This window comes from Martes martes (genome assembly GCF_963455335.1).
Source record: "Martes martes genome assembly, chromosome: 1".
In the NCBI taxonomy this organism is placed as follows: domain Eukaryota; kingdom Metazoa; phylum Chordata; class Mammalia; order Carnivora; family Mustelidae; genus Martes; species Martes martes.
The window spans coordinates 75,187,410-75,259,498 of NC_137888.1; the positions used below are offsets into that span (position 1 = coordinate 75,187,410).

The 72,089-nt window shown below is 36.2% G+C and overlaps 1 protein-coding gene across 2 annotated transcripts; it reads left to right on the forward strand.

The window, feature by feature from the left end:
* Positions 1-6,902: 6,902 nt before the first annotated feature.
* On the forward strand, positions 6,903-55,150 carry TSC22D2 (TSC22 domain family member 2). 2 transcript variants are annotated; one of them, XM_080800441.1, is made up of 4 exons: positions 6,903-9,249; positions 21,104-21,175; positions 52,440-52,491; positions 53,442-55,150. In XM_080800441.1, the coding sequence occupies exons 1-4, from the start codon at positions 7,268-7,270 to the stop codon at positions 53,700-53,702; spliced, it is 2,367 nt and encodes a 788-aa protein (XP_080656567.1). In that variant the 5' UTR covers positions 6,903-7,267; the 3' UTR covers positions 53,703-55,150. The 2 variants fall into 2 exon arrangements, with proteins under 2 accessions (XP_080656567.1, XP_080656568.1); XM_080800442.1 differs by lacking the exon at positions 21,104-21,175.
* Positions 55,151-72,089: the final 16,939 nt, after the last annotated feature.

Here is a 72,089-nt window from a genome sequence, read left to right on the forward strand (position 1 = left end):
TTAAATGCAAATCAGATCATGTTAATCATCTGCTTGTAACCCTCCTGTGGCTTCCCATTACATTTAAAATAAACTACAAGTTCCTTCACTTGGTCAATAAGGTCCATAAGATCCAGTGCCTGCCTGAATCTCAGATGCCTGCAGTGCTCTCCCCATAACATACTCGTTTCCACCCCAGGGCCAGTGTCCTGTATCTGCCTCTCTTTCTGACTATTGACTATTATTTTAAATCCTGACTACTGAAAAAGAGCCCACCTGCCAGATACCTAAGATGCCCTTGCCCCCACCTTCCATTTTTGTTTTGTTTCTTCTTAACACATGAATCTCTGAAATTACCACATTATTCATTTACTTCTTTAGCATCTGTCCCTGTGCAGAAATATAAGACCTAGTAGAACACACACTTTACTTTTCTTGTCTAGTTCACAACTGTTCCCCAAGTCTATCAAAAGAGGCCAGCACATAGTAGTCTTCTAAATATATGTTAGATGAATGAACAAGGAGATATTTGGAGCTGTTTGTTCAAAATAGAAGCTTGACTTTACTAAAAGAAATTTTTTCTTTTATCAAAATAAAATGCTGCAAATGAAATATTAATAAACAAAATTATTTTAAACAAAGTAGCTGAGCTTAAAGAAACTCAGAGGAGAATATGTGGAAAATGTGAATGAATCATTATTACATAATTTATCTTTCTTTAAAATATGCATTTTTGTGAAAGGGTTGATCTTTTTTCCTTAAAGGGTAGAACCACTGTATTGATGGAGAACCTATAAAGCAAGTATGAATGAAATATTCATAAGTTAAAAATCTAGAAGTAAATCAGCTATTGAATAAACACATGCAATTGTGCAAAAACAATTAGTATCAAAATCCAGAAGGTAAAGATGGAAAAAATAGTCCAAATATTTGAAGATGAAAATATATTTATATCTAGTCAATTTAATTAAAAAAGAGATAAATATCACAGAATGGCTGTCATGGTAGTACTATTATGATTATTCATTAGATATTTGATGGCCAAAAACTGCAATGGGTGTATGATTAGCATTTCACCTTGATTTTGAATTTGCCCCTATTTCCTTATTTCTTACTAGCCTCCTTCTCCAAAAATCCCAGATTACAGATAGGAGAGAGGAGTTAAAATTAATTTGCAGAGAAGCAGCTCGTTACATGACCATTTTAAGTAACACCCAAATCCTTGTACAAACATGGATCATGGGTTGAGCTTTTAATGAGTATGAACCCTGCAAAGGAGGATTTCAAGTATTCTGAAGTTAAATGCTAAAAGTGTTTTGTTTCCAATAACTAAAGAGCTAGTTATTTTGGAATTAAAATATAACTGCTAATACAAAGTAGTCAAGATTATATTTGTGCCTTTCAACCATTGGTTCCTATGAATTAAAATTAGTCCAATCAGCTAAGTCAGAATGACCATCAGATTATCAGTCAACACTTAGACCATCCTTCATGTCTAAATCCAGTTTATACAAATTTCTACACTCAACCACATTTTTTTTTGAACTTTATAAGCCGATAATAGTAACATACAGAACGAACTATAACCTAGAAGTCTAGAAATTGGCAATGTCTTTCAATGCTCTTTTGTGAGTGTTAAAGTTACAACTTAAAATTACAGGTATATTACCACTTGAAGCGATACATAATTACACTGTGCTTACACCAAATTCACATATACAAGAAAGGCAGAATAGATGGTGATGATTCACCTTACCAAAGGATATCCCATTAAATGTCTTTAAATAATTAGCTCATCTATGAGAGAACATGGGTTCTTTATAAAATCACATATACCTAGTAACTTTTTTTTAAGACTTGTATTCTATGTATTTTTTTTTTTAAGGATTTATTTATTTGAGAGAGCATGCAAGAGAGAGAGAGAGACGGGGAAAGAGAGCAAGTGTGTGCGTGCGAGTTAGGAGAAGGGCAGAAGGAGAGAATCCTCAAGCAGACTCCCCTCTGAGGGCAGAGCCAGACTGAGGGCTCCAATCCACAAGCCATGAGTTCATGAACTGAACCAAAACCAAGAGTTGGACACTTAACCAAGTGAGCCACCCAGCATCTCTTATTTTATTTTATTTTTTTTAAGTAATCTCTACATCCATTGTGGGGCTCAAACTTACAACCTTCAGACCAAGAGTTGCATGCTCTACCCACTAAGCCAGCAAGGTGCGCCAAGTAACTTTCTTTTTCAATTAACAAATGACATTGAAAATATTACTGCCAATAGTATCACATTAGTTGCCATCTTTTCTTCTAAAGACACCAAAACACTGCTATATGTGTTATCTTTCTCTTTCTACTCTCTTAGAGGGATTGAGAGTTTAACATCTCATCACCACAATGCTACTTCTTTTTAGTGATGGGAAATTGAGGGATTCATGGACTAGTCAACAGCCACAAAACAAGTTTACGACAAAACTGAAGCTACTCTTGATCTCAAGTTTTCTCCAAAAGGTGATGTAGATTTATTTAATTTTATCCCAGCTGGTCACAAACAAAGTGTGTGTGTGTGTGTGTGTATGTGTGTGTATGTGTGTGTGTGTGTATATATAATATACATGTACATTGTATATATTATATAAAGCATGTATATATTACATATATATATTTAAAGGTAATATGATTACTAATAGATTTGCTATTGAAATCACATTGCAGTATAAAGCTAGATTTCAGAACCACATAATATTTTAGATTCTAAATTAAGTACTGTAATAGAAGAAAACAGACTTTAATTGGACATTCTGTTTATTATTAGTTCAAAATGCACCATTTTCTTCCATCGGATTGCTATATTTTGCCTGAACTTCAAAGATCGTTGGGACTCAAGGGAATCTTCACTACTAAAAAAGACACTATTGTTTCATAGTATATTGAATGTTAGAAGACTATCTAATAGAACTTCTCTTAAATGTGAAAATTATACATACTTCATTCGCTCTGAAATGATGAAGATATTGTGCATTTCAATGAGATTATGTTTTCTTTCATAAAAGTATTTATGGATTCCACTAGGCTTAGTCTTCTTTCATTGCAGTTTTTGTTGTTTTGTTTTTGTTTTTGACTTTTCAGATATTATGCAATGGCCTCACTGCAAGGGGTTATTAGTAAGATATGGTTCCAGAAATGGAACCCCGGGAAAATCACAGTAATAAATCAAGTGCTACTGGTTTAGATAACTGATATTTATTTCCAGCAAATGCTTTTTGGAATCTGAAAACTAGTCCTTCATTTTGTATTTTTCTAACAATTTAGTGATAAAAAAAATATAGAAAGTAAACATAAGCTATTTCCAAATCCCAGAAAAAGTTGTTGGCTAGGATACAGGCTGTCCAATTCTTAATGCACACATGGAGGGCTCAATAAATGTCACTGACTGATAGTATTAACTCTAAAGGACTACTTCTCTTAGCTAAGTAGTTGCTTAAGTTCTCCTAAAAATGTGATTTTCTTTTCTCTATCCCAAAGTATTTAGATAATGTACTATTACTATTTTAAATGTATTATGTACTTGTTGAAAAAATAAAAAAGGTTTTCTTGAGTATCTACAGTTCACATTCCAGGATCTTGTGACTATGAAACAATTTGCCATCTGGTATTGATATGGTTAGATAATAACCTAGTAGAATTTGGAGTATGATACTCTGAAAAGATGAAATCTTGCTATAGTAGTTGTGGTGTTTGTTTGGTTTGGTTTTGGTTTTCTTGGTCATTGGTGGAAACCATCCTTAGTCTCTAAGTCATTCCCATTGTTGTTTTTTTCTTCCCCCCCCCCCCCCCGCATTGTTCTCCCTAAACACACCACCCATACATGGCTTTAAAGTAAGTCTTTGAGGTAAGTACCAGATGTAGGACAGTCAAGTTGGGTGCTCTGGAGCAGTAATCAAGGATTTCCACAGTTTCCACATATGGCTTTTGGGTGTACACATGGAGCCAGGATAATTGCATTAAGACCCTTGGTCTCAAGGTTTGAAGGACTCCAGAGATCTCTTCCGTTCCAGAGAGTTAGGCTGCCATGTTACTTACTGTCAACTTTCCACACACATCCAGAGCGTATATACTGACTGGTACATCTGGTTTCCTAACATTTTAATTAGTTATGTGGAGGCTTTTAATCCTTTGTGGGCCAACCATGAATTACATAGTTGTGTAGTCTGATGACAGTTCTGTTTTTCTTTTCTCCATAAAATGTTTTCAAACCTATTGTAACAACCAGAATCTTTATCATTTCTTCATAGCAATTTTACGGAATAAATTCTCTACATTTCTAAGCAGCAAATGTATAAAAGAAGCTAGAGCCTTTAAGACTTTTGGAAAGCTTACTTTCAAACGAACTATTTTACTCACACAGAAATTCTTAAGCATATAAATAAAACATTTTAACTTTATACATCTTATTTTAGGCTAAGATGTCTTTTAACATCTTTAACCCCATTCTTACCAACAATATAGCCCCTCACTGATCTCTTCTAAATTATTCCTTTCATTTCATAATAAATCCTTAATGTGTTCTTTAAGGAGAAATCATCTTACAGATGACTTTAGATTTTTCCTTTGTGTGATTAAAGATAATCACAAGTAATCAAGAAGTTTATGTAATAAGATAATATAATGAGACAAGCAGGCATCCGATACTTATTTTTCCAAAATTGACCACCATTTAATACAGTAAATCAATCCTAAGTTAAATTGAGCTCTTGTACGTTTATATTTGATTTAACCAGTTGATCTAACTTATTAATGGAAAATATCTCTAACAATTACCAAAATTACAGATTTAGAAATGAAACATTCCATTAGCTACCTCTGCCACAATAGCAGCATAACATTACACTTTATTCTTTCCAATCTTCTTAAGAAACAGGGATGTTATTATGTGGTCTTATTTCACATCCTGACCTCCTCCTTGGGTTTGGAGGACATGGTTTTTACTAAGGTTAAAAGCCATGTGTCTGTATGCTATTTACAACTAAGGACCTAAACTTTTTCTGTAAACTATCATTATCAAAATATCCTTAGGCATAAAAAGTATTTCTACTCTTCAAAGATTAGAGATCTGAGTATAATGATTAACTGATTTATGTAAGTCATAACGATAATGACTGCTAAAGCTGTGATATGAAATCTTTACCCCCCCCAAGATTTCTTGTATTTTACTTAGATGATGTATTAGTGTGTCAAAGTTCAAGAGCCACCTTCCCCATTTTTTTTAAACTGTTTAAGAGAATGGCCGTACCACTTTCTTTCGCCAGAAAGTAGCTACAAGATGATAAAATCTCCAATACTTTATAGCTGCTCTCTGAACTGACTTGTTCTGGTTGTTCATGGCCCAACTCAAACCATGTAACACTCAGGCTCCAACTAAGAGTTTTAGAATAAACAAAAGAAAGAACTATAACCATTTAACGCAGTAGGTTCTACATTTATGGAGCCCATAAGCCGATTTCGTGCTGAAAGTACAAACAGTCTGAAGAGTTTAAATGAACTCTTCGATGCTGAAATCACAGCAAAACTCAGCAAAATTAGGGATATGTTGGTAACCCCTAATCTTTTTTTAAACTGACCTCACCCTGGGCAAGTAACCATCTCCTGATGCCATTGTTGGAGACAGCATTTCTGGCTGAAAGATCAGTTTTCTGACTCAATCTGGCTTGCTATTCTTGGTTAATCATCCCCATTTCTCTCAACATTTCACTCCTCTTACTACAGTGGTCAACATTTATTTCCAGATCTTTTTTAAGTGATTCGCCTCCTCCATTGGTCTCCCTCTTTATCCTGACTAAATCTCCCTAACCCCCATTTCTATCGCCCTTGTTTCTGTAAGATTTTGCTAAACATTAGACACAGCACATGACCTCCATCCAGTCTTCCAGCGTCTCGTAACAAAACCGACTGGCGCGGTTGTAAGCTTCTCTAGGCTTGGAATTTAAGAGTCTTCAGCTCTTCAACTCTAAAAGATCTACAGCGTATATTTTAAATTTAAAAATTTTTAAATTAAAAAAAAAAGCTCCCCCTTTTTAACCTTTAGTCCCTCCCACCGCCTCCCCCTCAAGCCTCCACGCGAAACTGCAGGAAACCGGAGGGGGCGGGGCGGTGACGTCACGACGCCGGTGCGTCACGGAACGGCGGCGGCTGCGGCGCTGGCGGTGGCTGCGGCAGCGGCGGCATTTTAGTCGACAGCGGCGGCGGCAGCGGGGCTGCTGCTCCTCCCAGCATCCCTGGCGCGGCCATTTCAGCCCCATCTTGGCCGAGGGGAGGGAGCTGCAGCCGCCGCTTCAGCAGTTTGAATTTCAGTTTCTCCAGGGTCTGCGAACCGGGCGCACCGAGGAGGAGCCGAAAAAGCTACCACCGCTACCTCACACAGCCGAAGCGCCTCCGCTCGCCGGCCAATCGTCGGCCGCCGCCACCGCCGCCGCCCCTCACTCTTCTCAGGAGCCGCGAGGGGAGGCCGAGACCGTCGCCGCCCGCGGGGTGGCTCCCCCTGTAAGGGGAGGACCGAGTCGGCTTCCCCTCCCCCGGAGCGGGTTTCCGCCAGAGACAGTCGACATGTCCCTGGGGCTGAGCTCCGGCTAAAGCCGGGGAGGGGGCCGCCCGCCCGCGCCGAATCTCCGCCGCCCGCCCGCGGACCTTCAGCCAGCCCCAGCCCGCCGCTCCTGGCTGAATCAGGAATCCCCGGCTCCAGATTCGCCACTCCTTCCTCTTCTTTCCTCAGCGTCCGAGAGCCCAGAGCTGACGCCGGCACTCGCCTGAGGAGCCCGAGCGGGGCAGCACCGCCCCTCACGCCGCCGCCGCCGCCGCCTCCTCCTCCTCCTCCCCTGCGCCCTCCCACTCCCACCCCCAGCCAAGGCCTGCTGACCGCGCCGAGCGCCGAGCTGGACTGACCACGGCGGCCCCGGAGACTGGAGGAGAAAGCAGGCGGCCCGCCCCTGGGATCGCGCTCGCGCCGCCGCTGAGGGGATTGAATTGAGGCGCCGCGGCTGCGGGAGGCGAAAAGGAAGGAGGAGCCGCCGCGCGAGTGCGACGGGGGCAGAGCCGTAGAGATCGACTCAGAAGGAAACGGGGAGGAGGATGTCTCACAGAGCGGCCAGCGTCCGGATCAGCCAGTGACTCTTAACAGCGGCGGGCCTCAGACCCCAGCGCGGACTCGGACTTTGTCTTTGGGGGCCCCTGCTCTGCCCTTTCTGGTTTCCGGCAAGATTGCAGAGGAGCCGGCGAGCCTCTCTGCCCTCCAGCTTTCCTCACCATGTCCAAGATGCCGGCCAAGAAGAAGAGCTGCTTCCAGATCACTAGTGTCACCACGGCCCAGGTGGCTACTAGCATCACCGAGGACACTGAGAGCCTGGACGACCCGGACGAGTCACGTACAGAGGACGTCTCCTCCGAGATATTCGACGTTTCTCGGGCTACGGATTATGGCCCTGAGGAGGTCTGCGAGCGCAGCTCCTCGGAAGAGACGCTCAACAATGTTGGGGATGCGGAGACTCCCGGGACCGTCTCCCCAAACCTCCTCCTGGACGGGCAGCTGGCGGCCGCGGCGGCTGCTCCCGCCAACGGAGGAGGAGCCGTTTCGGCCCGGAGCGTGGCTGGGGCGCTGGCCAGTACCCTGGTGGCGGCCGCCACCTCGGCCCCCTCCTCCGGGGCACCTGGCGCCCCGTCGGTCGCGGGCTCGTCTGCCGGGCCAGGGACCGCAGCCGCATCACAGCCCCCCACCACTTGTAGTTCCCGTTTCCGCGTGATCAAGCTGGACCACGGGAGCGGGGAGCCCTACCGCCGCGGCCGATGGACGTGTATGGAATACTATGAGCGGGATTCAGACAGCAGCGTCCTGACCAGGTCTGGGGATTGCATTAGGCACAGCAATACTTTTGACCAGACTGCGGAACGGGACAGCGGGCTGGGCGCCACGGGAGGGTCGGTGGTGGTAGTGGTGGCCTCCATGCAGGGGGCGCATGGGCCCGACTCGGGAACTGACAGTTCCTTGACTGCTGTGTCACAGCTACCCCCGTCGGAGAAAATGAGCCAGCTCGCCCCGGCCCAGCCGCAGAGTTTTGGCGTTGGGCAGCCACAGCCACAGCCACCGCCGCCCGTAGGTGGGGCTGTGGTTCAAAGCGCGGCTCCAGTGCCGCCGTTCCCGGGAGCCGCGGCCGGGCCGCAGCAAATGATGGCAGCCCCGCAGCCGAGCCAGCCCCAGGGAACCGGCCCCGGCGTCCTCCCGCAGGGGCCCAACGGACAGGGGCTGCCGCTGACGAATGTAACCCTGACGCAGCCCGGCGTGGCCCTGCCGCAGCAGCCGGGCCCGGCCGTCAGCGCTCCTGCGACGCAGCAGCCCCAGCCGTTCGCGTACCCCCAGCCTCAGCTACCGCCCGGACATTTGCTGCCAGTCCAACCCGCGGGTCAGAGTGAGTACCTACCGCAGCACGTGGCCGGCCTGCAGCCACCTAGCCCCGCGCAGCCCTCGTCCACCGGCGCCGGAGCGAGCCTTGCCACGGCTGCCAGCCTTCCAGTGGGCACCGGCCAGAGTGCCGCCTCGGTGGGGGCGCAGATAATGGGCGTGTCTTCCTTGCCCAGTGAAGCTGTGGCCCCGGGGCCGGGACCCGCGCCAGGCGGACAGGCCGCGCCTGGTCAGCCGGCAGGAGTGCCCTTGGCTGCTGTGGGATGCGCCGTGCCGCCTGGCCTGGTTCCCCCTGGGACCGGGCAGCCCCAGTCCGTGCCTCCGCCGCAGATGGGTGGCAGTGGTGCGCCGTCAGCCGTGCCTGGCGGCCCCCACGCCGTCCTGCCCGGAGTTCCAAACGTGCCTGCAGCCGTGCCCGCTCCAAGCGTGCCTAGTGTGTCTACCACCTCTGTTACTATGCCAAATGTACCCGCGCCTCTGGTCCAGCCGCAGCAGCTGAGCAGCCATACGCCAGTCAGCCGGAGCAGCAGCATAATCCAGCATGTTGGGCTGCCCTTAGCGCAAGGCACACCCAGTGCACCAACAAGTCTACCACAGTCTGACCTAAGCCAGTTTCAGACTCAGACCCAACCTTCAGTCGGGCAAGTTGACGATACTAGAAGAAAATCAGAACCCCTACCTCAACCACCACTTTCTCTCATTGCTGAAAATAAGCCTGTTGTGAAGCCTCCTGTTGCAGATGCCCTGGCAAACCCCCTTCAGTTAACACCAATGAACAGTCTGGCCACCTCTGTATTCAGCATAGCTATTCCTGTTGATGGTGATGAAGACAGGTATGGAAATCTTATTTAAAATATTTGATAGGAATGTTTGACCAAACATTGTAGTTTAGAATGCAACTTAAGAAAAGTTCTTTTTTTTTTTTTTAACTTTGAGTCCCTTTGCGTTTTTAAGTATAAAAATTAGTTTGTGTTTAGTAAGATTGATTTGTCAGTTCTTGAAAAGGCATAGTTTTAGATTGCTAATGTGAAGGTGTAATGAGAAAATTGGTCTTGTCACATTGATTTAAAAGCACAACTGGGTAAGGACACAACATTTGTTCATTCAGAAAGGTGGATTTAAGTTTAATTCTCTCGATTTATAGGTGGCAACTAGTAGATTATGCCCCCATAGGACTGTCCTTTTCTTAAGTAACAGTTACACTTGAACACTTTGTCAGTGTGAGTTTGGAGACTAAGACATAAAATTAGAAGTTTCCCATTCTGGAAAACCGGAGGTCCTCTAGTAGGGAAAGATCCATGTAAGTAAGGAATCTCCTCCAGTGTATCTGCAAAGGCTGGAGAGAGAATGGTGAAATGTCAAGTCTGGCTTTGAAGATCCTATCGTCCTCCAGCCTTTTAAATAGAAGAACATAGAAGGTCAGGAGGCTTCCCGGTGACTTTGTTAAGATTCTTTTTTTTTTCCTTTTTTTTTTTTTAAGTAAAAAGTGTATTGGAAAGATGTTATCTTCCATCAGTTTTTTTTTTTTTTATAACTACAGAATGGGAAGTATGAAATGAGACTCTTTGACAGTAGTAAAAGCTATAGTTCTTGAAATTAGGGTAATTTTATAGTAAAAGTGCTAACAGTTGTCACCAATTGGCTCCCTCTTTACTTAAGGGATGCTTTTTTTAATGGTTTAAGTGAAAATTAGTGTGTTGCAATACCAATTCTACAACAGTTGAAGTTTGGTTATAGTTCAGTGAGGATTTTAAGTGATTTTCAGGAAATATCACAGGAAAATTTGACATATATTGCAAATTTTAAATAACCGACTTGTTACAAGCTTTAGAATTATATTTAAAAATTACAGAGAAGGTTTCAGGTACTTTACAGTTAGGCATTTATTTGTTGCGTTTTTTATTTTGAGCGAGGTTGATTTTAGATGTGTTTAAAGATATCTTTATGGATTTCTAGAGTAATTGGTATATAGAACAATGAGATCTGTTAAAGCTTTTTCTTCTGTTTCTTCTGAGTTCCTTCGCATTCTTTTCTTAAATTTTCAGTTTCAACTAGCCTTGTATTTTTGTTACATACTTCTGTTGGTTTGAAAAATACTCATGAAATCATCTTCTCTGCTTTTTGTAATTCAAAGTTCATCTTTTTTTGTAGGTGACTTGCTTGTTGGGAGTCTTTCTTCCATTTGAGAACTCTTAGAGAATACCACGTGTCCATAAGTGAGCTCAGCTAGCTAGTCATTGAGAAATTTTATATGGATGGGACTACCAAGTAAAGAAACTGATTCCACAAGCCATTCAGAAAAATCCCTCTTTACATCTGCTCCCATATTTCACTTTTCACACATAGGGACACACCTAAAATGCAGATTGAGTTTATTTGTTCACCCTTTTCTAGCTGCCAGAAGCCAGTTTTTTCTGATGGGTTCGTAAATAACCATTTGCTTGACTCTCTGTTCCTGAAGTACATTGCCTCCATATCTCAAGAAATGATGAGTGGTTTCCCAAACCACTCCCCCTTCCTTGTAAAACACATGCGCATCTATGAATGAAGATTGTATTTTTCTCTCCTCTTCATACCTCTCAGTTTAAAGCATATGCCGTTACATTCCCCAGAATTTTAATATGATGATGTGGCATGAAGCAGAGAGATCTGTTGACAAATGGAAACTCTGGAATGTATTCTTTAGGTATGACCTCAAAGATGCAATTATTTATCCTCTTACTTTATTAAAAATGTTAATAATTTTAAGACTTTATTTCAGAAGGTGAATGAGCTACAGCTACTACTGTATCTGTTCTTATCAGTTGGCAATAGTTAATCCAGTGCAGGGATTTTGATGTGTATGCAGTCATATATTAATTATGGTATTTCCCTCCCCCACCCAGTCTTTTAAAATCTGCATTGCTTACCAATGTTGCATTTCTAATTTTTGTTATAATCTTTCACTGGTTTTTAATTTAACATGCTAGTTTTCAAGATGTAATCTTACACATTTGACTATTTTGTCACTGGACCAACACACCTGGTGAAGGAATAAATCCATTAAGTAGAAATAAGTTTTTTGTTTTGTTTTTGTTTTCAGTGGAAAGTCTTTGTGAAAGAGGGCATTTTAAATTGTATGCTTGAAATTAAATAACACAGTTTTTCTAGGCATATGTTTAAATTATGAGATAACTATTTTTGAGGAAACCATACCAACAAAAATCATAATTTTAATATGGTGATTTGGGGTTGCCTTCTTAAATTAAACTCTGCATACAATTTTAGTTGCCATTTAGATGCAAACATTGGAGTGAGAGGTTTTGAGTAATTATGACTAACTTTGTGAATAGCTTGACAAATTTCAGATCCTAAAATTTTGTAAACAGTTCGCTTTTTTTTTTTTTAAGTTAATATGCTAGTAAACAGTCTCGTTCTTTGAGAAAAGGAAGGAAAATGGAAGATTAACAAAAATGATTGAGGTTCTTTAGTCTGATATATTGAAAACTCTATCTTGTGTTTTTGGCTCCATTACCTTTTACAAAGCTTCATTTTGAGACTTATTTATTTTTAAAAAGAGGACTTATATATTAATACATTTTAATAATGTACCTTTAGAAGGGCTGACGATTGTATATAGAAAGCAAGGAAATGTTTTAAAGTTCAGTTAACACTGTCTATTGACTCTATATTACTAATTGCCGTAAAGTTAAATATTCTAGCCCTTCTTGTTGGAAAGACTTATAGTCAGTTGTTGATTCTCTCAAACTGATTTTGTGTAAACTGGAGAATATAATAATGGTTGAAAATATAGTGCACAAAAAGCCACTTTTACGGTGAAAGTTACAAAATTTGTTTAAATTACCAACACACTTAACAGACTCCTTTTTGATAAATGGGGAGAGGTGCAAAATATTACTGGCCCTTTTGGAAAGGGAACACAGTACCGATCGTTTTCCACAGATAGCTGACCAATGTGAACTCTTGTAGGCCACATTCCAGGAACTGTTATGAATGGCTGCAATTGTGAACTGTCAGCTACAACCAAAAGATTGTTGGAAACCTGATTGTAAGGATCCCTTAGAGGCAGATGTCTTTATATCTTATTAATGGTTTTATTTGTATAGTTTGCTAATGTCTACTGGTGATGTATTATAAATTGTGAATTTTAAGTGGTGTATCCTGGCATGTGCTATAAATACACAAATTTTTTTTTGTACAGTTATATATGTATCTCAGATATACACACATACTTGTGCAGGTTTTTTTAACTTGATGGTTAAGTGAGATTATGTAAATGTATATAAAGAGACAGAACTGTCACCCTTACCTTTATTGTAAAATCTATAGGTACTTATGAGAGCTCTAAAAGTCTCACTGCATTTAGTCTTTACAAATGAAAGCTCCTTAGTTGAATCTTTATGTGTTATGAGCTTATGTTTCTTTATTGATATTGAATTATGGAGGTAATTTTGCCCATCCAGCTTTACAGTTGATGTTTAAATCAAACACTGCATATTATCTTAGGTACTCTTACCAAGGATTTTGTAATCAAAGTGTGAAATCCTGTGTATGAGTGACATTATTTAGTATAAAAACTGATAACTGATGGATTCATCAGAGTGCCATGCTGATTACCAAAATATACTTTAATCATAACCATGACTCTAAGTAAAGGAAATTACCATAGATTTTCAGGAAGATTAATGTTTCAAAAGTGTATCAGTAGGCAGTATGGTACTTTTTTTTAAATTAACAATGACATATATATTGTTCAAAATCATGTATGAACTAAATTCTATAGGCTGAACATTGGATAACCTTTAGTAAACACAAGGGCTTCTATGTGTGTGAGTAAGACACTATGTTAGTAACACTATTTTTTCCTTGTAGGGGAAGTAGGGTATCTTGAACTAAATTGCTTTAATGAGATGTCATTTTTTTATAGTACTGATACTGTGGTATATGTATTTTCTGTTTCCTGAGAATAAGGGTAATAGCAATCTGTTCTTGGAGAATTCTGATAGCACTAATTTGGAAATAGTAAAATGTGACACTGGATTTATGGATCTGGTACTTGCTAACGGTCCTCCTGTGCACCAGAAGAGATTAGAAGTAGTCATGCACTTTAGTGTTCTAGTAACAAAAAGCACCCCCAACAATCAGATGGTAAAGAAACCAAAATTAGTCTCTTTACTGAGGAATCGTTGATAGGGGAGTATAAAAAGATCTTGACTTTTCTTTCCTAAAACATCAGAAGTTGGGCAGGGTGGGGAGAGGTAGAGAGTAGTGGCAGATAACCAAGACAGAAAAGCAGAGAGTGAAATGACATGGAATACGGTCTCAGAAGGAATAGGAATACTTCTTACTAGTGAAGAAAAGGCATCTAATTCCTTTTTTAAATAATTGTTTTAGACCAGTATGTATTTACTTTTTGAACAGATATTGTTTATTTCTTAATTGCATTACTCTTGAACTATTTAAGTATGAGGAAGAGGAGAGGGTTTATAAAAACGGATTTGCCTGGTTAAATGTAGCCCAAATGATGATGTTCCTTAAGTAATTTCTTATTAATGGGAAGAGCAGATTTTTAAGAAAAAACCTTAATAGTTGACAGTATTTAAGGGGTAGGTGCACCAAAATTCCTAATTAATTACTGTTTTTTTTATATAGTATAATCAAATTATGGTATCCACAAAGAGTGTGCATACCTGAATTATTGGTATAATTTGGGTTTTTCCCACGGCAATTCTTGAACATACCAAATTACTCAGTATTTGTTACATTCCTAATCTGGCATGGTTTAGGGCAAAAACTCCTCCATAAAGATTTAAGAACAGTAACCAATTCATATCCTTCCTATATATTATTATGTGACTTTCTTAATATATTTTAACGTATGCATTTCAAATTTGGCTGGTAATAGTAAGGATACATTATCTGCTTTTATCTCTAAAAAGTATGTTCCTAATGTGTTTTTAAGTCAGGTGAATTAAATTTCATCCATGCTTCTCTGGATTGCTTACCTCTCAAATTTAAAGCCCAAAATTAGATTGCAGTATTTAGTTTTATTTCTTCATACACAACTAACATTTGTTTAAAAGAATGAACTCTCATTAAGTTATACATTTATAAGTGATGGTTATGTGAAAATTCTGCAGATCATTGAGTAATAATTTTAATAGTATTCACCTAGGACGTGGACTATTAGTATATGCTTTGCTAATTGGAGTAAGCAAGACAAATAAGTGACATCTGAATGTTAAATTACTTAGAGCCTCCTTTCCCCATTAGCTTTCACTAAAATATGATGAAAGAATACTAAATATAGGGGCGCCTGGGTGGCGCAGTGGGTTGGGCCTCTGCCCTTCGGCCCAGGTCATGATCTCAGGGTCCTGGGATCAAGCCCCGCATCGGGCTCTCTGCTCGGCGGGGAGCCTGCTTCCCCCCCACCCCCGCCCCGGTCTGCCTCTCTGCCTACCTGTGATCTCTCTCTCTGTCAAATAAGTAAATAAAAATCTTAAAAAAAAAATACTAAATATAGAAGAGAAACTGTAATTAATGGGCCATTTATTGTAAATAATGCTGCTGTGTGTTAAATGTTGGCAGTTCCTCTTCATTATTAAACAAGAAAATTGTTTAAACTTTGAATGAAAGATACCTAAAGCAAAGTTTAAAACCAACTAGTTTCTAAGGGAGAGTTAGAATTAAGTTTTACTAAATAGTTATGTGAGTTAATCCGAAACCCATCCTTGCTACGTATTTGGTCTACCTAACCTTTGAAAACAAAACAAAAAAGGAGATGGAGGCTCTTAGTCAAATAAAATCAGTAGTGTGCTTAATTATGTATTAGCATATAGTATGAATGACCATTACAGGCAGTGGAGTTAGACATGCCTGGGCTGAAATCCCAACTGTGCTGCATACCTGAGGCATTTGACCTTCAGGCAGTTATTTAGTTCTATAAGCCCCTTGTTTCCCCATATGAAAAATGGGGTTAATAACTGTATTGCACAGTTTGAGAGTATTAAATGAAGTATGCAGGTAGTTCATAAACAGTCCATATATAATATGTATGGCAAGCATACATTACAGAAATGTTAGTATTTCATTGTCCACAAACTGTTTTCCCAGATCACACCTTAACGTGCTATAAATCATACCAAGAGTCTTCAGTTTTGATCTGAAAGTGTAATTACATGGTGTATGGATGTAATAACAGAAAGGGAGACAGTGTTTTAGGCCAGAAAAGTCATGATGTTGTAAAACATATAGCTGTTGGGTTCTAATCCTGGCTTTTCTAACACTTAATTTCTTCAGTTAAGTCTTTTTTTTTTTTTAAGATTTTATTTATTTATTTGACAGAGATCACAAGTGGGCAGAGAGGCAGGTAGAGAGAGATGGGGAAGCAGGCTCCCTGCCGAGCAGACAGCCCAATGCGGGGCTCGATCCCAGGACCCCGGGATCATGACCCGAGCCGAAGGCAGAGGCTTAACCCTCTGAGCCACCCAGGCACCCCTTTAGTTAAGTCTTTTAACTTATCTCAGTATTCCTCATTGGTAAAGTTAGAATTTGAGACTTGGTCAGATTTTAAGATTCCCTGTGTATGGCTTGATACATTTAAACGTGTTTCATAAGATAACTGCCAACTTAAACCTTCCTGCCACCAGACTATCATGTGACAAAAAACAAAACAAAACAAAAACAAAGCTTCCAGATACTCATCAAGTAGGTTGAATACCCAAGAAAACTTTTAAAGTGACAGTCATTCAACCTTTTTTTATGTTCTCTGAATAGTAAGTACTGGGATACGGAAAAAAAGACTATCCTGCCCTCCCAAGAACTCAGATTATATGCAGATAATTATCAAATATATGCTTTCATACATATCATAGGCTGTGATGGAGTAAAATATAAGGTACTATTGGAACAATTTAGGACATAGTTAGACGTGATATGGGGAGGAAATAGACTGGTTTCCGTTTAAAATTAATTTATTATCTAAATAGGTAATATGTTTAAATAGTTCTAAATATACAGGAATATAAACTGAAAGTATCTCTGCACTTCTGTCCTCCAGCCACCCAGTTTCTGTCCTCAGCATCAACCTATTATTACTTGTGCATTCTTCTGAAGCTAACTCTTGGACTGAATCTTCAAAGGGTGACTTAGGCTAGGTCACTGTTAAGAGAAAAGGATGAATTTCTGAGTAGAAGAGGATGGCAGTTTGTGTAACAGTGTGGAAGAAAGAGATGTCAGTTTTGGGAAATGATGTGATTAATTTTGACAGCAACCAGAGTGAAGGGCTTAAATGTCATGGTGAGAAATTGTGATTGTTTTAATCAGAAGATTATGGTTGCTGCTAAAGGTGTTTCTTGAAGCTTTTATTGTTAAAGTAGTATGTATCTTAGAACCATTTCAGTACGCTTTTCAGTGATTATTGTATTTTTAATTAAAATCTTACAAAAAAGTTGTGCAATAAGGAGATCTTGTGGGAGCTCTGAGTCCCAGAAGTCAGGATTCTTATCCAATGAAATATACTAAATAGTTTGGTATACCCAGCTCTAAGTTTAAGTTCTGTTTGCCTGAATATTACCTTAATAATGATGAAATATTGAGTATATGTTAAGGTACTCTACTAAAAGTTGATTTTTATATAGCATGATTTGGAAAGTGTAATCCTATATTAAACACAAACCAAGCTTAATTTTGTGAGGCCTTATGTATACATAATCTCATTGAGTTTTTCAGCAACTGTAAGGAAGTGTTCCTCCCTTTTTTATGGATTAAGGAAACTGAGGCCTTGAGGGTTTGAATCACATAGTTATTAAGTAACAACATATATTCAGACTTAGGCCTTCTGACACCAAACCCAGTGCTCTTGGATATTTCCAGAGTTAGTTTTATTTTATTAATTTGCTTACTATAAGATAGGAGGAAGGAAGGCTACTGTGGCTACTGATCTGTTGTGTTGTAACCCTTTACCTAAAGGATATTTTTAATCATTTTAAGTCCTTAGATAATAATATTGGAGATGGCCTGTTGTGCTTCCCTGGTTTCTATTTAGAGATCGCTAAAGTTGAGTTTTGACATAAGGGAAGAAAGTATTTGCTGAGTTCAGGACTCAATGTACCTCATCCTTTAACATTCAGCAATTTTCATAGCTTAGTTTTGAGGTGTGGAATGTTTTTCCTCTCTGTTACAGTTACCCTACAAAGATAGTATCTTAGCAAAGCAGGTCGATGTATGTCATATTTGAGTCACTCTGTGATGTACTACTTTCATGTACTTAGAAATTAATAGGATAGGTTATTTAGTATATAAAGTCAGGAGGGAAAGGATGTATTTTATTCATTGGTTTTGAAAAATGTCCACAAATGGGAAAACAGCATTTTCATTTCGGTGGCTGAAATTCAGAATAAACCACGCCTCAGTCTCCCTAAGAAGCACTTTATTGGCTTTTACTTAGATTAATAGTTAACATTGACATCAGATATGTTATTAGAAAACTGGTTTCAAATTTTATTTCTTGGGCAGAAGAGAATTTGTGACCAAAGTTGCATAAAATTCAGTATTTCTTTCTAATAAATTTTTAATGATCTTGGTTGCAACTTGGTGCCTTCAAATTACATAGACTATATAGCCTTGAAATGATCTCTAATAACAGTGTTTTTTCCTTGGGCTATCAGTTTCCTCAATTTTATGCCATCCCAAAACAGATGATCAAGCCCCTCAGTATTTACAAATGGCTTTTTTGAAGTTCTTGATCAGCTAGTTTTTACAGACTTCTTTAACATATGCCTGTTAAGCAATATTTTGAGACTAATTGTTGCTATTTGCTAAAAGTCCCTCAAGTTTATGGAAGACATCCCTGCTGAAGTATTAGAGAAATAAAAAGTGTCATATTTTATAAGCCTGTCTAAATGTTTATCCTTGGAATCTAGACTCTTTAAATTTTTCTAGAGTACATAGATTGTATTACTCCATACGGTTTCTTCATTTTAAATGTATGTAGAAAGTGATTCACTGCCAGCTTTTGCAACCTAAGTGTATTTGTTCTGACATGTTGAAGACTTTAGATACATTTATGGTATTTTATTTCATAGGTTCCTTTTTTGCCCCAAGATACACAACTAACTGCAGATACATTCTTTTTTCACTTCTACATTTGACTTATGAGAAACATTTCATTTTTAGAGTCTGTGCTGTAAAAATGCTGGAATCTCATAGCTTAAGTCATATGATTTCATTTAAAACCAATTTATTAGGCATATGAATTTGATTCAAATTAAATATATATGTATGTATTTTTCCAAAATCGGGGGATCTGAAGTTTTTTTTTTAAAGAATGTCATCCTTATAAATATATTATAAATACTTTTTAATGAATTTTAAATTCCAGACTTGCAGAATAACCTCCAGGTTTACCTTTTGTTGTCTCATATTTACTCCTTTCCTCTTTGAATCATTCTGTTTTAAATCCAAACAGACCTGTGTGAATAGCAAACCTGTCCCCCTATGGTCCTGGGTAAGCCTGGTTAAAAAAAAAAAAAGCCAATCAAGTCTTCAGTTGGTTCAGTTGACTTTCATTTAAATTGGTAGACTGATTCCAAGTACAGTGAAAAAAGCCCCTGCCAAATGTATCTTGAGAGGATATAAGCTGTTAAATAAATAGTGGTCAGCAGCCTCTTAATCCTTGATATTAGCAGATCTAATCAATATGCTTGATTACCTTGGACCCAGCCTCTAGAGAAAAGTAGAGAAAGGGTTAAAAGCATAGAAAGGAGTTAAAGTAGGTAGAGCAGACAAAGAGAAGTATATATACTGAAGTTGCCAATTAATCAAATAGTTGCTTTGGTGGTACTCTGGCATCTAGTGTCTGTCTGCCTTTGCTAATTTTGGATCATCTGAGAGGTACCCTAGTGGTTAAAATAAAAAATGCCTTTTAAAAAATGTATTTTAAAAAAATTCAGTAGGTATTAAGACTGAGTCTTAATCTGAATTTTGAAATCATGGAATTCTGTTGAGTATTTATTTTGCTTACTGATCATTGATATTTGATTGCTATTCCAGTAGAATTTGGAAATAATTTTTTAATGGTACTAGTAATACTGTAGAGACTCTCTTAAGATGCTTATGAGGGTCTCAGAATTGCCATGTTGTATTTGAACTTCATTTTGATGATAAAATAATAGCTATTATTTATTGACCATTGACTGTATATACAAAGAGCTTTATATATAGTCTAAGTTCCTTAACCTCCCTGCAAGGCTAAATCATATCACCATTTAACTGACAAAGAGACAGACCCAGAGAGGTTAAAATTGAACTCCACTATATGTTTAGCATAGTGATTTAAGAGCGTAAACTTTAGGACCAGATTGTTACCTACTAGCTCTGTGACATCAAGCAAGTTACTTCTGTCTGACCCGTTTCCTTATTGGTGGGATAGGAATAATAATAACACCTGCCTCTTAGGGGTGTTGTAGAATTGTGTTAATAAATGTAAAACACTCATAATTGTGTCTGGTATGTAATAAGTACTTAATGTGCTTAGCTTGCTGTTATTCTGCTACAGCATGGGTCAAGGATTTTAGAGGTAATATGACAAGTTTTTGCTAGCTCCCTAATATACAGGTTGGGGTTGGAGAAGCTATGGGAAAATGCTGAGGTAGAGGGGGAGCTATTAGCAGATTTGTCAAAAGTTTAAATAGTCCCCTAAGAAACCACTCCAGAGATGTGAGGTGAATCATGTAGGCTGGGAGCTCCGGGATGAGCCCATCAGTTAAGATTCTATGGTTATAGATAGCCCTAGGGAACATATCTCCAGGGATTGGTAGAAATGGATGGTGATTAAGGTGTGGGAGCTCTTACCTCTTAAAGGCCCACTATACTAATGTAAGAAATTTGAAAGGTGCCATGTAATTGCTGCACCATGTTTTACCCTAATCCAGAGAAACCACACATAAATAAATGGATTATGAAGGTAAAAAACATGTCCAGTCCAACCCAGAAAAGGACTCAGTTGTTCATCATCAAACTCTATCAAATAGATCCTGTTAAGAATTTTTATATTATGGGAGTGCTTGGGTAGCTCCATCGTTGGGCATCTGCCTTCGGCTCAGGTCATGGTCACCAGGGTCCTGGGATCGAGCCCTGCGTGTAGGGCTCCCAGCTCAGCGGGAGGCCTGCTTCTCCCTCTCCCACTCCCCCTGCTTGTGTTCCCTCTCTTGCTGTGTCTCTCTCTGTCAACTAAATAAATAAAATCTTTAAAAAAAATTTTTATATTATGAAGGTGTAGCTTAATTTATTTTACATGAATCCTGTACCTGGGAACAGCTTTGCTAAACTGCTAAATGTTGAGAAACTTATAAAGGCATCTCATGTAGAGTAGTGTTGATTAGGCTGTGAACTGGTCACATTCATATGTGTTTAAACATATGCACACACACATAATTGGATGCTCTTTTATCCGTATTACCCCTTTCTTTTAGAACTGTGATCCTGAATTGTCAGGGTCTGCTGGATTTCATCCAGTTTTTTTAATTTCTTTCAAAATGTTTTTAAGCAAGCTTATGTTGTGTTTTTTTCTTTTTATTAAAGCTGTACACTGTATTACAAATCTAAAATCTTCCATCTTTTTTTGAAAAGTAGTGATTTTACTGTACTTTCTCAACCTCATTTCCATTTGATTCTTGGATCTCACAGGAATCCTTCAACTGCTTTCTACCAAGCGTTCCATTTGAACACGTTTCAGGAATCAAAGAACCTCTGGGATAGGTATGAATACTTAACATATGGAATGCATACATGCAAAAGTGTATGCATGAATTGCTTTGCACTGTACTGGTTTCTCATCATTAAACCTAAACTTTATGTGTCATTTTGGGGGTGGGGGGAAATCACATGGTACCTAGCATGGGACAAAGCAGCAAAATAAACCAAAAGAGCAATCTATATTTTAAATAGAATATAAATATACTTTATTTTTTACTTCACTTTTAAGTATATTTACTTTCTTGAAGGACTTACGTATTCTGTTAAATCTTATTATATGGAATATCCACTTATCCTTGTATATTTTAATATAAAAATATATTCTATAAAATTAACTACAGTTAGTTTACTTTTGTCCTATTTTATATGATTTCTCTGTGAATGCCTTAGTAACTCAAAACGAAATGTCACTTCATATTAAGAAATTGGGAAAGGGATAAGACCAAGGTATCAAAGTAGAAAGTCATTGTTAATCCTGTTGAGAAACTTTTCACATCAAGCTTGTTTGTTAGAGTCCCTAGACCTGCCTGCATTACCGTTTTGTAAACTCCTAAAACAGTTCTTCTCATAGAAATGTTATATAAATTTTGTTTTTAATTTTTTAAAATATAGAATGAAGTCTTAAGCGTTCACTTATAGCAAAAGATAATTTGGTTTATCTTTCTGCTTAACACACATTTTAAGTAGTATATGCTGTGTACAGTTATTTTGCTGAATATTTATTAGCGCTCCATCATTCTGTGTTTAATTACTAGAACAAGCACAAATGCTGTTTTAAAAATTCACACAAAGCTTTGTTAGATTCTTTTAACTCTGCCTGGCAACGCATTTGTGTCCTCTGGCATAGTTTGGATACTACTCATGGACTTAACTCCATCTCTTTCATTAGAAAAGAGTATTGCTAAGTGCATGTACATGTCATGTTAAGACATGGTTTACATTGCCTACAAATGGTAACAGTCTTTTAATTCTTAGGCTTGATTTGTTTGTGTGTCACTCTAAAGAGATTTTCTAACAGTGTCTTTTCAGTGGTATGTTCCTTAACTGAAAATGTTTTAAAATAGTTACTTGTAGAGCAAGAAGTTCTAAAATTTATAGTACAGTGTTTATAATTTCAATTTTGAAATTGTACAGCTGTATCAATGTAAATTAAGACATAAATGTAAATTGTGGCATGAAGCAAACATGAATGCTCATTCCTACGGCTTATCTGATGTAGCCAGGGTGAGTACTTTGGGTTGTACTTCATTCTTTTCCATTAGATAAAGGAAAAACAGCATTCTATTTAGAGATGTAATAAGAATAGTGATAGTCATATGGTAATTTATTTCAAATAGCTAAATTTTGTAAGCTACTGTGTTACCAATGTGAATAAGAGCTGTTATTTTCATCAGAACAGTGTAGAAACATGTGAGCTTTATTTTTTATAATTTTGACTTAATATTGAAAGTTTTCTTTTGTTTCCTTATAAAACCACCATAGAAGTTGCCTACTCATCATTTGTTGTTACAGCTAAATACTTCTTACCTGTTTTCTTTTTTAGATACAGAAATATTTAAGGTATCAAAATGAGGCAAGTTGCTTTATCTGTGGTTACTCATGGGTTGAAAGTATTTTCTGTTCTTCTTCTTGAAGCCTGTCATCCAGAGCCAAAGAAGTTAATAGTGTGTTAGTAGTATGTTAATGCCAAACTATAATCAGAATTTATATTCTAGATCAGCCGTTTTTCACTATAAGTTGGCCCTTTGGTACTAAAGTGACAGGTCCAACCCAGTACTAGTGGCTTCCTTTTAACTTTGCAACTAGCTTATGAAATTTTTAATTGAGGGGCCTGGCTAGCTCAGTTGGAGCATGTGGCTCTTGATCTTGGGGTCATGAGTTTAAGCCCAATGTTGGGTGTAGTGATTACTTAAATAAAATAAAACCTGAAAAAAATTGTTTCCGTTGATAAGAGCAGTAGGCTAGCTTTATTAATTCTAACTATATGACCTCCGTTGGCAAATATCTACAGACTTTTTAATAGGTATATGAGCAAATAAAGTATTATGGGAGTATACATTCTTTTTCATTGCAGATGGAGTTGAAGATTTATGTGTGTTAAACTTTAAAAAATAGTAAATATAACTTCTCCTGACCATGTTTGTGTTAGATTTCACCAGATTGCCTTGTTCATTTTTTTTACTGTTATAAATTACAGATTTTTAAAACAATTTTACTAATTTGACAAATAAGTATTTTCCAGGGATGATTCTGTTAAACAGAACCATTCAGGAGTTTATGGGACTATAAATCCCTTACATTATCTACTTAGTTTGAGGTATAAAATTGCTTATTAGTATTGACAGATACCATATTTCAGGTTCTTGTTTATGAAATCTTGGAACTCATTTTCACTAGAGACCGCTTTAAAATTTAAGCCCTGTGCCAGTTTTCATTAAACCGGCCCTAAATAGCTGAAGATCTTGGTTTTGCCTTACTTGAAAGTCTGGAATCTTTTTTTTTTTTCCCCAGGATTCTTTTAGCAGAGTATCTTTTAATCAAAATACAAGTAATTAATATACCTTTCCTCACATTGACTCGGAGTTCCCTAATGGCCCCTTTGTTTCCTTCTCTATTTAAATTAGAATTACCAAATTGAGAAGCTTTTCACCCCTTTGCCTCTGCCTGTATTTAGAAATTCTCTTGCCACTGATAGCCCGTGCCTTATTCAGTTATTGTACTAAAGTTTAAGCTACTGTCAAGCCTTCCTTTCCTTTTTACTATAGGTCTGCCATTGTTCTCTGTCTTCCCCCCTCCTTTGTTATTTGCAGAGTACTCAAGGAATCAAGCTAAAACCATCACCAAATATAAGGACAATTGATACTGACAGCTCAAAAATAATACAGACCTTTCCTAGGAAGTGCAGAATGTTTGCATTGACTGTTTATTAAAATTAATAACATAGTTTCTGTAATTAGCTTTCTGGAGATTATTTTACTGTAGTGATAGTGATACTTAGTGATATTCTAGCCTGTTGGCATTTCAGAATAATAACTTTAAATTTTGACTTTATACTTTTCTTCTTTAAAGAACAGTTCTGAACTTAATTATTGGCATTGCTTTGTTACATTGACAAAATTAGTTTAGAAACTTATTTTACTAATCACTGGGGAACAGGCTCTTGTTGGAAGTCCTTTGTCTGCAAAAAAGCTGAGGGTAACAAACACATTTACCCTCTTGTGTATATCAGGTCAGTAAGGTAAAGGAGCACTAGGGAGGAAGAAAGTTTTGCCAGATAGACCAAAGGAAGGAATCGGGTAACTTTTCAGGATTTAAACTCATTGATAAACACATGCAGTATTTCTGCTTTAATGAAGAAAAAGCACAAGTGCAGTTAACAAATGAGAGTAACAGTTGCTAGGTGCACTATCCCCATGAGTTGGCTTGTCCTTTCTTATGATAGCACCAATATTTAAAGAGAAATGAATAAGGAAAGCAGTAGTGCACATGGGTGTTGACTTAAAATGAATGTCCAAGTTTACGGTCTTTTTACTAGGTACCTGATTTCAGTTAAATTGTCTTGTTTAGTCTTTTATTATAGTGATTATTCACTTACATCTGTTTGCATCTAGTTTAAAAATTACTCGATTTAAAAAGTCCTTGTTTAAATCACGTATTTTGTGTTAGAAAACAGGTATTCAGTATTTGCTATCATTGTTCCTGTGAGATTTCATTTTTGAAGTTAGGAGTAGATCAGAAATAAGCTGCTTATATGAGATAATTTGTTTTGTTTTATTCATTCTCCAAGAAGCTTGGGTACATCATTAACACCCACCATACTTGCTTACCCAGATGGTAAAACTCAGGTTTCAGAGCTTGGCTAATCTAGTTTTTGAATGCTCAGTAATAAGACATTTTAAAAATCTTTTTATTGAAGTATATTTTGTATCAGAAAGGTACACCATTCATAATTTGTACGGCTTAAACTGAACGCATCTGTGTAACCAGGACCCAGATCAAGACACAAAATATTGTAAGCTCCTTATTTTGTATCTCTCTTCTTTCACCTAACGTTTGACATTCATCTATATGGCTCTGCACAGTTGTAGATCTGAACTAAAGTTGACTTGAACAATGCAGGGGTTAAGGGCACTAACACCCTCCTCCCCCTGTGCAGTTGAAAATCCAAGTACAACTTTTGACTGCCCAAAAACTTAACTGTCTATAGCCTGCTGTTGGCTGGAAGTTTTACTGATAAACAATCAATTAACACATATTTAGTATGTTGTATATATTATATATTGTTTTCTTACAAATTAAGAGAAAAATGTTATTAAAATCATAAGAGAAAAATACATTTAAGTACTGTAAAAAATTCATGTATGTTAATCACTATACTGACTATGTTGTACGCATGAAACTAAATATATCAACTGTGTGTCAATAAACATAGATGAATAAGATCCTTATTTATCTGTACCTGTGCAGTTCAAACCCATGTTGTTAAAGGGTTAACAGTACGTAATTATGAAGAATCACCATAGTGAGTTACTTGTTGGAGACTGTTACTAGTCAAATATCTCTCCTTATTAGGAGATATTCTCTACTTATTAGATGAGGCTATGAACCCTAACTATTTTGTAAGCACCCCAAATATATTCTCTAATAATTTGTACTTAGAACTTACATGATTTATTATGTGATTACATTTCGACCTATTTCAGTTACGGATAACCAATAGAGGATAATCAAAGACATGAAATTAGAGGACAAAGTTTTAGTGACCTGACACCTTTTAGGACTGGATCTCAGATTTATATAAAAACCTAAGGATAAATGTTCAGACATTAAAACAGGAAGTTTTAGCTATTATTGGATGATTGCATTTATAAATTAAACAGTCTGAAGCATGTGAAGAAATTGAGAAATTGATAGAACTTCTATGTAAATTCAGGAAAGTTGAGATTTCTAAGTTTAGAAGGTAGAGTAAAAAATACCTAGATGTTGCCTGCTTTTTACAATATTGATTAGCAAGTTACAGATCTATCACAAAAACTAATGTAATTTTAGGCAATCTTTTTATAAACTAGAAAAAACAGGAAGAGATTATTACAGACCTACTGTACTCCATTTCTATAGGATAGTTATTCTAAATACAAAGGAAACTTGAAGTCACTTTCTTTATACTTTACCTGGATAGCCAGGGGGGTGTTTCAAGAGAGGCTTGAGCTTACTCTGCAAGTAGATGCATCTCTGCAAAATAGTCTTGCCATCACTATAAATTAACATTAATACAATTAATAACTCTCTTCCTAGCTATGTCAACAATGTTGACCTTGAATGAGATTTAAAGCCGCTTTTAAAAATCCCTATTCTGTAGAGTTTTATTCCCCCCACTTAGTTCTAAATGGGAAAGAAGAGTTAAGGAAAGCATTGGAATTGAGTTACTTCTGCTTTGTCATTGTTGGCCATGATTATCAGAAAACATGAAAGAGGGGTGTCTTACTAAGTCTAGGCACAGGTCTTTATCTCAGGGCTGTGAGTTAACACTGGCCTACTTAAAACTTCCAAGAGCTGTGTATTTGCTTAAGGAATGAAGACTAGCAAACCCTTAGGAAAGAATGCCATATCAGAGGTAATTAAGTGGTGATCACAATAGAGAAACCAATGAACTGGGTCTTGATGTGGGAAAAGATAGGTAAGAACATCATCACATGACTGAAAGTGGTAACTGTCATTTAAAATTCAAACATTTTATGTCTCTCAAGTACAGCTGGAGGTATTGGTCAAAGCTTCTTTAGAAAGTGACCTTTTGAGTTGGAACCTGAAAGGTGGGTAGAATTTGGTCATACAGAGTGAAAGACCTGAGGGAAAGGGAGAATTCCAGCTTGGGGAATACAGTGAGCTACTGTGAGAGTAAAGAGCATATGTGATAAGGATGGTTAAATTTGGTGCACAAATCATTTGAAGACAACAGAGAAGAGATACTGGGTTGGACAGAAACCAAAGGTAATAGAAAGGTAACGAAGGCCTGAATGAGGCAATGGAGATAAGGGAAGAATAGTTACCAGAAGGTAGGAATTAGACGATGTTACAACTCAAGAGATACGATAGGGAAGCAGTCAAATTTGACTGCAAAGTCTCAAATCTAATTGAGGGAATGGTGGTACCATTAGAAAGTATTAGTGAAAGAATTGGTTTGGAAAAGTGAAAATAATAGATTCTGGTTTTAACTACTTTTGGTTGAGTGAGCTGGTAGAAAGTCAAGGTGGAAACTCATTAACAACTGGAGCTGCAGACACACAGCTTGTTAGAGAAGCTAAGGCTAGAATATATTGAAGACCATTTATTTATTTGTTTCATTATTATTTTAGAGTTTGAGCTTTCGGAAAGGCAGAGGTTGTCAAGAGTGAGCAGAGTAGGGTAAGAGGGTCAAGCCAGGCCATTGGGAAACAATGCCTACTTTTAGAGAACAGGAGAAGCTCTGAAGAGGATAAGTGATCTTAAGAGACTGGAAGATTCTGAGACTATTATTTACTAACCAAAAAGAAGGGAAAATATTTGATTCTCTATTTTGAAAAAATTTCAATTTTACAGAAAAATTACAAGAGTAATAAAAAGCTCCAGCAATCTTACCGAGATTGAACTTAACATTTTGTTACACTCACTTTATTATCCTAACGTATTATCTAGGAACCATTTAAGAATAAGGTTCAGATATCCTGTCCATTTGACCTAAAAATACTTTTAGCATATGTTGCCTAAGAAGATTCTGTTATGTAACAGCAGTTTAATTAGTAAATTCAGGTTTGATATACTGTTATCTAATATGTAATAGAGAGTTTATATTCAGATTTTACAGTTGTCCCAGTGTCCTTCATGACCATTTTTTACCTGATCCAAGAGCCAATACGAAATCACAGATTACATTTAATTATCAAACACCTGTCTTTTTTCCTTCTGTCTTATATAAATAAATACTTTTCTTACATTAGTCTTCTGTAGGACTGTTTAAAGTTTAAATTAGAGTAGCCTAAAAGAAGTCCATATTATAAGGAGTGGGAAGGAGAGATAGGTAAGGTGCCTAAAATTCAGCTGAAACAGCTACTGGGACTCGAAAAATGTTATAAGAGGATGTCTTTTGTTTCTCAGAGTTTGGGGGGTGTTTGGGGGGGTGATGGCAAGACAAGGAGACCATGTAGACATTAATGTGGGTGTGTCTCTTAGAAATTGAAGTATATTCATGTACCAGTTATTGTCTATATCATGATTTATATGTATACACACACACACCTGTCTATTTGGGATTCTCATTATTTGGAATTGGAAAAAATAGTGTAATCTGAAGACATTTTAGTCACCTCTTGGGTTTACAGATTATGTATTTGCCATCCTTTATATTCTGTTGTGTCTTCCTAGTTTTATTCTGAGAGTTGTCTAAGGTTAATTGTGTACTGCCAGATTTTTAACCACAGATCTACATCTCATTGCTTGATGTGGTGTTTCAGTGGATCCTAAGCATTTCTTCTCTTCTTTTAGCTTTGCTATGACTAGCTGAAATGGGACACCTGCCATGCTGACATTATTTTCATCATATAACCAGACGTCAGAATTGGTGATGGGAAATTATTGACAGCTCATCCATTATTATATGCTTCTGCTTATGTGTTTATCACTTTCTCTAGTTAGTGAATTTTCTTAACGTAAGTCATCACAGCCTACCCTGAAAAATCACAGTAATATTATTTTCAGGGTGGAATTTGAGAAACAGTTGAAATAGATGAAAATAGTTGGTACGGTTGTGGTGTTGTTGTTAATTTATTTTTACTTTTCACCAGAATAATTTTAAGTAAACCAAAGCTTTGATTAGAACAGAAACTTGTATGTGTGAATTAATGTGTAAACTAATTTGCTAAACCCAACTTATTTTTTTCTGCAGAGTCTAGAACTCTGTAAAAAAAGCTTTTTAAGAAAAAAAAAAAAACTTACTGAACTTGTTCAGATGAAAAGTACATTTAAATATGTGGCCTGAAGTTGTTGAATCAGAACAAACCTAACATCTGTTTTTGTTTTATTTTCCTTCCAGTCTTCAACAATGAATAAATTTAAAACTCATACTTCTTTTAGTGTATTTAAACCTACAAATAGTTTTGCAACCTTTTGGGAAGAAAAATATTAAGTGGAATTATTTTATATTTTTGTTTCATTAATTTGGGTTCATACATAGTTAGATGAGAGAAATGACTGTATTCTATTTGGCATTCTCTTTGTGTGTGCATGTGCGAACTTGTACTAATATTCTAAATCACCAAATCAAGATATGTATTAGATTTTTGTGATGATCATATAAAGTATTCAAATGCATTAGTTTACCCAAAATTAGCTTCTGTGTTTAGGTTTCAGCTGACTACTTCTAAAACATTTTTCATATTTGGCAGAAATAAATTTAAATAGGTGGTAGTAATTTAGAACATGTATTCAATGATATATATCTTTAAGAAATAGCATTTTTATGCCATTTTGCTTCCTGGTTGGTTTCAGAGTTTAAAGATCTTGGTTATAAATACTAAAAGGTTTAGAAGGTGCTCATTGTATTTTTTTTTTTTTTTCAATTCTTAATTGTAGTATTTGGCTCAGAAATAGTGGGATATGTAACTTGTGTCTTGGAAGCCAGAAATGTATCTTACTGCATATCTACCTGGTGGTATATCAAGATAAAGAACGTATTCTTTCCCTACATCTACACACTATTTGAAGGGTAACAAGAAGGGAAAGGAGTTGTTTAGTTTGACTAATCCCCACTCCTGTTCAGAGTGACTGTTAACTATTCATCTTCAAAAAATTTACTTGCAGCATCTACTTCTGTTTTAGATATTGCTAACTTAGTTCAGAAAATATTGCTAAACGTATGACTGGAATGATTATACATGGCTTTGTTTTAAGAAAGGCGATAATAACTCTTAAAAGCGTAATATATCATGCTATCTTAAATTTTAAGAGTAACTGTATTTCCTAATGTTAGCTGTTGTTAGTAAAAGCTCAGTCAGATATCCTCCTTTCTATTAACAAAGCCTGTTATTCCTTATCACATATGTATTTGAATAATATATAACTGGCTTCCATCTACTTTGTTTTTTCCATTTTTATCTTCTGTCCCAACCCCCAATTTCTTTTAATCCTCTATAGGCTATTTCTACTCCTTTTGAAAGAATGAGGAGTATAAAAACATTTGTGAATGAACATGCTCTATTAAAATATCAAAATATCAATAACCTATCTTGTTAGGGGTATTTTCTGAAGCTGTATGAATTTTTTTAAGCCATGTATTTTGCATTTCTTCCACTGATAGGTACATTTGATACGATGCATAGCTTGCTAAACACATTTTCTTACATTTCTCATACTTAGTTTTTAACATAGCTAATCATCTTAAATTATATCTTGGCTGATCCACAGATATATGAGATTTTCTCTAATTGTGTATGTCTTTTTATATGTGAATTTCTTAGAACACACTGTCTTTGCAGTGTTCTTATTCTATTAGATATCTTTGGACTAATTTTTTTCATAAGGTTATCTTTGATATTCCTAGCCTCATTTCCCCAATACTTAATCTATGGAAGGACTATATGTAATTTATTGGGAACATACAGGGTGGCCCCATTTCCCCTTTGTCTCTGTTTAAAAAATAAGCACTTCTGACATTTAGGGAAGCAAGCATTTATTTATTGTGTCTAAGATTTCTCAAAACAATATAGTGAACTTTTTGAAGAAGGTGGTGTACACTTGAAAGTGAAATTTTGTGTCAAACAAAGCTAAGGACATTTATTCAAATAGCAAGTTCCATTAGGAACTCTTATATGTTTGTTTTATTTCCCATATCAGTTTTCAGATGACTTGGAAATTGCAGGTCATCCACCTTCTTGCCCTGTGCTCTCTTTGTTCTATCAATATAAATTTGCCATAATATTAGCTAAATAATAACAAACTTAAACCTAGTTTTTGCTGGACTAGACTATATGACTTAGTAGCTCACTCTCAGTTAAGTGGGACTTTTTCCTCCTCACAAATTAAAAAAAAAATGAAATGATAAATATGGGAAATGTTTGGGATTTGTTTTTGATAGCAGTCTTGCCAGAGATTGGAGATTATGATTGATATATCAGAATAAGTTTCTAAATATTCATTTTGGGGAGGATTCTAATTTTAAATTGATTTTTTAAGAATATCTAATTAATCCTAACTATGTTCATCTACAGACATTTCAGTTACCCAGTTTTATTTCAAATTTTTAATGAGGATTTCCTACATGTTGGAATTTGGTCATTGAAACCCTTCAAAGGTAACCTCTGGTAGCAGCTAATTTTGAAAATGCATGATGGAGAAAAATCTGATAATGGAAGTTTTGTATTTTTGTATTTTTAAATGTAGCACAGCTCTTAAGTCCTTAATTTGCCCTGTATTTGTATAATGCACACACCCTTTAAAAATTTTCTCTACAAATGTCATAGGAAAATAACTAAATTGGCTTTATATGACTGGTTTTAATTCTGTATTCCAGAGGCTTTCCAGGCATTTATCATAACAGTGCTTATTGTTGACAGGCCCTTTAACAGAGGGTCAGGTAGTCTGCCCCTCAAATGGCCAGTCCATCAAAGCCTTCACAGACAAGCCAAATTACTAGCATTACAAATACATATATTTCAGGAAGGATATACTTTGCTACATATGGCCAGGTATTGTATCTTCTCATGGGACTTGTCCCATGAAAGAGTAAATAATCCAAAGAACTTTTTAAAATTATGGTAGTATTTTGGTTGATAGGAGACAAGAGTTGCATAAAAGCTTGCTAAAAATGTTTTGGTAATATGTTGATGAAATGACCACAACTTTAAACTACTACTTACCCTCATTAGTATGGGTTTTTGCCTTCACCAGGTGATTATATCATAAGGCTGTGCTTTGACAAAAGATAGTAAAGTATGATTTCATTGAAGTCAAATGTGTTGTGAGATTACATTTGGAAAGATTATATTTGTAAATTGGAAAAAATCCTGATCTTCAGATTGTGTGGGAGACTTTCAAAGACCATCTATAATAGAAAAATTCCATTAAAAGTTAAAATCTGTAACAGCACAACTCCAACCCCCTATATATGGGTTACATATTTCTGGAGATTGCTGCAGAGTTTCCTTACAGTGCTGTCTTTGAGTTTTCTGTGGCTTTGCATATTTTGATCTTCCTCAGTGATGGCTTCCTTTCCCCCCTCTCCCTTGCCCCATTATGTCATTTTATTTAGGGAGTTAATTTAGGCAAAAATATGCCCATAAATTTGTGGGTTGCCTTTTCTGTGGATTACTGACAACTAAAAATAGAAATGAGTATTCATACTGCACAGAAAATGTTGGTAATATTACCCTTCAGCAATTAAAATAGATGGCTAATTGAAAGCTTTCTTGTAAAAAATTTAATAAATATAAGATTAATCTTAAGTAATTTTTACCATTATTAAATATTCCTACCCCTAATTTTGTTCTTTGCTCATACACAGATGAGCTATAGGACCATTTCTGAAAAGGATACATTGTTATGTCTGTTATATAAAATGCATAATAAATTTCTATTCTTTCCACCATGTTGACTAATTTTAAAATTGGGGGGTGATAGAAACAGACTAGGATTTAGTTATAAGAATTGAATGCTGTCTTGAGCATTTAAATGATTGGTATGGATTATTACTGATCCATTCACCTGTGTTAGAAGTCTAGAAATTCATATGGATATGAACCAGATAATAGACTCAAGTGCCATTCTGTAGGACCTCAAAACTGTCTGTAGCAAGTTATGGTGTTAAATCTTAATTTCCAGATCATGATCTTAAACCTTTAATTGGTTCCATTTCTTCTTGACTCTTTACTAACAAGTATTCCTGATGGCCTGAAAGTCCATGTTGAAATCTATAGTTTGAAGTATCCAGATTAAATATAAAATTATTTTACATTTAAAAAATACTTAAGTACAAAATATCAGTTGTATAATCATGGTAAAAAATAAAACTTTGCTATAAAAGATTTTTAAAGGCTATTTGATTAAAACACTTATTTACTTAAACTCTTTGCTAGAATTTTTTTTAGAATTCAGCATCGGAGGAGGAATGTGACATAATAATGATCGAAAGCCGAAAGTTTAAAAGTTGTGATGCCCTCACATGGTTGGAGGGTTATTCTAGCTTCTAAGGACTGAATGTTGTCCACAAGAGTGTCTCATCAGGTCATAAATTGGTAAGACTTAATGGATTAGATTTTATGTATTATACCTGATGTTATTGTATTGAGATGAATATTTATGAACAAAATGAGCACATTGTATAACTAAGAGTATAGTATTAAATATAAGTTCAAACTTGGAATTTTAAATACTTGGGAGTATGTAATCCTTTCAAAATTTCATGAGGCTGAGGGCCGTATCTTTGCAGTGGTGTTCAATAATCAGTTTAAAAAATAAAGTGACATCCTGTATTATGTAAACATTACTTAAATACTGCTATGGCATCTGCTGTAGATGCTTACAGTGTAGTTAAGGGCCCCAAATACTTCCTAGTTATTATCGCAGGAGATATTTGAGAACTAATATATTAATCTTTTATTTTTAAAAAGAAAGACCTTACATCCATTTTCTTCATAAAATATAGTTTAAATTACTTTGCTTTTGGGATTTTATTTTTCTTCTAAATGTCTGTAAAAATAAAGCCAGGAAAGCTTTCTCAGTTCTTATCTTGAGAACCAATATCAAATGAAAATAGTATACTAGAAGTCAGTAATATACTTTTTGTATGCCCTGAAAATGAAAAATTTCCTTTCAGCATCGTATTCTGCTTGGAAAACAAAAATTTTAAAACTTGTTTTATATAGCTTCTTATTTTGCTTTGTGTTACACAGCTGTATTTTGTAGGGGACTCTTAGAATAATACAGTTTAGACTAAGATGAAGTCCTAGTCTTCAGTCTGAAATCATCATATTTTGCAGATGAAGAACAATTTGGGTTAAGTTGTATGTCCAAAGTCATACGGTTGTAGAATTAATATTTTCATTAAAGTATGGTGTACGTATTCTGTAAGTGTATCACAAATTATTTGAAATTATCGAATAGGCTACCATATCTATTTCTAACTTTATCCTTAACCCTCTGGGTTTAGTCAGTCTTTCCCTTACACACATACATCCTATCTTTTGAGTGATATTCTAATTGTTTCTGATACGGTATTCCATGACTTTGATCATATTTTATAAACAAGTTTTGTAAAACAGTAATTGCAGTCGTTAGTAGCTTGGGAGGAAATGCAACAAACTAGTAACAGTTGTCTTGGATCCTATAAACTTTTTGTTTTTTCATTTACTACAATAACTCCGTTATTACATTATTTGGTAATTAGGAAAATAATTTCTAGTTTCTTTAGTGTCGGATATTCATCTTTGTCAGTGGATGGGTGGGCCTCAGGAGATCATGAACCCTGTGAAGTACTGGATGGAATTTAATGTATGTTCAGTTTTTGGTGAAAGGTTCAGAGCATTTGTCAGATTTTTTAAAGCATTTGAATAACATTGCTAATGAATGTATCTATGAGAGACAAGCCTTGTTATATATGCAACTTACATGATGTAGGAAAGAAATTTTTAATGATGAGTACACTGATTCTGTAACGCAATGAATTTTATCCAAGGCTAGTTTAATATAAGTGAGAGACTGATGGAACAAATCAGAGCTTACCCACTTTTAGCTTAGGAATTTCATACTGTCAATCTCTGCTCAAATGTTCATTGGATTTCTCCACAGAATAGTTTTATTTTTGCTACCTAGTGGTTACTCTGTGTCACACACTATGCTGCCTATTTGGGGCATGTTGTTTAACTTCCCAACAGCTGTATTATCCAGTACCCTCAGTTTACAGAGAAGAATATCGAAAGCTTAGAGAGATTAGGTAACTTGCTCAGGTCACATAGCCATTTAGTGGTGGAGCTAGGATTCAAATTTGGCTTTCTAACTGGAACCATGGCTCTCAGTTGTACGCTGGTATGCCAAGAGTAGCTCTGGGGAACTTAAAGGATAAGGGAGAATTTTATATTGAGTGAAGATGTGAATACATAAATTAGATTTCCTTTGAACTTAAGTAGCAGTGGGTCATCCTTTATTATAAAACCATCTTTTAAAGCACCTGTCAAAAAAATAAATTTGGTAAGTTGCTTATAATTAAGTATTTATTGCATTAGAAATACCTTCTATTCAGATTTAATGCTTGTGATTGTAAGCAAATATATATGTGTTAGAAAAGTTTTAGTACTTACTAGAATAGTATTGTGCCAAGTGTAATGATTAAGGAACTCACCCTTTAATATTTAGGATTGATTAATAGCAGATATTCAGGGGAAGCAGTTTAAAAATCTGCTTTGAGCTTCAGATGTTTCTTGGAGTAAGGGAATGAATCACATGTAAAACCTCCTACTAAGTGCTATGTTAGTTTCCCATTTGCCCTTAATTGTGAATAATTTTATAAAGATACCTTTTCTATGTTTACTTTTAAAACATGTATGCAACAAAATGTATATTTTAGATACATGGATTTTTTTAATTGAGCACCTACTTTGTGTAGAACCTCTCTTATTTTAAGTGTTTACAATAAAGTTCCTATGTCTAAATAGGACTTAAAGTTAAATCCACAATAATAGTACTGCTTAAAGCAAAAACAAGTAAAACTGTAAGAATTTGTTTACTCTTCAGTTTAGTCGAAATAGTCTGCCTATCAAGCATTAACTTAATTTCTTCAAGATCATGGTTTAAAGTGTACAATAACTTGGTAGGTCATCAGAACATGGAAATATTGGGGCTCGATCGTTAAGCATCTGCCTTCGGCCCAGGTCACTATCCCATGATTAGGGTCCTCCCTGAGTAGGGAGCCTGCTTCTCCCTCTCCCACTCCCCCTGCTTTTGTTCCCTCTCTTGCTGTGTCGGTCCTTGTCAAATAAATAAGTAAAATCTTTAAAAACACACGCACACACATATGAAAATACTATATTTAAAGTCTTTTTTTTAGATAAGACATTTGTACCCCAGCTTCTTTATTAATAACTATTTGCCTTTTCAAAATTAAAACTTTGGAATGTTTGGGAAATAGAATAAACAGTTAGACCTAACCCAGGTCTTTAACACAATGACTATCTCGGTGTTTGTATATTCCCTTCCAGAATATGCATGGATATTAACAATTGCAATCGTAGTTAAATAGCTTTTAAATAGTTTTTAGTGTTCCAAATATTTTTCTGATTTGTACAAAGCTGATACATGTCATAAGTTTTAAATTTGGGGCTGATAATTTTGGTATCTAGGATACCATCCCTTCCAGTTTTTTGTTCCATCTCTCATTACTTCTCAGTCCCTGGCAGGTTTTTTCTTTCTGTTTGTTCTTTTAAGTGTTGCTGGTATCCTTAGGATGCTGTTGAGACCCTCTTCTCATATTATTCATCATACTAAGAATATGTAGATAGATGGTTCTGAGGTTCATCTGTATGCTCTATGTGCTCAAACTTGTTACCTAGGCATCTCTCCTTAACATTCACACTTCTGTGATCTCCCATAGCCACTTAATTGCAAAATACTGCCATGTCTGTTTCTGTGAGTTTTTCTTAAGCCTACCATCTCTTTAATGCCCATTCAGGACACAGTTCTTTCTTATGTGGAAATGCAAAAACCTAACCGGTCTTCCTTATTTGACTTTTCTAACATGGCTAACTGTACATGCTCTTCCTTTTACTTACACCATTTATGTGTAGACTTCTGTCCTTTTAGATTCTCCACCCAATTGTGGCACTTCCTTTAAAAAATATTCTTTCCTGACCCTTGATCGTGATTATATTTCCCCAAAACACCCTCTAAAATCTTGCTTTGTCTTAGCATTTATCACACCTCTAATCTATCTCCTACACTCAACTGTATACTCATAAATTCTAGTGTATGGTTTATTTGATGATGTGTCCACATAACAAGCATCTGATAAATGTTTAAATACATTAAAATCCCCCTAGATTGTGGCATCATAAAATTTAGTAACTAGAAAGAATGTTAGAAATTATCGTATACAGTTAGAGGCAAGAATCAAATGTAGAAACCCCATCACCTCACTCATAAGTTAGTGTTCCCTGTGTATTTCATGATACTTAGATTTTGACTGCTATACCTTACTAGTACAGACTGTATAGTTAATATATTAAATGTTTAAAATGTGCCAGACACCAGTGCATTATGTCAGTGAATCCTTTTGTCTGGTCCTATTATTATTCTTTTTGGAGAGGATAAATAACTTGTGTGAAGTTACATTATAAAAGGGATAGAGTTGGGATTCAAACCTGGGTATGATTCCAGAAGCAAAGGCTTTTTATTTGATACCGCCTGTGAGTTTTTATCTTTCTGAGTCTAGAATTATAAATCTGAGTTGGAAGGGAATTTAGTGGTCATTTATTCCAGCCATTTGTCTCATTTTGTCTAATGTCTATAGCACACCTTCTCAGTTGTTATCTAGCCTATGAACACCTCCAGTGATGTTTATCTTGGCATCCTGGTCTTCTTTTTACATTTCATATTTAAACCTTTTATAAATTCTTGATGTACAACGAGAATCTAAAATGTAGAGCAGAAAAATCAGATGATTGCCATCACTGAAAACATTCAAGTAAAGAAATTAGGTTCATGTAAAAATATAAGCTGCACTGCACATTCTGTCAACGTTCAACTGATAACATTCTGTAGTTCATTGTTTTCATAGCTGCTATAATCAAGAATGTGGGTTCCAGTTTGTGGCCAAAAGTTATTGGTGTTAATATAAATGCAGCTCTAAAGTTCTTTTTCAAAAATGGCAAAGGAGACATTGCTTAATATCTTAGAGATCACAAGGATGTTTTTCCACTTTGTAATCATTGATTCTAGTGATGATGCAAGAATTTCACAGGATTCCTGTATACTGTTCTGATCCAGCAATGTGTCAAAAGAGTAAAGTACTATACATCTGAATTTCTTCATATTCCTAGATCTAACTCACTTAGAACTTCCACTTGCTATGAGACATGCTTAAAGGCATGGTGATATAAATTGTCTTCTTTATCTTACCTGACTAAACTAATAAACCTTTGGTCTCTTTCCACCTTCAGGATAGCTTTTGGTTTTTTTCATTTCTTCTCTTTAGATTCAATTCTAATTGTCCATAGAGAATGATATCAAGCAATTGAGAGAACCCATAGATAGTTAGGATGTATGATTATACAATTAAGCCTTTCACTGGGTTCACAAAATTATTTTCCCTAAATCCATGATTCTAATGTAAAAAGATCTTTGTCAAGGTTTTTATCCAAAAGATAAGAGTCTTTAAAGTCTACTTTATTTTCCACAAGGTCTTCTATGAGTTTTGTCATTCCCGTGATCTGTATATAAAACTGCTGACTTTCACTGGCATAATTGTGTCAGAAGTAACCTGAAAGTCCATGGAATTCTAGCTATTCTGTTCCTCAAATTTAAACCATTTTTCTACTTAGTTATTCAGAAACTACTATACTTTCTTCCTCTTCAGTGAGTAACAACCAGATGCAAGGAATATCACAAGAAAGGGTTTATTGCCTTTTTATTTAAGCTGTCTCTGTCAAGGAGAATAATTTTTAGGAGGCCTCCCCATTTTTACTATGTTCCAGGGTTACTCTTTTCATTAGTTTCTAATATCTAAATAGCTGGTTAATTTCTTAGTTCTTTCTCTTTGTATGGTTAGCCCACATAACATAAACTTATGCTGACTTACAAAATGTGATTAGATAACATATTAAATACTATTTTATTCTTTTTCTTTAATTAAATGTTTACTCTCAACTTTATGCAAAGTGTTAGAATTAGTAGACCCTCTGGATGGACATAGTTCCCCCCTTTACGGTTTAACTCAAGGGTGAAGAACATTCAATAGAGACAACAAAACCAATTGTATATGAAAGAATCAAGAAAGGAAGGAATCAGAGTGTGGGTGAAGCATTCCGTTTCAGATGACAGTCTTAGCTCCAGAATCTAAGATGATTTAACAAATTTCAAGTCGTGTTGTAGGTCTGGAATTCATCATAAATGATTTTATACAAATTGAGGTCTACAAATGATTGTAAAGTTCTGTCATTTACATATTTATTTTACAGTATTGTTATTACCTAGAAGAATTCAAGGACTTGGATCTACAATGGGTGAGAAAAAGCAACTGAAAATCTACCTATTTGAGTATAGTTCTGCTTGAGTGAAAAAAAATTTATAACCCTTTAGATTTTATAGTAGTGCTACTTTATACTTTCTTCATTGTCTATACCAGAATCTCTTTTTGAATTAAGTAATTCTAAAGCAGTGATTCTCAACTAGAATAATATATAGTGTAGAAGCAAAGCAGTACTTGTCCCACTCTTTTGATTTGTTTTTAGTAATATTTAATTGCTGAAATTTCATAAAGCACTAAAGGAAGGCATGGGAGATATTTAGTTAAATACTTTTTTGGAAATTTTTAGTTGAAATAAGTTCAATAATGTATCAGTGGCCTTTGGAAAAATTTCCCACAGTAAATTAAGGCTTTTTATTCTAAGCAGTCATTAATGTTCAATCCATAGGAATGCTGTGCTTAATAAATATTGATGTAAGTTTAAATCTCAAGTCAAACAATTTTTATTAGCATATGTTTTGTGACTGCCTTAACATTTGACTAATTGAGTAGAAAGGAATCAAGTAAATTTAAGGCATAATTAGGATTATTTCATTCTTCGGGTAAGGTGTACATACAAAGACTGTTTCTTATTTATTTATTTATTTATTTGACAGACAGAGATCCCAAGTAGGCCCAGAGGCAGGCAGAGAGAGAGAGGAGGAAGCAGGCTCCCCGCTGAGCAGAGAGCTCGATGCAGGGCTTGATCCCAGGACCCTGGGATCATGACCTGAGCCGAAGGCAGAGGCTTTAACCCACTGAGTCACCCAGGCACCCCCAAAGACTATTTCTTAATACTAATCATAACTGATTTTTATTTGTACCTCACTGCTTCATTTGCAATTTAAGATACACTAGGATACCAAGCCTTACACAGTGTCAGTCTAAATTGATCCAGATAATAAAAGGAACTATTTTTCTTTCTTCGGTGTTTACTATGTAAAAAAAATCATAATCATCACAGCAATCCTTTAGGGTAGGTATAACTATGATCCCATTTTACAGACAAGGAGACTGGTTTTAGTATGTTACGATCATCCCACTAGTAAGTAGTGAAGTTGGGATTTATTTATTTATTTATTTATTTTTAAAGATTTTATCAGGTAGAGATCACAAGTAGGCAGAGAGGCAGGCAGAGAGAGAGAGGAAGGGAAGCAGGCTCGCTGCTAAGCAGAGAGCCCGACGCGGGGCTCGATCCCAGGACCCTGAGATCATGACCTGAGCCGAAGGCAGAGGCTTTAACCCACTGAGCCACCCGGGCACCCCAAAGATAATCTTTAGATGAACAAAATGGTCTCTGTGCTCTGCACTGGTATTTGGCATTTGGCATTCAAGGGGATTGTGTCATTTTCACTCATTTGGTTAGGCCTCATTGTGGAAATGGGATTGAAAGGATTTTTTTCAAGAAGAACTGTTTAGTTGGGGGAAAAAAAATAGTGTACAGAATGCTGGAGATAAGAGGCAAATGCGAGGCCATTCCGTGAAAGAAATAATTAACTTTCCCAAGAAGGGTAGTTTCTTCCTGAGCCCATCCTTCATTAATTCTTCGAATGTTAGTGTCCTCCATTGTTTTGGCCCCATTTGTCTTCTTTCTACCTAAGCAAGCTCATCTCTCACAGTTTTGCTTTATCTCCCGCATTCCAGCAGCTCTCAGATCTAGACTTCTAGGCCAGAGATTACTCTAGAGTTCTAGATACCTATTTCCAGCAACCTTCTTTCTATATTTCTCCACTAGAGTCTGCATCCCAGATGTCTCAAAGTTCAACAGTCCCGCAAGTGAAATTTAAATTTCTCATTTTCTCACCTTTTTTCCTAGGTTCTTCTTCCACTCCCTACTCTCTGCACCCTAAAATCTAGCCGCCTTCCTGTGATACATAAACCGTCTCCCCAATCCTAATTACTTTAAGCTAAAAAAAAAATTCCAGCCATCCTTGGTATTTTCTTTGTTGTTGGTGAGTCCCTTTTCCTTTATCATCCCTCTCATCTCTTAGATTCTCTGCTTCAATTGTACACACTATTTCATTTTTCTTTGCTTAATGCTTGTGACCAGGCATTTTGCAATGTCGGGATAATCTTCCCCCTTCCTTGCTTGTTTAGGTAATTCTTTTTTTTTAAAACCAGTATTGAATGTTACTATCTTTCCTTCTCACCAACCCCCATGCCTGCCACAGGTACATGCCCCAAAAAGCTCACATTCGGGTTACACTAAGTTCTACAAAAGTCTTTGAAACTAAATGATGAAGGAAAAAAGCCCAGGGAGAGTAACTTGCCTCAGGACACAGCAAATCTCAGGTGAGGCCAAGCTGCAACATGTATTTGACAATTCCATATCTAGTGATCTCCCCACTGATGGACATCATCTAACTTCATATTCTTCCAGCCAGTGTTCATTGAGCGTTGGGCATTGTGCAGAGGAGACATAGATAAATGTTCCTGAGATTTGGCTATATAGGAAATTAGAGGCAAAGTTGGCTATATAGGAAATTAGAGGCAAAGTTTGCTCAGGATGCATGCCCTATTGCCTCTATAAAGGAATTTGGATTACCTAGATATATGAATTATTTAGGCAGCAAGAAGATATGGCAAGTTTAGTTTGACTGAAAATGAGGAATGAGATTAAGAACTATTTCCCCAATTACTTGTTTTGAGTTTCATTAAAATGCTAGCATTGGGTGCCTGAGTGGCTTAGTTGGTTCGGCGACTGCCTTCAGCTCAGGTTATGATCCTGGAGTCCAGGATCGAGTCCTGCATCGGGCTCCCGGCTCCATGGGAAGTCTGCTTCTCTCTCTGACCTTCTCCCCTCTCATCTTCTCTCTCAAATAAATAAAATCTTTAAAACAAAACAAAACAAAAAACACTAGTATTACCCATGTCCGTTAGATACCAAGGACTGCTTTGGGAAAAGTCAGTTTTGCCATTAGGTGTGGGAAATGGCTTTGGAGATGTTCTAGTACAGCTAGCTTATGTTTAGCTGGAGAAAGGCCCTAGAGGCAAAGGTATTAATTAGGACTCAAATTCCAACTATACAATTTGTGAATCCACACTTCTACAGCGTTCTTTGCTAGGTAGCTGCTGGCCCCATGTTAGGTTTTTTATAGCACATAGATTTTTGTCTGGTAGGAGATAAATGCAGCTCTTAAAACACAGCCCATGATAGATACATGGTTAGAGCTGTAATGGTAGTGTGCGGCATGACTTACAATACTACTTCTGGAAGGGTAGGAAAACTAGCCTTTACAGAAAAGAAAATATTTGAACTGAAACCTATGAAAGAATGGTAGAATTTCCAAAGAAATATTTAGAGAGTGAGAAACAGTATGAGCAAAGAGAGTGAGAATAAACTACACAGAGTCTTAAGGAGTTTAGGATGTCCAATTTAAAAGTTGTGAACAGGCATTTGGAATGGGAGGGAATAATGTAAATGTTGGCATTCGAAATAAATTAGTAAGCTAGTTCTGATTTTTTTTCTTTTGACCCATTTTTATGTCATTTCTAAAGAATTCTGAATTGCTTCTAGAAATGTTGGTTGGATTTTTAAAAAAAGATGTTAGGTGGATTTAGCTATATAAAAAGGTTGTTTTTATAATAGGCCCACTGCTGGGTGAAGTTAATTCAATACTTGTTGTTGGTCTCTGAAATGAAATCAAATCTTAAGAATGTTAAGTTTTAGTTTTGATTTCCCTTGACATTCTTTTCTGTCATGTTCTTTCTCCAGTTTTGTTCATTTTCATATACTTACACCATGAAAATTTCCTTAGGTGATGGAAGTGCTATTATTTCTTCATAGTCAAAAGGAAGGAATGCTGTTATTAACCTTTTGAAAGAGAATTATCTTAACTACAAAATGACTGTTAAACATAGTCCCTTCCCTGGCAGGCCTATTGTTAATCTTTATCCTTTTCTTAGCACAGCTGAGGTCATTTGAACTCTTCTGTGTTTTTAATATCTTCATTCATATTAAGAATTTTTATTGAGTTTTTCTATTTAAATTTCCCATCTTTCTATGAAAGGTGGTCCTTCAAGTCAGTACTGAAAAACATAAACCTTTTGCTAGATTAAGGTATACTTTGTTAATTCTCATGTTTTTAGAAGTTGGTTAATCATCAGCTTCTGTTCCAGCAGATTAAAAGAATGGTTTTAGAATGTCTAGAATGAGTATATAGGATTACATCCACTTTATTCCCTTTCAGAATAGTTACATTATTTTTGTAAGGTATTCTGAGCTAGACATCAGTTGGCAACATTTGAAATCCTTTCTAATCTCTCTCTCCTTTTTTACTCTGAAGGTTCTAGTGTACATCTCAGTCTAGGTAATTGTCAATCATAAACTGTTTTCCCAGTCTCCAGGAAGTAAATTAAAGTAATAAGGACTATAGTGTCAAATTTTTAATTTGGGCTTAAGCCCCTTGACACTCATCCTTCACTTCAGTCAGTAATGAATTATGCTATCATCAAATTATGTATTGCTGCTGTGTAAGTAGTACAATGCACTCTCTTTGAAGAGAGCCTGCTCTGAATGTAAGTGCCCCAACATTCGGGAAAATGCCATTCTTCTCCTACCCCTTTCTCACACCCTTTCTTATTTCAGTCCTGACTTAAAGGAAGAAAATAACTTTTTCATCCTGTCAAACCTTGCCTACTGTTAGTCTAATAAAAAATAACTAGCTGGTGCATATTTTTTTATATTTAAATATTTAACTTGAAATAAGAATATAAAACTGGTTTATTTGGACTGTAATGGTAAAATTACTGTGCATATTTCACTTTCGTATTACTGCTCAGTTTTTCAAGACTAAATTTTTACTTCTTCCATCTTGAGTGTTTTAATAGAATTTTAGTTCAGCTAGTTTTTAAATTGTTTCCTTAGAATGACTCTCTGAGGAAAAAACTATCAGAATTTTACTGCCTAATACTAAAATAACTCCCTCAAGATATCCTCACTTGGAAATGTAAAGAAATCAAGAAAAAGAAGGTAAAGTTAGTATTAATCTTACCAATACCTTCTCTGGAATGCATTTTTAATGTAACATTTTTATTGTATAAATTTATAGAGCCTATTATCAAAGATGTTTATCACAGACTTTTCTTTTTTCTTACCAGAATCATTTTTAACAGAAATAGCTATATTAGGAGTTACATTACTTACATGATACTTTTTTAATTGATTATAATTCACCCTAAGCCAAAGAAGTAAATTTTACAAATCACAAATATTACTTATATTATTATTTTGAATGTTAAACAAAGTGCCGATCTTCTAAAATGAAGTAGTTCCTAAGGAAAATGGAGTTGTTGGCTCCTCTTCCCTCCTTTCTTTCTTTTCTGTTTCCTGTCTGCCATTTGTTCTTAAGTTCACACTGTACAGGGTTGTAACTCTTGTGAGTCATTTTCATTTTGGAATGTGGTTTTGTTTTGGTTTGGTTTTTGTTTTTGTTTTGTTTTGTTTTTTAGTATTCTCCAAAGTGCAATGGAAGTATTCTATCTCTGTCCCCCATCTGCCTGACTTCCCAGACAGATAACCACTTTCTTAGTTTGTATGTGTGTATTCTTCCAGTTTCGTTATGTGTATGCAAGCAAATACTGTATCTCTATCACCCTCACACAGTGGCAATATACATACATCTGCACCTTTACTTTTAAAGATCTTCAGGGTATATTGTTCCCATCTCAGTACACAGAAAAGCATCTTTGTGGGGTCTTTTTTTATAGATGGGTAGTATTCAGTTGAATAGATGGCTGTACCATGATTTATTTGATCAGTTCCCTGTTGATGACTAGAAATCTTGCTGTTATAAACAGTGCTATAATGAGTAGCATTGTAAATATATTATTTCCCATGTATGTAGAAATATAGGATAAATTCCCACATGTAGGATTGCTGAGTCAAAGAGTAAATAAATAAGAGTGAGTGAGAATGTATGTGTGTGTAAAACTGTGATATAACCAAATTGCTCTGTATAATGGTTATACCAGCATACAGCTTGAATTAGCACCTTATGAAAAGGCCCATTTCCCACTGCCTTACTAACAGTGTATTACATTTTAGTATGTGTGCCAGTCTGTTTAGGGAAATGGTATTACATTATAGTTTTAATCGGTATTTTTGTTATGAATGAGATCCTGGGTTGTTTTGTTTTTTTTTTGTGTGTGTGTGTCTTGTGGATTATCCATGTGAAATCTACCCATTTTTCTCATTGGGGTTCTAATCTTAATAGGTTTCTAGAAGTATTTTGTATTTTAGTGAAATTATTAAAGGAGTTTTTTATTTTTCTATATTTTGAGGCATCTAGTTAAGCTTCTCCAAAGTATTACAGAAATTTTTCCTAAATGGACTTTTTAAAAGGCCATTAATACAGATGATATGGTTGACTCTGGACAAAAGGGGTCTGAAGTAGGAGAGGGACTTTGTATTAATTGTATACCTTTTTATGTACACTTTTTGTTTTAAATTTTTACCACATGCATGTATCTTTTTTAACTTTTATTTTGAAATAACTATTGATTCATAAGAAGTTAAAAATAATAAATACATAGGGAGGCTTCATGTAGCCCTTCACCCAGTTGTGTGTGTGTCTTGTCCCCTGTCCCCTTCCTGCAATGGTAACCTCTTATATGGCTATAGGGAAAGATCCAAAGCCAGGAAATTGACATTGGTATAATCCATGCATGTATCCTTTTTTACTCTTTAAATACTCATTTCTGGCCAGGATTTTTACCTTAAATTAATTAGATGAATGTAAAATATGCTAAGGACATAATTGGTTTCTACAGATGAAAAAACAGATGAATTAACAGTCATTATGTAAATATTTAACTGGGTTTGTTTTTTGTTTTTTTCTTTTGCACACCGTTATAAGACTGGTTATTCGAGAAAATAATATGTAGTTTTGTGAGTAGCCATTTTACCTGCTTGCCTATGATGAATAATAGCTTTTATCATTCACAAAAAATCACTTATTTTGTGTTATTAATAAAAATCTTCATGGGGCTTTTTGTGAACTTAATCATGAAATTAAACATTTTTTGTTTTTACATAGAGAACTTAGGGTCAGTAGTTAGAATACATAAAATTTTTAGTTTTTAACTTAATTTACTGTTAACTTGGATAGTTTTTTTGCTAAACACAGAAGTTTGCCTTTGGCTATAGAATAAGTTTACCTGAATTGTATCTATTTTGGCTCTTTTTTAGAAGAAGAACTGTTATTTGCTCTTAAATGTTAAGCTGTAAATACTTTAAAAATTCCTCTTAAAGAAGAGATGTATTTTTTTCTGTTTAACTTTTCTAGGCTTGCTGAGCTGTACATTAGTTAGATTTTTTTTTTTTTTTTTTTTTTTTTTTTTTGCCATCAGTGACTTAATAGTTTCTAAAAAACAAAATATGTATGTCTTAGAAAAAAGGCCAAATGTAGGGACGCCTGAGTAGCTCAGTTGGTTGAGTGTCCATCTCTTGATTTTGGCTCAGGTTATGATTTCAGGGTTGTGGGATCAAGCCCCATGTCTGCTTTGCACTGGGCAAGGAGTCTGCTTAAGATTCTCTTCCCCTCTCTCTCTGCCCCTCCCCCCCAACTCTCTTTAAAATGAATAAGTAAATCTTAAAAAAAAAAAAGAAAGAAAGAAAAGAGGCCAAATGTTACCTAGGTTAGAATTAATCCATTTTAATGGTAATTATGTTATTTTAGAGTTTATTGGGGGGGGGGGTAAGGAAGGTTGTGCATTATTTATCAGAAACAGTATGTGAATCCTGAAGTCTGGCCTCTAAGAAAGATTGTAGCTTCTTTTTTTGGAAAGGCTGTAGCTTCTACTTGTGAGTTTATGAAGAATCATTTTTATCTTCTTTGGGTAAGGGGGCTTGAACATAAATATATCAGATTTGCCAGCTCAATCAAAGAAGTTCTTACTATCAAAGATTTGATTTTGTAATTTGGAGAATTCCTGTAGTGGATTTTTAATTGTGATTTTTGACTCAACACAGAAAGTTAGAAGGGTCTTTTGGCAAGAGAAGGTAATTTTTTAAATATTCTGCATATAGATACATATAATTTTAAAATATCTTCAGCTTTCTAACAAACCAGAAGAACATTTTAGTTCTTAGCAAATAGGGAAACTATATCGGCTGTCTAAAGATCACAGAGCCTTTTCCAAGAAGTTACCTCCCTTGTTCTCAGAGCTCAACATCTTCTAGGAATGTGCTAGATAAGATAAATGGTGTATTAGGCACATAATTTAATTTTGGATCCATGCTGTGGTTTCACAAATGACGTTTGGTACATAGTTAAGGGACTCTTCGTAATATACGTAAGTCTGCATTTCTCTTAGGTTATTATAGATAGTTGCTTATTGCTTTCATGCAGTCTTACTGTTAAGGTAGAAAAAGCATGTGTTTTGCCATTAAGTCTAGGTTTCAGTACTGTTTCTAGCATTATGCTTTGAGTCAGTTACTTGGCTTCAGTTTCCTTAACTGTAAGATGAGATTGTTTCTCAAGCTTGCAGTAAGAACTCACTAAAGTTATATGTACCTGCAAAGGTGGGCAATCATTTAATTGCTCTTTTCTTCTACCTCGTTGCTTTATTAATTAGCATTTGTGCTAAGGGCAGAACAGAAGACAAAGTAGTCAAAATGTAAAAGAAGAAATTTGCTCTATTTTTATTTTAAATAAGTAGCAATGATGCCTCTGTCCGCATTAATGAAGATTTAAAATGTTGATTTCTCATAAAGAGGTGTTTTTGTTTTTGTTTTTGTTTTTCCAAGTGAGATCAAGTTAGCCTAACCTCACCTTCACATGGATTTTGATTTTTAGAGAGGAGAGACTGGAGATGTTTTGTACAAAGTCCTTGAGCTGAGAGCATGAATGAAACAGTCTTTTAAGAAAGATGAAAATGTAGGCATTTCTGAAGCCTCTTCTCAGTGAGTTTGCCAAGTGATCTGTTGAGATAAGAGGAAGGTCTGGGAAGAAAAACTATGGTGTAGGGAGTCAGCTGGGATGGATTTTAAAATGAACTTCATTGAAAGCCAGGCTATCTTTCTGTACCTTTGATTCATTGAGTTTTATTTTTCCTGTGGATTTGATTGTAGTTTACTTTATTTAAACACTAAATCCTAATGCCTGGCTGGCTCAGTCAGTGGTGTGTATGACTCTTGATTTCGGGGTTGTGAGTTTGAGCCCTATGATGGGTGTAGAGATTACTTTAAAAAAAAAATCTTAAAAAGAAACCACTAAATTCAAGCTCATTTGGTTCTTAACTAATTCTAGTTTAAAAAAAAAAACTCATCATATAAAAGGTAACACTATAGCTCTGCTTGTCTTTTTTCCCCACAGTTCTGTATTTCTGTCCATTTCCTCCATACCCACAATTTAAAATTCATCTAGTAAATACTAATCATAGTATGTTTTTATTCTAAAAGAGTGACTCATATCAAGCAGAATGTTTCATTTTGCAAATTATCCCTTGCCTTTATACAGCACTTAGAGTTTACCAGAATAGTTACAGAGTCTTAGGAACTGAAGTTTGTAACTTAAGTTAACATCAAGTTATAGGGTAGTGAATGCAATAGTAAAAAAGAAAACAAGGTATAAATCTTTACCATTAGGTCAAGGAAGCAAATAAAGGAAAATTTTTCATTCTGCTTCAGTTGATCGTTCTCATTTTTAAGAATGTGAAGCCCAAACCACTATATTGACTTTGAACACAATAGAAAACAACTTGTTACCCTCACTGAAATAATATTCTTAAATTATGTTCAAGAATCCTGAAATAGCATACCCTCTTACTTGCTTATTTAAGACTGCCAGATTGATACCTTTATTATGAATTGCTTTCTCAATCTTTAGTTTCTCTTACAGTCACCTGGAGGAGTTACTAATAGATTTCCAGGGTCCCACCTCAAGAGTATGTAATTCAGTAGGTCTGGGGTGGACCCAAATGTTTACATTTCTAACAAGTCCCCAGGTGATGCTGATACTGCTGGTCCAGTGACCATACTTTGAGAACTATGAATTTATTCAAACTCAAAATATTGTAATGGCTTTCTAATATAAACCAGTTTTTTTTTTTTTTTCCAGATCAAATTGCTGTCATATTGACTCTATCTGACTCTTTCAGTATGCTTTTGAGCTCTTACTTGCCAAGCACTGTGTTCACTTCTTCACAGAAGGGGAGACAAGGAACCTCTCTCAAGGAACTCAGTCTGATAGAGTTAACCATAGTAGTAGTATTTAAACTCATTTAATCCTCAAAGGAGTTTTATGAATTGGGGTATATAACCCTAATTTTAGGTGAAGACCTGAGGTATAGAAAGGTTAAATAGTTTTTCCAGAATTCACATAGTGAGTATATGGAGGAGCTGGAATTGCTTTTCTCCTTTCCTGGTTATGCAGTATAAAAAGTTTGTGAAGGTTAGTGAACTGCAGGAGAGAGAGAATAACTGGTTCTACCTTAGGAAATCAGAAAGCGTTACAGAAGACGTGGCACTGGAGCCATCTTAAGGAACAAGTAAAAGCCAGATGAACTGGAACCATGAACATTTGCAGCTGAGGGAGCCGGTCTGCAAAGCCATGGAAACCTGAGACAATCTATGTTTCACAGACTGTAAATAGTTAATGTAGGACACACAATAATGTAATAACACAATAGGCTAGATGGAATGTGAGAAGAAAGGAGACCATAGATGGCAGGGGTCAAAGTCATGAAGGGTAAAAAGTTTTGTATTCTGGGTTAAGAAGTTTTTAAAATAGGATTAAGTTTTTTTATTCTTTCCTCTTAGAGCTTTTATCATTGTAAGCCATTGGTTCTCAAAGTATGATCTGTCAGGTGGCAGAATCAGCATCTTGGGAAATGTGTTAGAAATGCAAATTCCTGGGCCCCACCCCATACCTTCTAAATCAGAAACCCGGAAGCGAAACCCAGCCATCTGTTTTTAGAAGACCTCTAGATGACTGCATGGTACCTACTAAAGTTTGAGAACTACTGCCATAGGTTATATAGAATTGTTTAAAAACAGCCTTCAGACTTGCCAGAAATCACTGTGGTGATAGTAATTGTATCTGACTGATTTAATTGTTTAAGTACAATGCTTAATAAAATTGGGTTATTAATACTATTTAAGGGACACATATCTTCAGTATGATCCATTTACACTTTGCAAACCTATTCCTGCATTGCTGTAAAAGAGGTCTGAGTCAGGATTAGAGTTTATTATATCAGCAAAGAATAGGGTGCTGATTAATGTTCCTTAGCCTAAGGGAATGGTTTGGAAACTTACTAATCTTATTTTAATCATAAAAAAGTAATAAACCCTTTTTAAGGGTTAGGGGGCTTTGTTTCAGTTGCTTGTTAATATATAAAACTGGAGTTTAACATTTAAGGTGTTCTGTTTAAAACAGATGTGTTCAAAGAGTTTAATATATTTACATCAAGAACTGACGAAAACTAATTCACTTTTTCCTTATTGACATAGAAATAAAAAATATTGAGAGTATAATATAGGATAGTCAGACAAACTCTGAATGCCTGGCACTGTCTTTTTGCAAATTGCAGCCAATATTTGATGAACATATCCACGTGGTGTCTGAACTGAACTTTACACCAAAGCCTTATGGTTTATATAGTTGTTCTACAGTTTATAGTTACACATAGCCATACTTTGTTTTACACACCTCTACAGCTGTTTAAAGCCTAACATATATAAGTATGTATTAATGATCTGTATATCCTTTCTACTTACTAGGTATATAAAATCTGTTTGCATCTTAGAAATAGCAGCAAGAAGTAAAGGTATATGCTGTAATTAATGTGACTAATGCTCACATAAACAAGCTTGTGTCCTCTGTGTATTGATTCAAGGATTTAGAAGTAGGAAATCCACTAAGGCATTGACCTCTTCATTTTACACATGAGAAAACTGATCTTAAACACTTGATCCGGTGATGGTCACACAGATAGTGAGTAGCGGGACCAGGATTATAACCAGATCTACTTAGATTACAGTATAAAAGGCATCACTACATAAGACAGGATATTCCTGCCCCTCAATATGATAACAGTCTGAGGCCCTGCATCATCTAAAATAGAATAATCTTCAAATATATTAGCATCTAAGTTTTCTTAGAATATGCTTTATGAATATTTTGCAGTTTTATATCAGTTATTTAAAGACATCTTTTTGTATTGATAAAGTAGATTAAAATTGTCAGGTTTGTCTTTACAAGAAAATCTAATAACTATTCAAAATTTACAAAAATATCAAGAAAAAGATATAGATATTTGTTATTCTTACTATTTAAGAGGACAATTAATGAACCTTTTGTTATTATCATACAGATGCTAAGGTGATAGTTGAACTTGGGATATACTTACTAGCCAGACTGCTAGGAAGTAGCAGTCTGGCTAGTAAGTTTTTCCAGGAAAAACTGGTCTAAACCACATACCTTTGTAGGTGATATATGCCAGTAACCCACACTGAGAGTATGAAGATTTGCCAGAATGTTGAGATTGGTGTTAACCAACCCTGCCAGTATTGTTTTCCCAAAGGCCCTTTAGAAGCTGGTTCTAGAAATTTTTAACCCAGAAGTAAAATCTTTAGAAGGAAAGTCATCATCTGAATTTTAATGCAATAAGTGACCACTGGAATTTCCACCTGAAAGTCAATTAGAATACAAAATCGGTAAATGAAGAAGTTTAAAAGATGGGGAAGAGTATACTGGTCATTCAAAAGGTATCTCTAAAAAGTTCATGGAGTTAAAAGCTCCTGAATAGAATTGGGAGTTGTTTTTAAAAAAGCATATGTATGTCATAAGGAAATTAGAAATGTTGGAGCCACAAAGGATTTTTGGAAGTCATCTGTTAACTGAGATCCCTCATTTTTAAAATGAGAGCTTTGAGTATACTGAAATTATGAGAATAGGCTTTAATAAGCTATTTTAGGTTACTATTTTTGGTTTTAAGTAAAACAAATGTTTTTAATTATTTTAAGAGTTGGAAAGAATTTTACATTTTTAGAATAATTTAATGAAATATTCTAATTTTTTCCAGTGCATCTGGGGGAGGTGGTGTAGCCATTGACAACAAAATAGAACAAGCAATGGTAAGTAAAAGTTTATAGTCCTCTCATTTCGTAGGTTGTTGGTTTTTATCAATTCTTAAAAAACACCTAATTTCTTTAAAACAAGATAACCAAAGTATATTTTTGGATAATCAGATTTAGTTATAGATACTAGAACATTGAGAATTTTTAGTCTGGAAATACCAGTGGAGTTAGTATTTCCTCCCATTTGAACATCTCACATTTCGTGCATTACCGTTGATAAATCAGGGCGATTTTGAGGGGCGTACATAATCAGAATGCATTATGTGCTTTCAAATATTTCAGCATTAACTAGTTTATAATCAAAGAGTATTAAAATGAAAACTTTAGCTGGAAGCCTTCCTTTTTATAAATGTTGTTTTAGTCAGCTCTAATAAATGGAACTTGTTGTCTGTTTCTGATTTCTGCTAAACTATCAGTTTTTTTGTTCCCTTAAATATACTCTGTTTACATTATATAAAATATTTTGATTGAGGCTTATTGAAACTATGGACTATAAGTAAGGACCATTAGTCTCAAGCTATTTTTCTTTAAAGTTTTAGAGTTAGAAATTGTAGGTTGCTTTATCTCTTAAAGAAATGCTATAACTAGTTTAATATTAATTTAATATCTTTTGCTCTCTTGGTCTAACCTCTAAGCATGTGATTTTAAACTTTTTTTTTCTAATTCTAAGCTTCTAATTGACAATTTAAGGAGCCTAGTATTTTAGGAATTCACTCCAGACTTTGAAAAGAAATCCTGGGCTTGCTGCCTAGTTGGAAACAGGGTTTTTTTCCATCCTTCCCTCCCTTAGGGCCAGTCAAGATACAGTAGAAACATTAAAGCAAGAAGAGCCGGGAAAACCAATATAAAAATGCTTCATATTTAAGAAGGCCCCAGATAGGCCAGAACCGGATAGCAACACTTTCTCTTTTCACTCTTTTTGACTTTGCTAATTTTGTTTTTCACAGGATCTCGTGAAAAGCCATTTGATGTATGCAGTAAGAGAAGAAGTGGAAGTTCTAAAGGAACAAATAAAAGAATTAGTTGAAAGAAACTCTTTACTTGAACGAGAAAATGCACTGTTAAAATCTCTTTCCAACAATGATCAATTATCCCAGCTCCCAGCCCAACAGGCCAATCCTGGTAGCACTTCTCAACAGCAAGCAGTGATAGCACAGCCTCCGCAGCCAGCGCAACCTCCACAGCAGCCGAATGTCTCCTCAGCATAAAGCTTTCTTGCCTCATTAAGAAAAAAACTGAAAGCAATCTATCCTTGTGTGCCACTGGTATTCTTTCCACTTTATACGAAAGCAAGTAGCCATGCTTCGGTTGTGTGTTTGGCCTTTTCAGTATTAGACAATCATTCTACAGGAGCTTTTCCTCCCTTTGAGATGTCATGCAGCGCTGTTGGTGTCCAGTTTTATGTCATCAGTACACGAGGAGTATAATAGATGGGGTTTATTAAAGCAAGCAAAGTCTGCATTTTACCTGGTGCGCATGAGTGGGGTCTTTTAAGAGCTTTGGTGGCTCTCTTGTTTTTCCTATCATCCATGGATTTACCCTGAGCCTTCCTATCACATTCTAAATAACAGTTCATCTAAAGAGCCACTTTTCTTTCAATACCAGTAACATTTGCCTACGTAAGTTTTCATTTATTTGTGTTTTATTTATTACAGGGCTGCTATTTTCATAATGTACATGAACAATGTCACAGAACTTTTTTAATTTTTTTGAATAATTATAAGTGTCAGTAAAGGATTTGAAAGACAGGATTGCATTTAATAGATAAAACGTTTAGGCAATAATTGAACAAAAGAATCCTGGCATATTTCTAACACTAATGGCAATTTACCTTCGGTATTTATTTTCAGTAGTAAAGACCCAGCTTGAATGTAAATTTTGTATAGTGTAAGTATGAAGAACATAGTGCAACTGTACAGGTAGTCACCAGTTATTGTGATATAATAAATAATTGGGCTATTTTGATGAAGAAAACTTTGTTCATTTGTTTCTACTTTCTAATAGAGAAATTGCCACGATTCCTCTGCTTTTTGACATTTCGTATGACTTTCTTTTTTCGGGTGGGAATAAAAAGCTGTGAAATTGTTCAACCTACTTTGTAACCAAAGAAGCAAAGCTGTGTAATGGAGTTTTTTTTATAATGCACATTCTTTATGTATTTTTATTTAGTGTTTTCTCGGTCACAATTTTCTTTGCTGTCTAGCATGATCTGCATGACCTATAATCTTTGAACCACTTTCGTACCTCATGTTTTTATCCAGCACTCTTATTGTAATATGTACTAGTCTGTGAAAAATGTCAAATAAAAAAGAACGAACAGGTAGTATGGTGGAGCTGAGCTAGTGTACTATACACTAGTTGTAAAAAAAAAAAAAAAAAATGAAGTGAGCCATCTTTTGTTCATTTAAAATGGTGTTTTGAATTTCGTATGCAGAAAACGTTTTGTTACATTGCAGATTTTAATGTATTTAATAAATGCAACATGCAGATTAAGTGCAGTGTATACTGAGTATTTAAATTAAAATGTACATTTCATAAATACAGTTTCAAGAGAAAGCATCATTTTGTGTATACTAACACATTAAGTGTATGTCAGAAATTGATGTATAAATATATATTTTAACACATTTTCTGAAATTAAACTGCAGTTTTGTTGAAATATTTGGCTCTATATGTGTTCAAAATTTAATTTGACTAGATTTGTATTTTCACAGTTCAAGATATTCCTTAAATGAAAACCTGTGTTATTAATGACTTAATGATAGTTCTTAAATTTTCAAAGTAAAATAATTTAAAGAATGCAAGAATGGTGAGCAATATTTGTACTCAAGATTCATATTATGTCAGTGACATTTAAGTAAAATCCTTGTCTACCAAAACTTTTACTTGAATTCAGAAAGGTGCCTGTAGAAAATTAACATGCTTTGTGTCTATAGCCAGCTAGTTAATCAGGAGTTAACAAGAACCAATAGTTAGCTCTCCATGTTGTTAAAAGAGGATAAATAAGTGTTCTTTACTATTTAAAATTAAAACTTCATTAGATTTAGCCTAAATGCGTAAATTGGGGTGTATGTGGGATCACCAAATATTTTATATTGCAGTTGTGCTGGAAGATATATTGAATAGAAACAAAATTTTAATGAATAACACTAGAAGTAACTAAGGAACTAATGACATAGGCTTGAAGCAACAGTCCTATAGATGTGGAGTGAGATTTTAAGTAGAGTCACCCACAGATAAGTTAGAAAATGAAATTTCCATGTTGGAATGTTAACCAGAAGGCTCACCAGGTATGCCGCTTAAATGTAAACAGTGTGATATTTAATACAGGCAAAGAAAAAGTATTAGGAAAGGTTGGGATTTTTGTGAAAATATAAATTTTGGTTATTGGGATAGAAAAACACTTTATAAAGTAATCACAAAATGATTGATAATGTTAATTTTAAATGGTAATTAAAAACAATTTTTACTACTTCTACATTTTAAAAAGACCACCACGACAGAAAATATGGGTAGTTCACAGAAGAAATAAATGGCAGTTTCTCAAGTTTCAGCCTCTAGTAACCTTAGAAATGCAAATTAAGAGTTAACAAATTATCATTTGTCTTTTAAATAGCAGGACCTAATGTAGAAAAGGCAAGCTTTCTTGCATACTTCTAGAAAGTAATTTGGGCAATATGTATCAAGAGCCTTAAATATTAATAAACTTTTCAGTTTAATAATAGAAGATAACTCATGGTGCAGTGTTCAAAAAATACAAAATTACCATAGAGCTTGTACTTTGCTCTCCCATCTCCCCCACTTCCCTGTGGATCTCCCTTCCCAGTATCTACCCCTGAAAACAGCTGTGAAAGGAAGTCTTCATGTCCAAACCTACTCTCATGAGGCATGCCCCCACCCCAAAGTCAGGGACAGACTTAGAGCTTAATGTTTTTCAGAATCGGATACACTTAATGTTTTTCAGAATCAGATACACTTTTGGGAACAACATCAGACATTCCCCCAAGTGGTTAGTTTGTTTAGAAATGTAAGTAAATTTAAGTGTGACCTCAGGAGATTGAAGGTCTCTTGCTCCACATAATTGGAATATTTATTGAGATGCCAATTTGGGGGCACCGTCTAATAGGAATGCCATCTATAATTCTCTCAGTGTAATGCCCATAGACCAAGGTGCCATGTAAATTTTCTGTTGGTTTACTCTAGCTAACCAGAAAATCATAGGTGAAAATTTTGTTTTTGGTAATGGCAATGTGTCTGCAATACATACCTAATTTTCCCTAAAGAAAATGAGATTTTACGGCTTGCTATATCCCCTCCCCCCAAAAAAGGGTTATGAGATATTAAGTATGCAGTTACTTTAACTTGCTGTATGTTCAAAATAACTGAATATTTCCAATTCTGCTATACTATGAGTTAAGTAGAAGTATTAAAACAGACTGCTTTACCATCAAGTCCCCAGAGAGGGGTAATCATAACTGCTTTTATTCACAAAGAATTGTCACAGGTAAGAGATTGTGATGTTTCTCCAAGTTATAAACTCTATAGTCACTCCTAGACCTTTTTAAAAAGAGCGAGGGGAAGTCCTTAGAATTAGAGTAACAAAAATACCTGTTCTTCATGGGAACTTATCTCTGTAGAACCAGAAATAACTTACCAGTTGATTTGGGGGAATAAATTTTTAAGATGATCTGAAGTCATGAGTTTTTTTTTTAAACGAGGTTCAGTGGTAGGCACTTTGTGACATGACTCAATTCTCTTCAGTAATTTTGTTAAAAGGACAAACCCCAGCTCTAAAGATTCAGTTTGAGTACATAGACAAACCAACATGTACAATGCAATAATAAAAATAGTCAAGGATGGTTTTGTTAAGAAGGTGCCCTCAAAGAGGTGACACCTGGTAAGAAAAAGTGCTCAAAAGCTTAGAGGAGAGCATAAACAAAGCTCTTTGGATAGCCACAGAATTGTTTCCCAGGAGACAAACAGGCAGACTGACTCATCCACCTTAGTAGGTTGGCATCTAGAGCAAAAATAATTTATTGAATAATTTTAGGCAGTGGGATTGTGATCAGATAAATGTTTTAGAAAAATTAATCATTCTAGTTATCAGTGATGGGCAATAGATGGGTGAGCTGAAACTGGAAGTGGAGAAGTAATTTAGGAGAGACAATAATCCAAAAATGATGAACAGGCAGAATTACAAAATGATAGGCAGATTTGTGATGCTCATTAGGAAGTTTGTCTTGGATCTTTCTGTACCATTCCCAACGTCAGGTGCCTATTTTTCTACTTCCAAAGAAAGATCTGAAACCCCACGTCTTAACAATGTTTTAGTCAAAACTTTTCCTTCCAACAGCCATATACCTCTATGAAATGAAAGTCTTTGTTTAATTAATTTCACAAATTCGGCAAAAGGGTAAGAGAATCGGAGGAGCCCTGGCTATCACATTTATGCCTCTATAAATTCACCCTATAGGTCAACCAAATTTTGTCCTTTTATGGTGACTAGGATTAGAGGAGCCCAGAAGCATGAGTCCAAAGCCTGTCTTTCAGGGCTATCCCTCCCCAGAAAAGACAACAGGGGTTCTGGCTCCATTGCAGATACCGAAACCCAAGTCAAAATGGTTTTGCTGGCTTCAACTTTTCTTCATTCTTTGACGCAGTTCAATTCAGAAAGAAGGCTTCTTTCTTCCCTGTAAGTCTGCAGCCTAAGCAAAACTGAACCTTTTCTCCTACCTCCTCCTGCCTCAACCTAGTAACTCATGTTTCTGTTTTCTAGCAATACTAATGATTTATTGTTTAGTGACGTATATTTGCTCCCTATTTTCCCCTTTTCAACGTTCTAGGAATCGTCCTTGTTAACGTGTATTTCTATGCCAAGTCACAGAATTTCTATAGCAAGATCTGTTCTTTGAATGTATGTACTCCTTTTTCAGTGAAGAATATTACTGTACAAGTGCTATTTAATGATTTCCTTGGTGGGCTATAATCGGTATAATATGCTATGTTTACAGATGAAATATGCTAAGTGAGGCACTATACAAAACAAGTTAAAGGTCACAGACCTCTTTTAAAAAACAGAATCATCATAAATAAAAGTGAAATAGTCTTTCAGGATTGGTAATAGTAAAGTATGAAGTTGGTATTTTGCACTGACACAGTCTACTTGGTCATAAAATTTGTTCAACATACTTAGTGAGTTAGCTTTATTTTTTCGACTTCTAACTGGGGAAACTGGTAGATTAGGTGATTTTGAGAATTTTCCCATGGTCTGATGTCATGGATTGAGCTATGAAACAGAGCATCTAAATTTATGGACCAAGACTGCCAACAGAAGCTAAAGTTATCCCTTTGAAAGAGGGAAGGAAAAGGTGCACTAACTCAGATCATAAAAATAACTGAATTTTAAAACAAGGCAAATTCCACACTTCTCCTTTCCCCCCAAAAAAGTTTTTACCTTTTCATCTTTCTATATAACTAAAGTATTCTTGCCCACTGCAATCCGTCTGTTTTCCAGATCACAGTTCTTACCATCATTTCACAGGCAAGCAACGCATCTATAGATAGATCATATCTGAGGACGTCCATGGACAGCAAGGGAATATTTTCCCCACACTTGGCATGAGATAATATCAGGTCAGTGTCTTATTCTAGTGTTTCTACTAAAATATATAATATACAATTTAATCAGGTGTCTGATGGACAGGAAAAAATAAATACGTGTAACTTCGTAAATCCCATAAAGGTTTTGTTTTGGAGAAGTTTGGGTTTTATTTTTTTATTTTATAGAAACATTGTTGAATGCACTTCAAATCTATTTCAATTCAGGTGCCGCACCCTGTACTAGATGTTTGGGGATAGAAAGATAAGTGGAACATGATTTGTGCACTCCAGGAGCTATCATCCAATGTAAAAGTAAAAACTCAAGTGCCGTTGTTTATTCAAAGTGTATATCATAGTTTGTGGACCCCATATAATCTGTTGAATGGAAGGTTCATGTACATCAACAGTAACATTGCCATGCCACATAAAACCGTTTGACATTGCCAGGAAACAACCTTAAATCACCAAAAAGCTTTTACATCAAACAATACTTTTAGAAAGAGGGGACGTGGTGAAAAGCTTCCTATCTCTACATCGAGGCTGTGGGGTGTCCCCTAAAAGAGAGAAGTTTACATGTTTTTTAATACTCTAAGTTTGTAGATAATGAAACTGATTTAAATCAAATTTAACTAGAATAGGATTTGTGTGTCATGAGTTATATTATCTATTGTCTCATAAGCAACACACTCAGTATCTTGGCTGACAAAACCAGCCACCATTCAATGAACCAAGTTAAGAATAACTCAGGTGTCTGATGCCAAAAATAAATCTGATAGAGCTGAGAACCCAGAAAAAAATATGTGTTGAATAAAGGATAAAAGTAACATTTCAAATCAGTAGGGGAAGAATGGAATATTAACAAATAGTATTGGGACAACATAACCATTTGGGGAAAAAAATTAGATCTGTAGCTAACAAAAATTAATTCCAGCTAGACAAACAGTAAGTCTTGCTTTTTGGTTACATATCCCTTATAGAAATCTCCCTGTGAAAATGCAGATAAATGAAATGTTTTACAAGATTATGAAGAGATGCCCAACCTCAGCATAATAAAGGGAATGCACATTAAAAAATAAGAAACTATCTCAAATCCAATTGGCAAATCCTTAAGATACATGTAAGTCACAAGCCTGCAAGGGTGTGGAAAAACAGGAATCCTACATTGCTAGTAAATGTATAAATTGGCACAGCTACCTTTAAAGGCAGTCGAATGATACCCATTAAAGTTTAAAATTCACATGCCCCGTCACCCAGCATTTCCAGTTTTTAATGAAACACACTTTTCATACTTGTGTTCTCAGGGTGGCTTGTACAATTGTATCTTTGTCATAGAATAAAATTGGAAAAAACAAAATACCCATCGAGAGGATAGAACACTATACAACACTGGGCATCCATGAAAAAGAATAAGATTCATACACATACTGACACGTATCTCTAAGATACAGTAAGTTTTTTGAAAGTTTGGAGGAAAATGAAGGCTAATACATGCAATACATGTGATACCATTGTTTTTAAGACACACACACACACACACAATTAATACTGTATAGTGTACTTCTTAAGTACCAATTTGTATATTATAAAAATGTACAGAGAAGGTCTGGAAGGATACTAACCAAACTGTTAACAGTAGTTTGGTGGAGTGCATTAGCTTTAACTGTAATATTCGATGTTTTTGAGTATGCATTCATGTATTGTTTGTGTAATGACAAATTAATAAATTAGAAATAAAATAAAATAGAAGGTGTTTTCTTCTTGTCTTCTGCTAATGTCCACCCTGGTGCTCTGGATCTCATTTTCTGCCTCCTCCCCTCCCCTTCCCCTCTCTCTCATTTCTTCTCCTTCCCTCCCTCCTGGGACTTCATCACATCAGTGTTTATACAGGCTTAATACATAAATACATGATAAAGAAGTAACCCTCCCTGCCTAACTGGGAATGTGCTTCCTTCACTTGCTTTTTCTGCTACCTATTCCGCCTTTCCATTTCTTCCTCTTCCATTCACTGCTTCTTACACACGGTCTGACCTGGTAGGAGCTCCCATTGTGCCCCCAAGCCATTTTTCACAAAAGGATCTTTCACCAAAGATCACTGTGTTGCTAATTCTATCCAGGAAGTTTCAGTCCTTACCTTATTGAACTGTTTTACCTGATTTTGGTTTATTATCATTGGTTTAGTCTAGCAGATAGGTTTCTACCTGTTCGTTTCCCTTTTCATTTCTTTAGGGGTTTCTCTTGTAAAAAAAAAAAAAAAAAAAAATAGAGAGAGAGAGCTGAATTTCCAATTTGTGTTTAATAGATTAACCCATTTTCATGTATCATTCCAGGCAGATTTGGCCGTATTTCCGCCATCTTATTTTGTGTTTTCTCCTTAGAATGCTATCTAGGTCTTCCCCCCACCACCTTTCTCCCTTTTCCTGGCTTTTATTCAATGGATTGTTTTCTTATTCATATTTTACCCCTCTGATCTTTGGGAAGTTATACATTCCATGTCCATTCTTCCAGTAGTCTATCTTCTAAATTTTTTATCATTTTGCTATGGAAATTTTTAGTCATATACAAAAGTAAACAGTATAATGAACTGCTATTTACCTGTCGCCCAGCTTAAACAATTATCCACTCAGGAGCAATCTTGTATTATTTACACTTGCACCAATTTTCCTCACTATCCTCTGGATTATTTTGAAAGAAATTCAAGATCTTATAACACTTCCTCCATCCCTATTATATTTCAGCACATAATTCTAAAAGATAAGAATTCTTTTAAAAAAAATACTATTATCATCCCACTTCAAAATTAACAATAATTCCTTTAAAACTCTAGTTTGTCTACATTTTCCTGCTTGTCTTAAATTTTTTGTAGTGCAGTTATTGAAATTCAGATCAAAATAACGTCTATACAGTGCAACTGGTTGGCATGCCTCTGAAGTCTCTTTTAATCTATAGATTGCCTACTCTCCTCTGTTTCCCCTGAAATTCCTTAAAAATTAGTGTTGTTTGTCCTGTAGCTTTTCCAAAGTCTGATTTTCCCTGATTGCGTTCTGGTAGAATCATCCATCCCCTAGAGTTAGGTTAGTTAGATCTAGAAGCTTAATCAGATTCAGGTTCATATTTTGTCCAGATTAATTCATAAGTGATGGTGTATACTTCCATCATATAATATCAGCTTGTCCCTACTTTGTGATTTGGGAAGCAATTAATAATCCCTGTCTAGACCAGTAGCCTGTTAATTCTATCATTCCTTCTCACTCAAAGTGAAATTACTTCTCTGAAGAGAAACTCACTCTAATCAGCTATCCAGTTACCCTGAGGTACGGTTCATCTAAGGAAGACAGGGACTTAATTTTCTCTTTTTACTTCTCAGTTTTCAAAATAATGAGTTGCATATCTACAAAGGGAACAAAAATAAATAAGGAGCGATTAAGGAAGACTTACCCTGATATTTATTCTGAGAAGAGGGAAGAGAGAACGAAGGGAGTTGATTTAGGGTGCTGTATTTCAGGTGTTGGAAGGGAGAAGCCAGGAAACAATAACTCCCAAAAAGTTGGGAGATGAGAGAAGGCAACCTAAGCACTGGTCTGTTTGCAGCTGAGTCTGCGTGTAACTTTGAGTCAAGAGTACCTTGAAGAGAATACACGCAGGAAGTTGCGGAGTGGAGACTGGCTTGGAGGCACGATCAGCAAACAGGAAGACCTCAGGGTGCCCTGAGAATCCAGAGAATGAAGAGGTTCATAAACGAGCAGCGGACTCTTGTGTGCTTGCTTCCTACTGCATGGATACTGGAGATACTACCCTTCCAAGTAAGGAGGTTTCCTAGGAAACACAGCGTGGGATGAGGGATATCCAGCGTATCCAGCATTACTTCTAAGCCATGCAGTAGAGATCAGGAACACTGGTACCCTCTGTCCTATTGCCTTTGTTTAACCTTATCTCGACTCTCCATGAGAATCAGCTTATCATTTTTATGGTATTGTCCTGGACACAAGAAGAGGTTTCAGTGTTGGGACATCAGCTTAAGAACCTAGGCGGCTGACACAAGAACCTAGGTCTGTACAGCCCCCCTAGAAACCACTCCTCTCATTCACTTTTCTCAGGCCTTACTTCTCTCCATTGCTTCTCCCCTTTCCCGTTGCATCCTATCCTGCCCCCATTCAACTATCCTTGTGAACCACTCACTAAGATCGAAAAGACGCTCCTTCTCAGGAATACCAACCTCTTTTTAAAGGGGACTCTTGGGAAGCCTTGGTGGCTCAGTCAGTTAAGCATCCTACTCTTGGATTCAGCTCAGGTCCTGATCTCATGGCTCCAGAGGTCCAGCCCGGAGTCTGACTCCTGGCTCAGCGGGAGTCTGCTTGGCTAGTCCCCCAGTCTGCCCCTTCACTCGCTCCCTCTCTCTCGCATTCTCTCTCTCAAATAAATAAATAACTCTTTAAAAAGAAAATAAAAATAAGTGGTACTCTTGAAGGCTACCTTGTCCTGTGCTCCAGAAAGAATGAATACGTAATGACTTGGCACTGGCTGCCGAAACACAGCCAGCCCCTTGCTTCCAGGACCTCGAGTTCCAAACCCGTGAATCTTGGCTTTTTCATTGACTTTAGCTTCCCGAACCCATCCCCTTTCCGGATTAGGTAATTGCTGTGATGACAGCTGACTCATCCGGGCATGCAGCTTTCCTGGAAATTTCCTCTGCTCAGATAATCACACTTGCAGAGAAAAAAACTGGTTAATACAAGCTTCTACCCCCTGAATATTAAAAAATGTTGGCACAACATAGAGAGTGTCGGAGGAGAAGAAAGGGCATCAGGGTTCTGGGACCAGTATGTGGGACTTGAACTAAGAAACATGGCACAGAAAGTTGCCAACGCCTAGGGGCCAGAAGCTGAATGTTATAAAACTAAATGAGAATCCCCCTTTTGCCCTTTGATAGCTGGGAACCTTGAAACCAGGTGTCCCTCAAAGATAGTTTGGTGAGAGCAGAGACCTCCTTTTTTATTCACAGCTGTATTCCTGGTACTTAGTACTGTTACTAAATGGGTGGAAGTCTGGGTGGGTGAATGAATGAGGTTCACATTTATGTTACATATTCTTTACTCTTGAGTTTTCCAAACTGAAAATGCAGCCTGAGATACCAGAGAATAGGTTTGTTGTGAGGATTAAACGAGGTAAAACATGTACATCACTTAACTGGGACCTGGCCCACTGTATGGGTGCGATAAACGTTTGTTCTTGTTTTCCTTTTTATCTCTTTCTGGCCATCTGATTGAGTCCATGTTCTCCTTCAGCATCACTTTTTGACCAGAAGGTCTAGGGAAAAAAAAACTGGTTGATTTTTAAGTCCTGGAAGTAGCACCTATGACAATTCAAGTCACCTCCAGAATCTTTTTTTCCCTCTGATCTCATCCCCATAACTATCCTATTGTAAGGCTTGGAAAAGCAAGTACTTTGCTCATTTCACAGATAGGGAAACAGGTTTAGAGAATCCTGAGAGCTTGTAACCTGCCAAAGATCTCAGATCTCGTTAGTGGTAGAACTAGATTCCAGACTGTGGGGTGCCGAATCCCATGTTTTTCTCTCCATTGTACTCAAATGGGTTAGAGATCACAAGAAAAAAGTAATTCCTTTTCTGGAACAAATTATGTTGAAGCAGTACACAAATCATTCCTATTCATTGATTCGTCTATTTCATTGAGGCAGCTCTGTGTAGGAAGATGGCCATACGGAATGAGCAAAACGAGAATATGTGACAATATAGCCTCCTTGGAATGAAGAAAGGTAAGTCACCATCCACAGAATACCAACCACACTGCAATCAGCTCACTGATGTCTCTGATTTCTGCAGCTGCAGTGCAGGGGGGAGGTGCTATTTGTTTATTTGTTAGAAATGTGTATCCCTGGAACACCTGGGTGGCTCAGTTGGTTAAACGACTGAACTTGATCTTAGCTCAGGTCTTGATTTCAGGATTGTGAGTTCAAGTCCCCCACTGGGCCCCATGGTGGGCATGGATCCTACTTTAAAATAATAATAATAACAATTATAATTTATAATAAAAATAATAATTTAAAAATTTAGAAAAAGAAATATGTATTCCCTTAAGTGCCACATGATCATTGGAGAAGTCTAATAAAGAAGTTTATTTTTTTAAGAGGCAAAACCTCCCCTACCTACTCATTCTCAGCCCTGCTGAGAATTAGTGGAGATTAATTCTGCAGTTGAGCTGCATATAATTCAGATATACACACATCACACATTATGAGTGTGTGTGTGTTTTCTAATAAATGGGATTATACTAGACATTTAACTTGCTTCTTTAACTTGCTTTCTACAAATCTACAATAATCAATAGACATCCTTTTATAACACACAGGGATCATCTTTATTCATTTAAATGGTTATGTAGTATTGCATAATAAACCATACCATAACACTTCCCTATTAATGGACAATTGACACTGGATTTTTTCCTATAAACAAAATTGTTTATCCATATATCTTTGTCCAATTGCATGAGAATTTCTTCAGAATAAGAATGTCATTAGCCAACATTTCTTCAGTCCTTTGCCTTCACACCATGTGATTAGGAAAAGAAGATGGCTGAGTTGTGGCTATTATGTCATTTCACTGTTAAAAGGTGGAGAAATAAGCCTCACAAAAGGTAAAACCAGAATGTTGTCTTTGGGGATTTTTTTGTTTTTGTTTTACAACTGTATAAGTATGCACTTGTGCTACTCTACATTTCTTGGCTTCTGAGGAATTCTTCCCTGTTGACACTATGTCACCTTCTAAAAAGTCTTTCAAAATACTTGCCTGGAGCTTATGGTCTGTACATATGCATGCTACATAAAATCATGAAGAATTAAAACAATGAGATAAATTTTAACTTATGAAAAGCAAAGAATTGTACAAGTAATAATCTTCAAACCTAGCAGAGATATGCTAAATAATCACGTTCATTTATTTGTGGTAGGAGTCAGACTTCAGAAAATATTATTTTATTTTGTCATTTTTATTTTTAAAATTGAGATGTGACATATAACATTATATTAGTTTCAGGTACATAATATAGTGATCCAGTTGTGTACATTGTAAAATTCATAAATGCACAATAAATATATTTGTGTATGTTGAAAAATAATCACCACAATAAGTTAACATCTGTCACATAGATACATAATTCTTTTCTTGTGATGAGAACTTTAAAGATCTACTCTCTAAGTAACTTTCAAATATGCAATACAGTATTATTAACTATAGTTACTTGATATGTAATTAGAACAGAAACTTAGTTCCTCAGCTCCAAAACTCAAATTCTATTTATCTTCCAAATATGTTGATATTCTAATTATATCAAAAGACTCTATTTCTTTTGTTTGAACCCCATGCACTCCTCTGTCCCACTTACCTACCAAACTACCTGCCTCTGAGGGAAAAGCTGAGTGTAATAAAAAAGGAAAAAATGGTTAAAATCTAGGTGTTCCAAGAAGACTGCTTAAAGCAGGGAAACAATATTTTGAATAACCTCTTCTTGTAATATATTTTAACCAACTTTACTGAGGTATAATCTGTACAATAAAATGCATCATTTTAAATAAATGGTGTGAGGAGTTTTGACAAAGCTGCAAGTCACATAACCACAGCCACAGTCAAGACGAAGAACAGATCTATCACCTCAGAAATTTCCTCCTGCCCCTTTGCAGTTGAGTCCCCACTGTCCCTTGCCCTACGCTGGGTTTTTTAACACTTTAGATTTCCCCTTTTTTGAATTTCATTTACATAGAATCATGCAGAATTAATCTTTTGGACTTAGCTTCTTTTGCCCAGTGCAATGTTTTTAGAGATGCATACATGCTGCTCTGTCAATAATTCATTTCTTCGTACTTCTGAGTGGTATTCCATTGTGAGATGCTCCACAATTTATTCATTCAGTGTGGAATATTTGGGCTACTTCCTATTTAGGGTGATTATAAGTAAAGGTGCATGAACATTCATGAAAAAGTCTTTGGATGAACATATTGCTTTCATTTCTCTTGGATAAATCCCTAGGAATGGTTCCTCTGTTAAAAGTATAGTTAACTTGATTTTTAAAACTGCAGAAATATTTTCCAAAGTGTTTATATGTGATGAGTATATTAACCGCAAGGTTTTTTTTTTTTAAGATTATTTATCAAAACAAAATACCCTTTATGTTTTTTATTTCTCTCTTCATTATGTTAATGTTCTTTTCTTTTTTTTTAAAGATTTTATTTATTTATTTGACAGACAGAGATTACAAGTAGACAGAGAGACAGGCAGAGAGAGAGGGGGAAGCAGGCTCCCTGCCAAGCAGAGAGCCCAATGCGAGGCTCGATCCCAGGACCTTGGGATCATGACCTGAGCCAAAGGCAGAGGTTTTAACCCATTGAGCCACTCAGGCACCCCTCATGTTAATGTTCTCTTTCAAATCATTGTGCATACTTATAATAGCTATTTTAAAACCTTGCCTGCTAATTCCATTGTCTGTCATTTCTGGGTCTGTTTCTATTTACTTATTTTTCTCCTGATTAAGGGTAAAATTTTCCCACTTTTTCACATGTCTAGTAATATTTGACTGGATTCCAGACATTGTAAATTTTACATTCTTGACTTCTAGATTTTGTTGACTTCCTTAAAAGAGTGTCAGACTTTGTTCTGACAGTCAGTTAAGCAAATTGAGGATAAACTTGATCTTTTTTAGCCTGACTTTTGAGCTTTTTAAAGGGCAGGCCTAGAATAGCCTTTACTCTGAAGCTAGTTTAGACCCACTTCTAAGGTATAACTCCTCTGTGGTCTCTAGAGAAGACCTGGATGTTTAATGAGGGTTTTATACTCTGGCTGACTGGAATTCAGAATGAGTTCTGAGATATTTATCTCTCAGCTCCCTGGTGATTCTTTGCCTCGTCTCATATAATTTTGCTTTACATGTATGCAATTTGGCATTGAGCAATGTATTCAGTAGGACCTCTATGCAATTATCTGGAGCTGTATCTCCATTTATCTCCTTTCTCTTCAGCACTCTGCTCTACAAATTCCAACCACCTCAGCTTTTCTTTTCCAAATTCCAATCACAATCTTCTCAGTTCACTGAGACTGCTGTGTCCTATTTGAGTTTTCCCTCCCGGTGCAATGGTCTGAAAATTACCTCTATGCAAAAAGTTAGAGTGACCATAAGGCTCACTTCATTTATTTTCCTTCTGTCAGGGATCATTATTTTCCTTCTGTAATGTCTTTTGTCCAGTATGTGGAAACAATTGTTTCATCTACTATGTCTAGTGTCCTACTTGTTTATGACAAAATGTTAAATCTGATCTCATTTTCTCTATCATTGCCAGAGGTAGAAATTCAATATTTTTTAATATTGAAAATTTACAACCTTATCTAAAACTGAAACCACTTCTAGTCCTGTGACTCAAATTTATTAACTATCAAGATGAATAAGTTCTGAGAACCTAATATACAACATGGTGACTATGGTTAATAATACAGTATTATACACTTGGAAGTTGCTGAAAGCAGATTTTAACCATTCTCACCACAAAAGAGAGGGAGGAAGGAGGAAAGAAAGAAAGAGAAAGAAAGAAAGAAAGAAAAGTTAACCATGTAAGGTCATGGATATGTCAATTATCTTGATCTTGGTAACCATTCCGCAATGTATAAGGTATATCAAATCATCATGTTATACACTTTAAATATTTGTCAATCATTCCTCAATGAAGTTGAATAAACAAATGATAAAATTTGTCGATTATCAATATTCTGCCTTCCATTTTACAGTGGGCTGACTGGTGGCCCTCTAAAGATATGCCCACAACCTAATCCCCAAACTGTGGTTAACATTGCCTCATATGGTGAAGAGTGGGTTATACAACAAAGCATGTGATTGAGTTAAGGGTATTGAGAGGAGGCGCCTATCCTGACTTACCCAGGTGGACTCTAAATGCAATCACGTGTGTCCTGTAAGAAAGAGAGGAGGAAATCTTAACACAGAAGAGGAGGAGGCACTATGACCACAAAGGCAGAGCTTGGAGTGACATAGCCACAGTCCAAGGAATACCTAGAGTCAGTGGAAGCTGGAAGAGACAAGGAATGAATCTTCGCCTAGAGAATTTGGAGGAAATCCAGCCCCACCAATACCTTGTTTGGACTCTTGGCCTCCAAAATGGAAAGAGAATAAATTTCTGTTGTTTGAAGCCTCCCAGTTTGTGGCGGTTTGTTATGGCAGCCCCAAGAAACGAATGCACGTTCCTTTGACTTTCGTTACCTTGCCGAAGTATTTTAAAGCAGATCTTAGCTCCAATGTTATTATTTAATCTTTTCTTCTCTCCTCTCTCCCCTGCCTCCTGTAAATTGGAGTTACCTCTGGAGGCTAGCTTAGATGCAAGCTGCACGTTATTGGCAAGAAGCTTCCTAGATGGTGTTCTGCGCCTCCTGCTGTATCACGTTTAGCAGACACGCAGTATCTGATTGTTAGTTAATGCATTTTTAATGAGACCCAGCTTTCAAATAATTTATACAGTCCCTGCTTAAAGACAATTCCCAAACTAATTTCAAACCCACGTTTAAAATGTATCTTCTAAATCCAGGCATAAAATTAGTGTTTCAAATAATATGCGGTCTGAACATATTCTGCTACTCCTGTTCACACTTAACAAAATCATCCCCAGTCTTCCTTGCTTCTAATTCTAGATTAAGTGCCTCTAAGCGTCTGTCTCCAGCTATCATTTAATAACTACCCAAGCTGCAAGGCACCCCAGAATGATCCAACAAAACAGGAATCATATAGGGATACCCGGGTGGCTCAGTCGGTTAAGTTGCTGCCTTCGGCTCAGGTCAGGATCCCGGGGCCCTGGGATCGAGCCCCACATTGGGCTCCTTGCTTAGCGGGGAGCCTGCTTCTCTCTCTGCCTCTGTCTGCCTCTCTGCCTGCTTGTGCGCGCTCTCTCTCTCTCTCTGACAAATAAATAAATAAATAAATAAAATCTTAAAAAATAAAAAAAACAGGAATGATATAGATATCAAATAACTTCATTTTTCCAAGAGGGCTACTGCAATTTTCAAGTATGGAGCTTCATTTTTCCTCCTCAGTTGTATCACAATGAAACAATAGAACTCATAGTTATTTTTTCTGGTCACTGTCTCTCTCTTTGGCACTTTAGTTTTGTTTCAAAGCCGCCTGACCTCTCCCTGGAAACTGATTATCCAAGAATTCCTTTCTCTAACCTTCCCTCCAGAATGCTTCACTGCCAACCACCAACCTCACAGAGCCTACTGGGCTCACGGTTTCTTCTCTGGTCCGGTACCTGAGGTCCAGGTGTGATTATTTCAAAATAGAAGTTCTTTTGTGTTACAGGGAAAGTGTATTGGATGAAGACTCATGGGGATGAAAGGTCCAGCATAGGGAATATAGCCAATGGTTTGTGTTGTGTGGGGACAGATGGGAGCTACACTTGTGGTGAGCATAGCATAATGTATAGACTTGTCGAATCACTGTGTTGTACACTTGAAACTCATGTAACATGTGTGTCAACTATACTTAAATTCTAGAAAGGGGGAAAAAAAGGAAATGTACTATACTAAGAGTTAAAGGGCCTAGGTCCAAGCCCAGGCCCTTGGCTCTCTATAGCTTAAACCCTTTTCAGGGGAAGTTACCACTTCCCCTGTAGTAGTAGGGTAGCATTTCCCACTCTGTAGGATGACTTTAGGTAGTATAGACATTTACCATCAAAAAAAAAAAAATACTGGCTCACATAGAAAATTATTCAGATTTCTTTAACTTCTAACCTGCATGATTAGGTCACCTCAATTTTGTGTTACTAGGTCTTCAATGTCCCTTTTAACGTTGGCTGTTCTTTTATCCTTTTTGTCTTTTTAATTGTGGTAAAATACACAATATAAAATTTACCATGTTAACCTTTTCTTTTTCTTTTCTTTTTTTTTTTTTAAGTAAGCTCCACAGCCAGCATGGAGCCCAACACAGGGCTTGAACTCATGATCCGGAGATCAAGAACTGAACTGAGATCAAGAGCCTGATGCTTAATCAACTGAGTCTTTGGAAGAAATCCAAAGGCCGCCCAGGCACCCCCCGCCATGTTAACCATTTTTAAGTGTACAGTTCTGTGGCATAAATTTCATTCACATTGCTTGCTACCTTTAATATCACCCATCCACAGAACTCCTTTCATCTTGAAAAACTGAAACTCTGTACCCACTGAAGAGTAACTCCCCATTTTCCTCCCTCCTACCCCAGCAACCACCACTCTACTTTCTATCTCCATGAGTTTGACTACCCTAACTACCTCATGTAAGTGGAATTATACAGTATTTGTCCTTCTGTGACTGGCTTACTTCATTTAGCATAATGCCCTCAAAGTTCATTCATGTGGTAGCCTGTGTCAGAACTTCTTAAGTATGAATAATACCCCATTGTAGATGTATACCATATTTTGTTTATCCATTCATCCATCAGTGGATACAATGGATACATCCATCATCTGGATACTCTGGTTACTTCCACCTTTTTTCTATTGCAAATCATGCTGCTATGAACATGGTGGTAACACTGGCTATTCTTCCCTTTTAATAAAGAGATAGAGAGGCCCTGGCCTGTCTTTAGTAGATTCCTAAGCATCTGGCTGGAATTTAATAACATTTAAGAGCAGTCTTGTTTTTATTGTATTTGTTTTTATGGTTTTATTTTTATGGCAACTGTATTAGTTTATAAGGGCTGCCATAACAAGGAACCACAAACTGAATGATCAAAGAAAAATTACTGCTTTACAGTTTTGGAAGCTAGAAATCCAAAGTCAAGGTGTTGGCAGGGCCATGCTCCATCTGGGACTCTGGGTAGAATTCTTCCTTGCCTCTTATAGCTTCCTGTGGTGACCAGCAAGTCTTGACATCCCTGGTTTACCATAAGCCCAGTCTCTGCTCCCCACATGTATGGCTAACTTCATATCATTTTCCTTTTGTGTATTCTGTGTCT

Bases quoted from the DNA above. Each gene is read 5' to 3' on its own strand.
- TSC22D2 (XM_080800441.1), top strand. From the start codon at position 7,268: ATGTCCAAGATGCCGGCCAAGAAGAAGAGCTGCTTCCAGATCACTAGT. The intron at 9,250-21,103 runs GTATGGAAATCT...TGGATCTCACAG, and splicing joins GTTGATGGTGATGAAGACAG to GAATCCTTCAACTGCTTTCT. The intron at 52,492-53,441 runs GTAAGTAAAAGT...TGTTTTTCACAG, and splicing joins ACAAAATAGAACAAGCAATG to GATCTCGTGAAAAGCCATTT.